Raw genomic sequence first — 72,089 nt, forward strand, 5'->3', positions numbered from 1 at the left:
CAGTGAGCTGAGATAAGGCGGAGCTTTGCCTAGCATGGCCTTGTAGATGACCTGGAGCCAGTGGGTCTGGCGACGAATATGTAGCGAGGGCCAGCCGACTAGAGCATACAAGTCGCAGTGGTGGGTAGTATAAGGTGCTTTAGTGACAAAACGGATGGCACTGTGATAAACTGCATCCAGTTTGCTGAGACGAGTGTTGGAAGCAGTTTTGTAGATGACATCGCCGAAGTCGAGGATCGGTAGGATAGTCAGTTTTACTAGGGTAAGCTTGGCAGCGTGAGTGAAGGAGGCTTTGTTGCGGAATAGAAAGCCGACTCTTGATTTGATTTTCGATTGAAGATGTTTGATATGGGTCTGGAAGGAGAGAGTGCAGTCTAGCCAGACACCTAGGTACTTATAGGTGTCCACATATTCAAGGTCGGAACCATCCAGTGTGGTGCTAGTCGGGCATGCGGGTGCAGGCAGCGATCGGTTGAAAAGCATGCATTTGGTTTTACTAGCGTTTAAGAGCAGTTGGAGGCCACGGAAGGAGTGTTGTATGGCATTGAAGCTCGATTGGAGGTTAGATAGCACAGTGTCCAATGACGGGCCGAAAGTGTATAGAATGGTGTCGTCTGCGTAGAGGTGGATCAGGGAATCACCCGCAGCAAGAGCAACATCATTGATATACACAGAGAAAAGAGTCGGCCCGAGAATTGAACCCTGTGGCACCCCCATAGAGACTGCCAGAGGACCGGACAACATGCCCTCCGATTTGACACACTGAACTATGTCTGCAAAGTAATTGGTGAACCAGGCAAGGCAGTCATCCGAAAAACCGAGGCTACTGAGTCTGCCGATAAGAGTATGGTGATTGACAGAGTCGAAGGCCTTGGCAAGGTCGATGAAGACGGCTGCACAGTACTGTCTTTTATCGATGGCGGTTATGATGTCGTTTAGTACCTTGAGTGTGGCTGAGGTGCACCCGTGACCGGCTCGGAAACCAGATTTCATAGCGGAGAAGGTACGGTGGGATTCGAGATGGTCAGTGACCTGTTTGTTGACTTGGCTTTCGAAGACCTTAGATAGGCAGGGCAGAATGGATATAGGTCTGTAACAGTTTGGGTCCAGGGTGTCTCCCCCTTTGAAGAGGGGGATGACTGCGGCAGCTTTCCAATCCTTGGGGATCTCAGACGATATGAAAGAGATGTTGACCAGGCTGGTAATAGGGATTGCGACAATGGCGGCGGATAGTTTCAGAAATAGAGGGTGCAGATTGTCAAGCCCAGCTGATTTATACGGGTCCAGGTTTTGCAGCTCTTTCAGAACATCTGCTATCTGGATTTGGGTAAAGGAGAACCTGGAGAGGCTTGGGCGAGGAGCTGCGGGGGGCCGGAGCTGTTGGCCGAGGTAGGAGTAGCCAGGCGGAAGGCATGGCCAGCCGTTGAGAAATGCTTGTTGAAGTTTTCGATAATCATGGATTTGTCGGTGGTGACCGTGTTCCCTAGCCTCAGTGCAGTGGGCAGCTGGGAGGAGGTGCTCTTGTTCTCCATGGACTTCACAGTGTCCCAGAACTTTTTGGAGTTGGAGCTACAGGATGCAAACTTCTGCCTGAAGAAGCTGGCCTTAGCTTTCCTGACTGACTGCACAAGTATACCCCTTTGACAATAGGCTAGTCTATTGCAGGGCCTTACCCCCAAGCTATCTCTTAAATGCTGAGTGCCTAGCAGAGATGCGTTGGGTCCCATTTTCAAGTCTTTGGTATGATTTGGCAGGGGATCGGACTCCAAGCCTTCCAATCTCAGGATGGTCAGTCTTACCACACATATGTTATGCATAAGGCATACAAAACCCTCAGGTGATGTAACGGATCAGTTTGTTTTCAGACCTAATTTAGAAAGTGTTTGCTCAGCACCCAGGCCCATAGCTGATCAGGGTATGACAGAGCAGCCATTTTGAATGCAGGTGCTCTCACTCATCATATCAGCTATGGGCTTGGGTGCTGAGCAAACACTTTCTAAATTGAAGCTGAGAAAAGCCCTATGGTTTTGCACATAAAAAATGCACCAGCCAGGTCAATGCCCTATATCACCCCAAATACAGCACTGTGCAGCTTCAATTTACCATTCCTACAGCGGTGATTGTTTATCAATTTATGATTTAAAGGTTTTTACACAGGAAATATATAGGTTGTATTTCTTGGAGGTTTTATGTTCCCCCTGCCGACTCCCCTATCCTATGAGTAAAATCAACCAATCAACCAAAGAGTAAAATCAATCAACCAACTTAGAGTAAACTGAATATCTTCTCATTCCTGAAATTCCCCCTTTTCATCTACTTCTACACCAAAGCCCACATATTACAACAGACACGTTTGTAAGACATCAAGACTCCAAACTGACCAATGGTTTACACATTGGGAATCGTTCAGTCGGGTAATAGTGCCTTCCGGGTGATGGGTGAACATCACAGATAGCAGGCTAATACAGGCCAAGTCATGTGGAATAATGGAGCCGTCTGTCCCTGTTTGATGTTAGTCCTCCTCAGTGGTCCTGATGGGGGACAAGGAGATGTGTTAGACATCACAACCTATCATTGGCCGCTGACCCAAAGCTCCTATTACCATTCTCTCTCAGGTTTGTCACTCTGATTCAGTGTTGCTTTGCAGATGTACAGAGTACAGATGTAGGATCTTAATTTGTTTTCTACAGCAGGAAAATAGTGAATTATTATGTGGATTATAATTTATCCAAAACAGAAACAAAATGCCGCACACTGCTGCTCAGGCTCCCAGGTGATATTTACTTACACCTGCATTGCTTGCTGTTTGGGGTTTTAGGCTGGGTTTCTGTACAGCACTTTGAGATATCAGCTGATGTACGAAGGGCTATATAAATAAATTTGATTTGATTTGATTTGGTCTTCATCAGGCATCCATATCCCAGGTGGGGGTGGAAGGTCCCATATATAGGAGCAGTTCTCAGTAACATCACTTCCTGAAACAGGAGGTAAACAAATTAAAACACAGTTTCAAAATATTAACATTCAATGTATCAAAATATATGATCATACACAGGGAACGTGATTATAATTCATAAACATTTTGTTTGTTATGTTTGGGGGTTGATACTTTTCAAGAAGAGGAAATCAAGTCTGAAATTTCTATGTGAAATGACAAACTTCAGAACCCTTTTTAAACCTCAACTACAAGTTCTACCTTTCTTGCATTGAAGAAAAGTTATTCTGCAACAGGGTGATCAAATTAAGATCCTACATGTAGGCTTTGAACTTCAGAAAGCACTGCTTGCCCTCTGAAGGGGGTATCTTGTCCCTCTAATTCAGACTCACTACTCCTTACCCTGATACTATAATTGCCAATGTGTGCTGAGTGCTCTGGTGAAAAAATGGCCCTTGTGCATCAACCAGTTTGGTGCTACAGTACATATTGCCAGTGGATCTATGTTCATCAATGTTTCTCGAACATCACATTTTGAAGTGTTTGAGGTAAAGTTTAGGCATTAACTGAGGTTTGGGATAGGCTTAAACAAAAAATCTAAAAAATAACTTTCTATCACAGGATTGAAACATGCAACATTTGGCACCAGAAGGTGATGCTTACGCCCATCCACCATCCCCGTCCACAACTCCCTAGCAAAACCGAAACCTTCTTTAAGGCAACAGCGCTCACTGTTGCCCCCTAGTGGCCGGTTTCCACGTCATCTCCCAACGTCCTCAGACATGGATGGACGTCGAGTACTGACTTGTATCACAGGTGACTTGGCAAACTGGAGATTGTATGATACTATCTAAAGTGGTTTCAGACACAGCGAACTGCGCTTCACTATGTAAATCCACATTCATGCTTATTCTTCTGCTTTCCAACATTAGGATGATCAGGAGGCCAAACTCTCTTCAATCAAAATGATATTTTTCATCCATCTTTCAGCCCAGCCACACATGATACAGTGAGTCAGAACCTTAGCCATTCTGTTCAAAGCCTTTTCAGATGTCACAATTCACATACAAGATGTCCGTCAAACTCACTAGCATTCTAGCTATTGGATTCAGGTGCTAATCCCAAGCTTATTTGACATGTCAATGCCCTCGTGATCCATGGCACTGATAGCTTTTGGCTGTTTTGAACGGGAGTTGAGATTGTTTTGTGTTGGGGAGGGAGGGAGGGCCGGTGGCCTCAGAACTCAGTGGATTTATCCCAGCCAGCTGTGTAGTATTGATTAACACAAGTAGCACAGGTCTCTTAAATCAGAGATCAGACCTCCGGGGCATACAGTCACCTCTCTCTGTTACTGATTCCACAGAGTGATTGGATCCATAGTGGATACTGATCCTTCTATATCGATGTGTCATATGGTCACTGTCATATAGAGAGGTTGGTTGCATTTGTGTTTATAGTGACTCAACTTCAGGATGATTACAGTGGTTGTCATTGTTAACTTTTTGAAAAAGCAATAGTATCATATACATCTACATTTGAATAATTTAGCAAACGTTCTTAGCCAGAGCGACTTACAGTAGTGAGTGCATCAGTGGTATTCATGGGCGCCAAGGGAAGCCAGGCTTCCCCAAAATGTATCTCACTGGAGAAAGCATCTGAGTGAGTGAAACAGCGCCTCTCTGTCTCTGTATGTGTAGCCCATCTACAGTTGAAGTCTGAAGTTTACATACACTTAGGAGAGTCATTAAATAGGTTGTAAAATTTCAGAAAATTATGTAATGACTTTAGAAGCTTCTGATAGGCTAATCGACATAATTTGACTTAATTGGAGGTGTACCTGTGGATGTATTTCAAGGCCTACCTTCAAACTCACTGACTATGTGCTTGACATCATGGAAAAATCTAAAGAAATTAGTCAAGACCTCAGGAAAAAATGTCTGATTCATGCTTGGGATAAATTTCCAAACGCCTGAAGGTACCACGTTCTTGGCCATAATGACCATCGTTATGTTTGGAGGAAAAAGGGGGAGGCTTGCAAGCCAAAGAACACCATCCCAACCGCGAAGCACGGGGGTGACAGCATCATGTTGTGGGGTGCTTTGCTTCAGGAGCGACTGGTGCACTTAGACTGGTGCACTGCAAAATAGATGGCGGCATGAGGGAGGAAAATTATGTGGATATTTGAAGCAACATCTCAAGACATCAGTCAGGAAGTTAAAGCTTGGTCGCAAATGGGTCTTCCAAATGGACAATGACCCTAAGCATACTTCCAAAGTTGTGGCAAAATGGCTAAAGCACAACAAAGTCAAGGTATTGGAGTGGCCATCACAAAGCCCTGACCTCAATCTTATTGTAACTTTGTGGGCAGAACTGTAAAAGCGTGTGCGAGAAAGGAGGCCTACAAACCTGACTCAGTTACACCAGCTCTGTCAGGAGGAATGAGTCAAATTTCACCCAACTTATTGTGGGAAGCTTGTGAAAAGCTACCTGAAATATTTGACCCAAGTTAAACCATTTCAAGGCAATGCTACCATATACTAATTGAGTGTATGTAATCTTCTGACCCACTGGGAATGTGATGAAAGAAATGAAAGCTGAAATAAATCATTCTCTCCACTATTATTCTGACATTCCACATTCTTTAAACAAAGTGATGATCCTAACTGACCTAAGACAGGGAATTTTTACTAGGAGTAAATTGCAGGCATTGTGATTTAGTTTCAATGTATTTGGCTAAGGTTTATGTAAACTTCCAACTTCACCTGTATTTGATGCTGACTGGTCAAAAAGATGATGATATTGTTGCAACCCGTAGCATTGAATGCAAGGTAAAATTATACAATAATAGCCAATCAGCGTTGAGCTAAACTGAGTGAGCGTCAGACAAACATCTGGTCTGAGGGTGCGCTGATCTCCTGCTCTTTTTCTGTGAAAAGTGGAGGCTGATATCCCATGGAGCACTCGAAAGGTGAGAGTCCCATGGCAGAACTGAGAAGGGTGTTCCAGGCATACTCCACCCAGACCAGTTGACGGCTTCAGGTAGTGGGATTGGTTGAGACCAGGCACCTTAAATTGGTCTTAAGTTTGGGGATGGAATCCGGATGACAGGCTGGTCGGACAACCCAATAAGGGTGCAGAATGCCTTCCAGAACTGAGAAGAGAACCACGATTGGAGACCATGTCTACCGAGAGTCCATGGATCCGGAAGACATGCTAAACCATAAGCTGGGCCTTCTCCTTGGCAGAAGGTAGTTTGAGCCGAGGGATGAAATGGGCGGCCTTGGAGAACCGATCGACGACCGACAGAATGACAGTGTTGCCATGAGACGGAGGGAGCCCAGTGACAAAGTACAGAGATAAATGAGACCAGGGATAACGAGGAACCGGTAGGAACTGAAGGAGGTCAGAAGGAGATTGTTGTGCTGTCTTATTCTGAGCACATACTGTGCATGAGGTGATGAAGGCAGTGACGTCAGGAACCATTGTGGGCCACCATTAATGTTGTCGGAGTAAGGCTAGTGTACAACGGGACCCTGGATGACAGGTCAGCCTGGTGGAATGAGCCCATTTCAGGACCTGGGTCTGGACCCATTCAGGTCCAGGGTGGGAGCGTTGTGCCTGGTGGACCAGGTTCTCAATACCCCAATCCACAGTGGCAGCAAGGCATCAGGTAGGGAGATTGGTTTCAGAGGTTGATGGTGTGGCAGAGGAACTGTATAGGCGGGAGAGGGCATCAGGCTTCATATTCTTTGACCCTGGGCGGTAGGAGATTGAGTTAAATCTGGCACTTGGCTGTACGGAGATATTCCAGGTTTTTATGGTTGGTCTAGACCACAATAGCTGTTCCGCTCCTTCCAGCTAGTGCCTCCACACTTCCAATGCCGTCTTCACCGCCAGGAGTTCTCGGTTGCCAACATCGTATTTCCTTTCAGCAGGATTGAGACAATGGGACAGGAAGGCACAGGGATGAAGCCTCTGGTCCTGAGCAGATTGCTGGGTCAGGATGGCCCTCACTCCAACATCCGAAGCATCCACTTCCACCACAAATTGACGCGAGGGGTCCGGATGCATGAGGATGGGTGCTGTTGTGAACCGATGCGTCAGGTCCACAAAGACTTTGTCAACAGCTGGTGACCATTTGAACATTAACATTACCTTGGGAGAGGTGAGTGCCGAGAGGGTGCCCGCCAGGCTGCTGTAGTCTCGAATGAAACCGCAGTAGAAGTTTGCAAACCCAAGAAACCGTTGCAACTGCACCTTGGACTTTGGTTGAAGCCAATCCACCAGTCTTTTCACCTTTCCAGGATCCATCTGAACATTGCCCTCAGCAATGACATATCCCAGAAAGGTGATTATAGAGCGGTGGAACTCACACTTCTCGGCTTTCACAAGCAGTTGGTTCTCCAGGAGGCGCTGAAAGACTTGTTTGACATGAAGAACATGTTCTTGTGCAGATCGGGAAAAAAACAGGACGTCGTCAAGGTACACGAACACAAACCGGTTTAGCATGTCCCGAAGCACATCATTGACCAAAGCCTGGAAAACAGCGGGGGTGTTGGTGAGTCCAAATGGCATGACCTGGTACTCATAATGTCCACTGGCTGTGTTGAAGGCTGTCTTCCACTCATCCCTCTCGTGTATCCAAACCAGGTGGTAGGCATTTTGAAGGTCCAACTTGGAAAATATGGTGCCCCCTGGAGAGGTTCAAACGCAGAGGAGAGGGTAACAATTCTTGACAGTAATGTTATTAAGTCCGCGGGTTGTCAATGCACGGATGCAGGTTCTTGTCCATCTTCTCCACAAAGAAAAACCCTGCACCAGCAGGAGATGCAGACGGACGGACGGCCCCAGTAGCCAGAGACTCCTCCATAGCTTTGGTCTCTGGTCCAGACAGAGAATACAATTGACCCCGAGGTGGTGTAGTGCCTAGGAGAAGATCAATGGCACAATCATAAGGACGGTACTGGGAAGGGAAGTAGCATGTGTCTTACTGAACACTTCCAGGAGGTCATGGTATTCTGTGGGGATAGCAGAGACGTCCACAGTCTTGCTAACATCCTGAGGAAGACAACATGAGGAAGGCAAAATGGGCTCCAACCCAGGATGGAGCTTGTGGTCTAATCAATCATCGGATTGTGTTTTTGAAGCCAGGAAAATCTCAAAACATTTGGAACATGGGGAGATGCAATGAGGAGGAACTGTATTGTCTCACTGTGGTTACCAGAAATCCGTAATTGAACAGGCAGGTACAGTACTATGGGTGACTTCCCCTGTTGAGCGGCCGTCCAGTGCCCTATCATCCATGGGCACAGAGAGAGGGTGAGTGGGAATACCAAGCTCCGAAGCTATCATGGCATCCATAAGATTTTCATCAGCCCCAGAGTCAATGAGCACTCAGAGAGACTTAGATTGGTCTCCCACAGCACAAGAGCAAAACGGGATGTGCAGGTGATGGGAATTAGGGAACTCCCAGTCTGACTCACCATAGTACTGGTACCCACTAGAGACAAAGGTTTCCTAATAGGGCAAGTAGCTATAAAATGTCCTGCCCCTCCACAGTACAGACAACAGTTATTATTCATCCTCCGTGAGCGTTCCCAACTGATAAACTAGCTCTTCCCAATTGCATAGGCTCAGGAGTATCCAACTCACCCATTGCATATTCCCGAGAGGGCTCGGGTGGCTTCGAATCGTCCCGGAAGAGCTGCCTTCGGAAACTTCCGGAGTCCCTTGGAGGTGAACGAGCCATAGCGGGTGCACGAGTGTGCCCGAGACCAGACTTCTCACTTTGCGTTCCCTTAGGAGTCCTTAAATTTCAATGGTAAGGGTGATAAGGGAGTCGAGATCCATCTGCAATTCATGAGCAGCGAGCTCATCCTTTACCCCTTCAGATAATCCATGCAAAAAAGTATTGAAAAGAGACTCCGTATTCCAGGCACTCTCGGCGGCCAACGTGCAAAAATCAACCTCGTAGTCTGCCACACTACGGGAGTTTTGAATCAAGTCAAGCAGTTTGTTGGACGCCTTTCTTCCGGAAACCGGAGACTCAAATACCTTTCTCACTTCTGCCATTCCTCCAGATGACCACAAAATGCAGATTGTTGCTCCCAAACTGCTGTATCCCAGGAGAGTGCCCTTCCTGACATTAGCATGATAATATCTGCCATCTTCGATCTGTCTGAAGGAAACAAAGATGGCTGTAGCTCAAAAGTAAGCGAGCATTGAGAAAGAAAACCCTCGCAGGTACCAGGATTCCCCGAATATCGCTCCGGAGGTGGTAAGCGGGGTTCTCAGGGAGCTGGGATAGGCTGTACAAACTCACCACAGATATGGGGAAAATGACTGGGTGATTGGGGTTTTTCAAAGGTGGCAGGCATCCTCTGAGCTAACTCCCTGATTTGCTCCATGATAGCCTTTAACCCATGGTCGTGGCGTTCCATCAAGGACCTGAGCCCTTCCAAAAGGCCCTGTACCAACTCCTCATGTCTCCTAATGGTGGCTCCCTGCAGGGAGACAGCGTGGTGGAGCTGGTCCAAGTCTGTAGTTCTGTCAAGGCCAGTTCGTACTATCAAGGCACACGGCGAGACTCAGATGCAAACACAGGAGGCAGATGGTTGGAGTCTTACAATGTTTAATAATCCAAAGTGGTAGGCAAGAGAATGGTCATGGACAGGCAAAAGGTCAAAACCAGATCAGAGTCCAAGAGGTATAGAGTTGCCGACAGGCTCGTGGTCAAGGCAGGCAGAATGGTCAGGCAGGCTGGTACAGAGTCCAGAAACAGGCAAGGTATTTATCATCATTAGTCATTTAGGTCAACATTGGATCATTCAGAGATCCTCACTGAACTTCTGGAGAGAGTTTGCTGCACTGAAAGTAAAGGGGCTGAATAATTTTGCACGCCCAATTTTTCAGTTTTTGATTTGTTACAAAAGTTTGAAATATCCAATAAATGTCGTTCCACTTCATGATTGTGTCCCACTTGTTGTTGATTCTTCACAAAAAATTACAGTTTTATATCTTTATGTTTGAAGCCCGAAATGTGGCAAAAGGTCGCAAAGTTCAAGGGGGCCGAATACTTTCGCAAGGCACTGTATCACTTCTTTCGTGAATAAGAGTTCAAAGTTCATACCAAGGTGCCATACTATAAGCTCAGGCTATATTCTGGCTGGTGTAGTCATATTCATCCTTCCAGCGTGACGATGTGGTCACCTCCACATTGAAATTCACCCTTCTTAACATATGGACACCAGTCCTCACGTCATCGAGAATACAATGCTAATTTCTTTAGGTTGTAGTCGTTCACCCATTTACAACCAGAGCTCATGCTGAGGTTGACTTAGTTTGCCATGATTTGGGTCACGGGGGCTGTTATAGAAATGTAGAAAAGGGGTGGGTTCATCATTTCCAACCAATGCCTATTCACGTGGGCGTGGCCACTGTTTGAGCATATTTTACTTATTACATTTAATATTTTCACAAATAGTTTGATATTTAAAAATTGAAATTGCACAACAATTCCATGTGAATCTGATAACTAGAAGGTGTAGACTTTCCAAGATACAGTTTATGTCGTCCTATCATCAGTAATAATGTCTCAGATGATCAGGGTGTGAACGATGCTGAATGGGTGTAGACAAAGAAGAGCTCTCTAGTAGGTTCACCAAAAATATTCAAGGGCCATTTTCTCAAACGAGGGGTTACAAGTTTATCAACTTTCAAAGCAGAATTACTTTCCCATTGTTCCTCAACTGCAGTGTATGATACACCATTTTCTAGCTCTGAGTCTCTGCTTTTATCCCATGTAAAAAAACATAATTTCAAATGTTGCTACACAAGACCGAATCGAGGCAGTCGGTCACAATTATCAAAACACGTTAGTATTAACATGGCTTTTTTCCCCCTTGTCCTTGCTTCCCCAGTGACTTTACCCACACACCACTACAGGAGTACACATGCATTATCATATACATTTGTTCCTCATTGGGTGGCAGTGTAGCCTAGTGGTTAGAGTGTTGAACTAGTAACCAGAAGGTTTCAGGTTCAAATCCCCAAGCTGACAATGTACAAATCTGTTGTTCTTCCCCTGTACAGGACCACTGTTCCTAGGCTGTCATTGAAAATAAGAATTTGTTCTTAACTGACTTGCCTAGTTAAAAAAATACTGGTCCCTCATATGAATAAAACCCACAACCCTGGCATTGCAAGAGCCAAGCTCTACCAACTGAGGTACGCAGGAGTGATTTAAAAGTTTGGTTGTTTTTGTATTTATCAAATTCAACATGATTCTTTGGGACTGTTGTTGTCATGTATTTCTTACTGTAAAATGAATATCTACAAATGTTGGCATTACAGTGTACCCCGCAAATTGTAATCGGGACCTCAAAACCAGTTCCTCTGAGTTTTTGTATTCTTCCCCTCTAATTATGCAACAGTCTGACCACATCTCCTTCTCCTTCATTGGTAAATGGTGATATCTCAGAAAATAATAAGCAAGGCCTCTGCCCCTCGTCTATGACCCTCGAGCTGAAGCCATCTATATTTTAATTTCTCTTGTCCAATAAAAATGTCAGATGCTGTAAAGTCCAGACATCTCGCCCTCCATCACCGATGACATCGTCCTTGATCTCTGACTAATCTACGGTGTCCATGGCAACCCATCGCCTGGTAACAAATCCCTGTGACATCAAGACAGCAGAGGCTCGGCTATGTGATCACTAATGTTAGCACAGGAAGATTGTATCTAAGTGGCCGGAGAGCATTACGTGCTTATGAATTCCTTTGATGCATTTCTCTCTCAGTAGATTTTTGAAACCGTTTAATTTTCATTCAATTGAACCATGCACCTTGTCTATACTGGTTGCTGAACCTCTTCTCCACAGATCAGCTACAGTTCTTAAAAATAATAATATAAAACTGTAAGTACTTGATGTCAAATGGGGACATGGTTGTGGTCAACTACTTGTTTTTATTTATTTATCTAACTCTTATTTTACCAGGTAAGTGAACTGACAACACATTGTCATTTACAGCAACGACCTGGGGAATAGTTACAGGGGAGAGTAGGGTGAATGAAGGCGCCTGTTGGAAGCTGGGGAGGATTAGGTGACTGTGATGGTATGAGGGCCAGATTGGAAATTTAGCCAGGACACCAGGGTTAACACCTCTGCTCTTACGATAAGTGCCATGGGATCTTTAGTGACCACAGAGAGACAGGACACCCGTTTAACATCCCATCTGAAAGACGACACCCTACACAGGGCAATGTCCCCAATCACTGCCCTGAGGCAATGGGATATGTTTTTAGACCAGAGGAAAAAAGAGTGCCTCCTCAAAGAGCGCCTCCTACTGGCCCTCCAACATCACCTCCAACACCACTACTTGTCATTCCAGGCCATTCACATTAATGGTAAATGATCCAGCATTTTAATATCGACTAAAGATATCAACAACTCAAATTACTAGGTCTTCACTTTGTTCTAACACAGCTAATATAACGTTCATGTTGCGATGCAGATGTCATTATTGACTGGATGTGTTACTCTTGGCAGCAAACAACCCTGCAGGCTGTATCCTACAGCTCTGCTCAGCTCCAAACACACACACACACACACACACACACACACACACACACACACACACACACACACACACACACACACACACACACACACACACACACACACACACACACACACACACACACACACACACGCACACACACACACACACACACACACACACATAAACTCCTGTCACAACCCAAAGTCTCGTTATGTCACCTGTGACATAAAGTTACTGCACTGTCAGTCTCTGTGGTGAGGAACAATAGCAGGGATCCCTGAATGGTTGTGTAGACTGCTGTGGTGTAGACTGCTGCCCAGCCTGGCCTCATGCATAGCATTTAATGTGGGAATCAGAATGTGAGTGTGTGTGTGTGTGTGTGTGTGTGTGTGTGTGTGTGTGTGTGTGTGTGTGTGTGTGTGTGTGTGTGTGTGTGTGTGTGTGTGTGTGTGTGTGTGTGTGTGTGTGTGTGTGTGTGTGTGTGCGCGTGCATGGTGCCATGCTGTGAGGCCCGTCCTCTTCACCCTGTATTAGAATGATAATCCAGAAGCACATAAAAGGGAATGCCACTGGTTCATTAGTGCACTCACCATGCACACACCTACTCATTCAAGGGTTTTTCTTTATTTTTACTGTTTTCTACATTGTAAAATAATAGTGAAGAGATCAAAACTATGAAATAAGACATGGAATCAAGTAGTAACCAAAGAAAGTGTTAAACAAATCAAATTATGTTTTATATTTAAGATTCTTCAAAGTAGCCACCCTTTGCCTTGATAACAGCTTTGCACACTCTTGGCATTCTCTCAACCAGCTTCACCTGGAATGCTTTTCCAACAGTTTTAAAGGAGTTCCCACATATGCTGAGCAGCGTTGGCTGCTTTCCCTCCACTCTGCGGTCCAAATCATCCCAAACCACCTCAATTGGGTTGAGGTCAGGTGATCGTTGAGGCAAGGCACTCCATCACTCGCATTCTTGGTCAAATAGCCCTTACGCAGCCTGAAGGTATGTTGGGTCATTGTCCTCTTGAAAAACAAATGCACACCAGATGGGATGGCGCATCGTTGCAGAATGCTGTGCTAGCCATGCTGGTTAAGTGTGCCTTGAATTCTAAACAAATAACTGACAGTGTCACCAGCAAAGCAACCCCACACCATCACACCTCCTCCTCCTTGCTTCATAGTGGGAAAAACACATGCGGAGATCATCCATTAACCTACTCTGTCTCAAAAAGACACTGCGGTTGGAACCAAAAATCGCAAATTTAGACTCATCAGACCAAAGGACAGATTTCCACCAGTCTAATGTCCATTGCTCGTGTTTCTTGTCCCAAGCAAGTCTCTTCTTGTTATTGGTGTCCTTTAGTTGTGGTTTATTTGCAGCAACTCAACCATGAAGGCCTGATTCCCGCTGTCTCTGAACAGCTAATATTGAGATGTGCCTGTTCCTTAAACTCTGTGAGGCATTTTTTTTGGCTGCAATTTCTGAGGCTGGTAACTCTAATGAACTTATCCTCTGCAGCATAGGTAACTCTTCCTTTCCTGTGGCGGTTCTCATGGGGGCCAGTTTCATCATAATATAATATAATATATATGCCATTTAGCAGACGCTTTTATCCAAAGCGACTTACAGTCATGTGTGCATACATTCTACGTATGGGTGGTCCCAGGAATCGAACCCACTACCCTGGCGTTACAAGCGCCATGCTCTACCAACTGAGCTACGGAAGGACCACAATCATAGCGCTTGATGGTTTTTGTGACTGCACTTGAAGAACCTTTCAAAGTTGTTGAAATGTTCCGTATTGACTGAACTTCAAGCCTTAAAGTAATGACGGGCTTTCGTTTCTCTTTGCTAATTTGGACTGTTCTTGCCATAATATGGCCTTTGTCTTTTACCAAATAGGGCTATCTTCTGTATACCCCCTTACCTTATCACAACACAACTGACGCATTAAGAATGAAAGAATTTCCACAAATTAACTTTTAACAAGGAACACCTGTTAATTGAAATGCGTTCCAGGTGACTGCCTCATGAAGCGGGTTGAGAGAATACCAAGAGTGTGCAAAGTCATCAAGGAGAAGGGTGGAAACTTTAAAGAATCTCAAATATAAAATATATTTTGATTTGTTTAACACTTTTTTGGTTACTACATGATTGCATATGTGTTATTTCATAGTGTTGATGTCTTCACTATTATTCTACAATGTAGGAAATAGTAAAAATAAAGAAAAACCCTGGAATGAGTAGGTGTGTCCAAACTTTTGACTGTTACTGTGAGAAAACAAGCCTTTTAAGTAATATAATTACTTTTAAGGAACCTTTTCTGACCACCGTCAGTTCAGTTTTCTTCCGTTTGGTTCCGTTTAGTGTGAACACACCCTAGGAAGTCAAACCAGGAAGTGGCAATGGGTGTGGCTAGAGAGTGACTGGGGTGGTGCCCACAGCCTATACACATCAAGGAACTATGTAACCTTGTGGATTACAAGCTTGTTAACGTCTTGCGTCGAGCCATCCCGGATCCGGGATCGTGACTACAGCCTCAAGCCCATTACCATAACTCAACGTTAACTATTCATGAAAATCGCAAATGAAATGAAATAAATATGCTAGCTCTCAAGCATAGCCTTTTGTTAACAACACTGTCGTCTCAGATTTTCAAAATATGCTTCTCAATCATAGCAAAACAAGCATTTGTGTAACAGTATTGATAGCTAGCGTAGCATTTAGCGTTAGCATTCAGCAGGCAACATTTTCACAAAAACCAGAAAAGCATTCAAATAAAATCATTTACCTTTGAAGAATTTCGGATGTTTTCAATGAGGAGACTCTCAGTTAGATAGCAAATGTTCAGTTTTTCCTGAAAGATTATTTGTTTAGGAGAAATCGCTCCGTTTGGTGCGTCACGTTTGGCTACCAAAAAAAAACGAAAATTCAATCATCAAAATGCCGAACTTTTTTCCAAATTAACTCCATAATATCGACTGAAACATGGTAAACGTTGTTTAGAATCAATCCTCAAGGTGTTTTTCACATATCTCTTCGATGATACATCGTTCGTGGAAGTTTCCTCTCTCCCCTGAATCACATGGATGAATGCGTGCAGCTTGGAGATTACGCAGCAATTTCGTCAAAGGACACCGGGCGGACACCTGGTAAATGTAGTCTCTTATGGCCAATCTTCCAATGATATGCCTACAAATACGTCACAATGCTGCATACATTCAGGGCACATTCACAGCCATATAAGGAGACAATGGAAAACAGAGCCTCAAAAATTCTGCTCATTTCCTGTTTGAAGTTTCATCTTGGTTTCGCCTGTAGCATCAGTTCTGTGGCACTCACAGATAATATCTTATCTTGTCAATTATATGCATAGTCGAGCATCTTTTTGTGACAAAATATTGCGCTTAAAACGGGCACGTTTTTTTATCCAATAATGAAATAGCGTCCCCATAGCTTCAAGAGGTTAAATTGCCCTCCAGTTGACAAAATGGGAAAAACTAAGTATTTGTACTATTACGGTTTCCTATTTAAGGTGTTCAACTTAAGAGTTGTTAATTTTCACAACATCAGTTTCTTCAGAAAGAACCACTGGAACACAGTGTATGGTATTGTTGTTATAATGCAGAGTTTCTCTTGATTAAAGACACACTATTACCATTAAGATCACAGAAACCAAGCTGAGCAGTCAGATCTCTCGCTATGTACTTGTGTTGTAATATCTAACTTAGCCCAGGAGGCATTGAAGTAGAGCAAGATACAAGACTGTTCTAAATTCATAAATTCATATTACTGTTCTAAATTCATAGTACTGACTATGACCAGTCAATACTGTATGGTCCTGTGTGGCTAGCAATGCCAAGGCTGTGGGTTTGATTCTCTATAGGGATCATATAAACATTCAGGCTGAGTGGCTCGTAGAATATATACTGTATATATACACTGAGTGTAAAAGACATTAAGACCACATGCTCTTTCCATGGCATAGACTGACCAGGTGAAAGCTATGATCCCTTATTAATGTCACTTGTTCAAGGATTTTTAAGCCTTGAGATAATTGAGACTTGTGTATGTGTGCCATTAATGGTCAAGACAAAAGATTTAAGTGCCTTTGAACGTTGTTTTAAGAACTGCAATGCTGCTGGATTTTCAAGCTCAACAGTTTCCGGTGTGTGTCAAGAATGGTCCACTACCCAAAGGACATCCAGCCAACTTGACACAACTGTGGGAAGCATTGGAGTCAAAATGGGTGTCACGTTCTGACCTTTATTTCCTGTGTTTTGTATTTAGTTAGTATGGTCAGGGCGTGAGTTGGGTGGGCAGTCTATGTTTGTTTTTCTAGGTTTTGGGAATTTCTATGTTTCGGCCTAGTATGGTTCTCAATCAGAGGCAGGTGTCATTGGTTGTCTCTGATTGAGAATCATACTTAGGTAGCCTGGGTTTCACTGTGTGTTTGGGGGTGATTGTTCCTGTCTCTGTCTTTGCACCAGATAGGACTGTTTTGAGTTTTCACATTTCTTGTTTTTTGTAGTCAGTTGTTCATGTGTACCTTAACGTATTAAAAAGAACCATGGACAATTACCACGCCGCGTATTGGTCCTCTGATCCGTTTCGCCTCTCCTCTTCGGAAGAAGAGGAGGAAATTCATTACAATGGGCCAGCATCCCCGTGGAAGTCTTTCCACACCAAGTCTATGCCCCAATGAATTGAGGCTGCAACTCAAACTCAAGGTTTTCTTAATGACTTCTACATTCAGTGTAGATATAGACAACTGCCTTGAAAATTTCTCTGGCTTACTCGTATAGCGAGCAGTGTAATCTCATACACACAAACACAGACAACGAGCAGTGTACCCAGGCACGAAAATCTTATATCAACTTTGGAGGGGACAATTACATGAAATTTTCTCAAGAGCAATTCCTGAGGGGCACACCAAAAGTAGTGTTGTAATACATAGCCTACGTTGTAATATGTTAAATGTATATTGAGGAACCATAATTACTACAACTGGATAATTGATAGCTACAGTAGTTAACTGAAGGGTTGTCCCAACTTGTTCAAATGTTTAATTCATTATAAAACTACTACTAATAATAATAGTTATAGCACTGTTCCTTATCAGTCCAGTACTAGCTAGCTTGATAGTCAATGTTTGCTTTAGTTTGTGCGCTAGCTCTGCAAATTCAGCTACTGTGTGAACCCTGCCAACATTTTTTTTAAAACATTGATATGGCGCGATTGACTGGATTAACCTCACGTCAGTTACGTGCATTGAGTGCCTTTCGGACAGTAGATACGAACCCTCTATGACCTTGCCAGCTAAATAACTGGCAGTAGGATCAAACCATTGTGAGGCAAAAAACACGCTAGAGAGAGAGAGAGAGAGAGAGAAATTGTTCAACATGGTTTTAACTTCTGGCTACTTCCCTGATGTTTGCAACCAGGGGCTCATCCCCTATCCACAAAAGTGGAGACAAATCAGACCCCAATAATTACGAATTCAAACCTTTCTTCAATAATTTTTTTAATTAAATAAATGTCAAATTGGCTTTCTCCCTAACCATCACACTACTGACCATACATACACCTCACACACACTAATTAATAAACACGTCCACCAAAAAAAAGAGGGGAAAATCTTTGCTTGCTTTATTGACTTTAAAAAACATTTTATTCTATTTGGCATGAAGGGCTATTCTACTAAATTCTCCAAAGTGGTCTTGGTGGTAAAGTTTATGACTTAATAAAATGTATGTACACAGAAAACAAGTGTGCAATAAAAATCAAAAACCAAAGAACATAATTATTTTCACAATGTCGAGGTGTGAGACAAGGCTGCAGTTTGAGTCCAAATCTTTTCAACATTTATATCAATGAATTAGCAGACCTGTTGGACCATTCTCCAGCCCCAGGACTCACACTATTTGACACAGAGGTGAAATACCTGCTATATGCTGATGACTTGGGACTTCTATCACCAACCAAAGAAGGTCTTCAACAGAAGATTGATATTCTAGAGCAATATTGCCATAATTGTGCCCTGGCAGTACATTTCCGAAAAACAAAAATCATGATTTTTCAAAAGAAAAAACAGATGTCAGAAACAGAAATATGAATTCACTATTATTATTGTTGTTTATCATTCCAAATAGTAGTGGTATGGGTGGTAATGGTAATGATGACAGTTTAGTGATAGTAGTGGTAGTGGTAGTAATGATGATGGTAGTTGTAGTACTGATAAAATGGAGAAGATGACCGTTATTTAGTTATAAGTTAGTTATAGTTCCATTTTCCATATTTAGATTTTAGATTTATTACATTTCTACTATTGACTGTTTCTCTCTGTTTGTCTTTAACAATAAAATAGTGAGAGAGAGAGAGAGTTGGCTTTTCATAGCCAATCATTCAGTGTATCTCTACCGCTCCTGCTGTCTCTAGAGAGTTGAAAACAGCAGGTCTGGGACAGGTAGCACGTCCGGTGAAGAGGTCTGGGTTCCATAGCCACAGGCAGAACAGTTGAAACTGGAGCAGCAGCACGACCAGGTGGACTGGGGACAGCAAGGAGTCATCAGGCCAGGTAGCCCTGAGGCATGGTCCTAGGGTTCAGGTCCCCCGAGAGAGAGAAAGAACAACAGAAAGAGAGAAAGACAGAAATACAGAAAGAAAGAGAGAAAAAGAGAGAGAATTAGAGAGAGCATACTTAAATTCACACAGGACACTGGATAAGACAGGAGAAGTACTCCAGATATAACAAATTGACCCTAGCCCCCCGACACATAAACTACTGCAGCATAAATACTGGAGGCTGTGACAAGAGGGGTCGGGAGACACTGTGGCCCCGTCCGACGATACCCCCGGACAGGGTCAAACAGGCAGGATATAACCCCACCCACTTTGCCAAGGCACAGCCCCCACACAGCTAGAGGGATATCTTCAACCACCAACTTACCATCCTGAGACAAGGCCGAGTATAGCCCATGAAGATCTCCCCCACGGCACAACCTAAGGGGGGGCGCCAACCCAGACAGGAAGATCACGTCATTGACTCAAACCACTCAAGTGACGCACCCCTCCTATGGACAGCATGGAAGAGCACCAGTCAGCCAGTGACTCAGCCCCTGTAATAGGGTTAGAGACAGAGAATCCCAGTGGAGAGAGGGGAACCGGCCAGGCAGAAACAGCAAGGGCGGTTTGTTGCTCCAGTGCCTTTCCGTTCACTTTCACACTCCTGGGCCAGACTACACTCAATCATAGGACCTACTGAAGAGATGAGTCTCCCAGAAAGACTTAAAGGGTGAGACCGAATCTGCGTCTTTCACATGGAAAGGCAGACCATTCCATAAAAATGGAGCTCTATAGGAAAAAGCCCTGCCTCCAGCTGTTTGCTTAGAAATTCTAGGGACAGCAAGGAGGCCTGCTTCATGTGAACGTAGCGTACTTATAGGTATGTATGGCAGGACAAAATCGTAAAGATAGGTAGGAGCAAGCCCATGTAATGCTTTGTACATTAGCACTAAAACCTTGAAATCAGACCCTGCCTTAACAGGAAGCCAGTGTAGAGAGGCTAGCACTGGAGTAATATGATCAAAATGTTTGGTTCTAATCAAGATTCTAGCAGCCGTGTTTAGCACTAACTGAAGTTTATTTAGTGCTTTATCCAGGTAGCCGGAAAGTAGAGCATTGCAGTAGTCTAACCTAAAAGGGACAAAAGCATGGATTAATTTTTCTGCATCATTTTCGGACAGAAAGTTTCTGATTTTTGCAATGTTACATAGATGGAAAAAAGCTGTCCTTGAAACAGTCTTGATATGTTCATCAAAAGAGAGATCAGGGTCCAGAGTAACGCCGAGGTCCTTCACAGATTTATTTGAGACGACTGTACAACCATTAAGATTAATTGTCAGATTCAACAGAAGATCTCTTTGTTTCTTGGGACCTAGAACAAGCATCTCTGTTTTGTCTGAGTTTAAAAGTAGAACATTTGCTGCCATCCACTTCCTTATGTCTGAAACAAAGGCTTCCAGGGAGGGCAATTTTGGGCCTTCACCATGTTCCATCGAAATATACAGCTGTGTGTCATCTGCAAAGCAGTGAAAGTTAACATTATGTTTCCGAATGACATCACCAAGAGGTAAAATATATATTGAAAACAATAATGGTCCTAAAACAGAGGAACACAGAGGAACACCGAAATTTACAGTATGTAGCAAGAAGGTTTAGAGGCCATGATTATTTTAATCAATGTGTCAAGAGATATAGTATTAAAAAACTTGAGTCCCTTGATCCTAGGTCCTGGCAGAGTTGTGCAGACTCAGGACTACTGAGCTTTGGAGGAATACGCAGATTTAAAGAGGAGTCTGTCATTTGTTTTCTAATTATCAGGATCTTTTCCTCAAAGAAGTTCATGAATTTATCACTGCTGAAGTGAAAGCCATCCTCTCTTGGGGAATGCTGCTTTTTAGTTAGCTTTGCGACAGTATAAAAAATAAATTGTTCTTATTTTCCTCAATTAAGTTGGAAAAATAGGATGATCGAGCAGCAGTGAGGGCTCTCCGATACTGCACGGTGCTGTCTTTCCAAACTAGTCAGAAGACTTTTAGTTTGGTGTAGATCCATTTCCGCTCTAATTTTCTGGAAGCTTGCTTCAGAGCTTGGGGATTTTCTCTATACCAGGGAGCTAGTTTCTTATGACAAATGTTTTTTGTTGATAGGGGTGCAACTGCATCTAGGGTATTGTGCAAGGTTAAACTGAGTTCCTCATTTAGGTGGTTACCTGATTTTTATACTCTGACATCCTTGGGTAGGTGGGAAGAACCTGGAAGGGCATTTAGGAATGTTTGGGTTGTCCTAGAATTTATAGCATGACTTTTGATGATCCTTGGTTGGGCTTCTGAGCAGATTATTTGTTGCGATAGCAAATGTAATAAACAGGTGGTCCGATAGTTCAGGATTATGAGGAAAAATATTAAAATCCACAACATTTATTCCATGGGACAAAACTAGGTCCAGAGTATGACTGTGGCAGTGAGTAGGTCCGGAGACATGTTGGACAAAACTCACTGAGTCGATGATGGCTCCGAAAGTCTTTTGGAGTGGGTCTGTGGACTTTTCCATGTGAATATTAAAATCACAAAAAAATAGAATATTATCTGCCATGTCTACAAGGTCCGATAGGAATTCAGGGAACTCAGTGAGGAATGCTGTATATAGCTCAGGAGGCCTGTAAACAGTTCCCATAAAAAAAAGTGATTGAGTTGGCTGAATAGATTTCATGACGGAAAGCTCAAAAGACGAACATGTCGGGGGGTTTGTAAATTGAAATTTGCTATCGTAAATGTTAACAACACCTCCGCCTTTGCAGGATGCCCGGGGGATATGGTCACTAGTGTAACCAGTAGGGGAGGCCTCAATTAACACAGTAAATTCATCAGGCATAAACCATGTTTCAGTCAGGCCAATCACATCAAGATTATGATCAGTGATTAGTTAATTGACTATAACTGCCTTGGAAGTGAAGGATCTAACATTAAGTAGCCCTATTATTTCAATAATGGCAGGAATGGAGGAGGTCTAAATTCCAGTGAGATTGCTAAGGCGAACACCGCCATGTTTAGTTTTGCTCAACTGAGCTGACTACACTGACTGTGCAAGTGGCAGACTCCACTAAGCTGGCAGGCTGGCTAACAGCCTGCTGCCTGGCCTGCACCCTATCTAATTGTGGAGCTAGGGGAGTTAGAGCCCTTTCTATGTTCGTAGATAAGACGAGAGCACCCCTCCAGCTAGGATGGAGTCCGTCACTCCTCAACAGGCCAGGCTTGGTCCTGTTTGTGGGTGAGTCCCAAAAAGAGGGCCAATTATCTACAAATTCTATCTTTTGAGAGGGGCAGAAAACAGTTTTCAACGAGCGATTGAGTTGTGAGACTCTGCTGTAGAGCTCATCACTACCCCTAACTGGGAGGGGGCCAGAGACAATTACTCGATGCCGACATCTTTCTAGCTGATTTACACACTGAAGCTATGTTGCGCTTGGTGACCTCTGACTGTTTCATCCTAACACCGTTGGTGCCGACGTGGATAACAATATCCCTATACTCTCTACACTTGCCAGTTTTAACTTTAGCCAGCACCATCTTCAGATTAGCCTTAACGTCAGTAGCCCTGCCCCCTGGTAAACAGTGTATGATCGCTGGATGACACAGCCCTGTAGTACTCCATGAGAAAATAAGTCATTTGGGCTTGCGAGTGGGGAACTTGTTTGATTCCATCCAAGATGTCTTGTAAAATCGATCAATACTAATTAGGACGCATTTAACATTTCTAGCGCAGGGGTTCCTCTAGCGCAGGGGTGTCAAAGTCAAATGGACGGAGGGCCAAATAAAAAATTTAGCTACAAGCCGAGGGCCGGACTGTTCGAATGTTCATTGAAAAAATTTTAAATGACGCATATAGTCTAGTGAACCTAATTGAACCTACTGAAAACCTAACAAATATATTCCAATATGATCAGATAAATAAAGCAATATTTTCTTATGGCTCTGTCAGTAATCTTTAATTTTCAACAGACACAAAAGACAAATTTCCTTTATATAAAAATCCCCATAACATGAACATTAAATGAAAGAAACCGGTATTCAAGGCACCATCAGTAGCCTATATTTTCTATTTTAGCAAAAGTGGGCTAAATTTACTTCAAAGAAAAAAACAATAATAGCAATTTTCTATCATCCACTCAACTGAAATATTTTAAAATATAATTGGATTGAAATACAATAAAATAAAGTGCAAAAATCTATTAATCAAAAACAACACTTTGTTTAAGGAGAAGTAACATGCAGTGAAAACAAATATTAAACTTTAACTTTTAAACTTGAACTGAGTAAAAACTCTAAATATGTGATTGCACAGTAATGTTCACTTGTTTGAGGTTGAGGGTGATACTTGGTGGTGTCCCATCTTTTCCACAAGTTCATCAATGTTCGGGGTAAGGCTCTGAGCTGAGGAAATCCTCAGAATTGAGTGGAGGTGTTCAGCAGTAAGTCGACTTCTGTGTGATGTTTTGTTCAAGTTCATCAAAGAAAACAGTTGTTCACACAGGTATGTGCTGCCAAACATAGACAACGTTTGAGCAGCCTGGATGCGCAGCTGGGGCATTGTGTCGGGGAGGAAACGGGCGAACTCCGCAGCACCCACTGCCGCATATTTTGCCCTCAGTGCATCATTGCATTGGAGGTCAATCAACTCCATTTGGAGGTTTGGTGGTGAGCTTTCCACGTCAACAGCAAATGGGTTACCGAGCAGTTCCAACCTGCTTTTTGTGCTTCAAAGTCAGCAAATCGGCGTCGAAAGTCAGCGGCAAGCATACCTATTTTATCAGCCAACTGTGCGCTCGGGAACGCACTGGTAGAGAGCTTCTCTTTCATGGTCTGGCAGCTGGGAAAGTGGCTCAAATTTTCTTTCCGCATCTGCGTCTCCCACAGAGTCAGTTTGGTTTTAAATGCCTTCACTGTACTGTACATATCAGAGATGACACGATCCCGACCCTGCAGCTGCAAGTTCATTGCATTCAGATGACTCGTAATGTCACACAGAAAAGCCATTTCACACAGAAACATTTCGTCTCGGAGTTGTGTTGTGTCTTTCCCTTTGCTGTCCAAGAACAGACAAATCTCCTCACGAAGCTCGAAACATCTTTGAAGCACCTTTCCCTGGCTTAGCCATCGCACCTCTGTGTGATAAGGCAAATCACCATGCTCCGTTTCTAACTCCGTCAGAAATGCCTTGAACTGGCGGTGATTCAAACCTTTGGCTCTGATAAAGTTAACTGTGCGCGTGATGATGCTCATTACATGCTCCATTTTCAAGGCTTTACCGCACAACGCTTCCTGGTGTATGATACAATGATAAGCTGTCAGCTCACCTGTCGCGTTTTCCTCTTGCATCTTTTCCCGTATCTTCGCCACCAGTCCGCTCCTGTGTCCACACATCGCAGGTGCTCCGTCGGTTGTCAAACCCACGAGTTTTTCCCAAGGCAGCTCCATCTCATTTACACATCTTGACACCTCTTCATACAAATCATGCCCCGTAGTTGTGCCATGCATAGGACGTAAAGCCAAAAACTCCTCTGTCACGCTTAGGCTGGAGTCCACTCCGCGGATGAAAATTGACAACTGGGCAATGTCAGAAATGTCGGTGCTCTCATCCACAGCCAAGGAATATGCAATGAAATCTTTTCCCTTTTTCACAAGCTGCTCTTTTAGATTGATGGACAACTGGTCTACTCTCTCGGCAATGGTGTTTCTGCTCAGACTCACATTTAAAAAGAGTTGCCTTTTTTCTGGGCAAACTTCGTCACAAACTTTAATCATGCAGTTTTTGATGAAATCCCCCTCCGTAAATGGCCGGGCTGATTTAGCGATCTCTTCTGCCAAAATAAAACTGGCCTTGACAGCAGCCTGGCCTTGTGATTTGGCTTTTTGAACAGAGCCTGTCGAGATTTGAGGCCTCGTTTTAATTCCTCTGCCTTTTGTAGCCTTTGTTCCATGTCCATATTCTTGTTTTTGTCCGCGTGTTTCGTTTCATAATGTCGTCTCAGATTATACTCTTTCAGTACCGCCACACTTTCTCCACACAGAAGACACACAGGTTTTCCAGCTACCTCCGTGAACAAATACTCCGACTCCCACCTTGTTTGAAACCCCGGTTCTCAGTGTCCACCTTCCGTTTTGCCATTTTTGATGGGTATCTGAAAGTTAATTTTACTGTGATGCTGACAACTGCTGTGCCAATAAATATTGAAATGAAGCAGCCTACTGCTCGGTGCGTCACCGTTGCATTGTGGGAAATGTAGTATTGGTGCGTGTAAAAGATCTGCGGGCTGCCGGCTTGCTGCGGTCTGCGGGCCGGTTCTAATAATAAATCAAGATCATCCCAGGGGCCGTAAAAAACCTTCTCGCGGGCCGGATGTGGCCCGCGGGCCTTGACTCTGACATATGTGCTCTAGCGGAACACCTCGACAACATTCCGCTGAAAAGGCATCAGGCGAAATTCAAAAATATTTTTCCGAAATATGTCACTTTCACACATTAACAAGTCCAATACAGCAAATGAAAGATACACATCTTGTTAATCTACCAATCGTGTCCGATTCCGATCTAAAGCACAACATATGTTGGATCAACGCCAAGTTGAAAAAACACAGCCATTTTTCCAGCTAAAGATAGGAGTCACAAAAGCAGAAATATAGATCAAATGAATCACTAACATTTTATGATCTTCATCAGATGACACTCATAGGACATCATGTTACACAATACATGTATATTTTGTTCAATAATGTGCATATTTATATTCAAAAATCTCAGTTTACATTGGCGCCTTACGTGCAGTGATGTTTTGATTCCAAAACATCTGGTGATTTTGCAGAAATACTAATAATAAACATTGATAAAAGATACTAATGTTATTCATAGAATTAAAGATAGAGAGAATTCCTTTGTCTTCAGAAAAAGCACTGGAATGCAAGGTGACTGTCGGGAGCTTGCGTCATGAGACCGAGGCACTATGCCAGACCACTGACTCAAACAGGTCTCATGAGCCCCTCCTTTATAGTAGAATCCTCATTCAAGTTTCAAAAGACGGTTGACATCTAGTGGAAGCCCTAGGAAGTGCAACCTCATCCATATCTCAATGTGTACTCGGTAGGCCAAGCTTTGAAAAACTACAAACCTCAGATGTCCCACTTCCTGGTTGGATTTTTCTCAGGTTTTTTCGCCAGCCATATGAGTTCTGTTATACTCACATACATCATTCAAACAGTTTTAGAAACTTCAGAGTGGTTTCTATCCAATACTAATAATAATATGCATATATTAGCATCTGAGACAGAGTAGGAGGCAGTTCACTCTGGGCACGCTATTCATCCAAAAGTGAAAATGCTGCCACCTATCCCAAAAAGGTTAATGGTCTCTGAAGGAACTCTTCCTCTTCCTCTCGTTCAAGACAAAGTCCAGTTGATCCAAACAACACAGACCAAATTTTGCTCAATAAATTGTTTGTAGCACAGCTCCGACATCCCAACCAAACCAAATCATGATTCCCAGCAACAGCAATTATCTTCTATTTGACAGATGAACAAACCCCTTCCCCCCAAACAGAGTAGGGAAGAGACCTATTCCAAAATCTAACAAGAACTAAAATGATGGTCTCCGTTGATTTCCCAGGCATATGCGTGGGTCACAGGGAAACAGAGTGAGAAGGTGAGTCCTGTTCAGACATAACACGGAGACACGGACTTCCTAATGGAGCGAAGCTACAATTAACCTGCCCTGCATCTGCTCCTGTGATCTCTGGAGGGCTTCCGTTGTCTGCTGTCTGGTCATGTCCTGCTCCCACCACACACCTGCTACCAGCTAGCAGCTACAGTGCCTGCAAGCCCAGTCAAAAGCACTCCACTTTGGGCCACCACTTTTCCCCACTCGCACCTGCAATCTGCTGTGTGCTCGTACCCACATTATCTCGTACCCACATTATCTCATACCCACATGATCTCATACTCACATTATCTCGTACCCCTGCACATGGACTCGGTACTGGTACCTCTTGCATATAGCAAAGTTATCATTCCTCATTATGTATTTATTATTACTTGTTTTATTTTTCGATTATTTCTCTATTTTCTTTCTCTCTGCATTGTTGGGAAGTGCCCGTAAGTAAGCATTTCACTGTTAGTCCTCAATTGTTGTTTATGAAGCATGTGACAAGTACAAATGTACTGTATTTGAATTGATGCTATACAGTATGCTACCTGCAAGCCCAGCATAGAGATGTGCTAGAGAGCTCATCTCCTGTCTTTGCAATTGCCGCTTCTGTGACAGAAAGGGAATCCTCTATCCAACTCTATGAAGCCTGGTCAATAACTCATCAATACGAGCCAGCACATCTTCTACCTGCTACTGACTACAGTATCTGGGATGCCAATCGATACCTCTCCTGTGGATCTTTCAGTGGACGAATAGGTTACAAAAGGCACTGGTGATTTGTTGGCAATGTACATAGCAACAAGCACCACTTAATACAGGCAACATTGCTTCTTCCAATTGATGTCAACATTTAACCTCGGAGCAACGTTGACATCAAGACATAAGCAGCATCCTAGTGAATAATTGCTTTTTAGAATAATTTGACATGGTCATCTACTTTCAATTTTCTATTGAAAGACGGATGGGGAAATCTCTCATTTCTCAATAGGCTATCTATGAGAGAAATAAAATGGGTCATGTTGTTTCAGATGAAGCTGAGACGTATTGTAATTTGCACCCATGCCTACACACACACACACACACACACACACACACACACACACACACACACACACACACACACACACACACACACACACACACACACACACACACACACACACACACACACACACACACACACACACACACACACACACACACACACACACACACACACACACACACACAGACACACACACAGACACACACACCAGTATGGGTGGAATAACAATGGCGATTCAGCCAGAGAAGCTCAGTGTAATCTCCCGCTGGCTGTAGGAGTCAATGTTCCGGCTCACTCCGTCACTGACACTGTCCAAACAATCAGTCACCCTGTCCAAACATGCTAATCCACAGACTTCATCCTTATTCCCACACAAATTGACCCTGCCTCTCTGCCAGTTAATGTTTCTGTCTCTCCCACTCTCTCTCTTCGTCTCCCGCAGGGATAGCTAAACTTTACTTCCACCTCTCTCACACACACACACACACACACACACACACACACACACACACATATATATATATATATATATATATATATATATATATATATATATATATATATATATATGCCCACACACACAGACATAGAAATCCCCAGAGCCCAAGGCCAATAGGGCCTAGCCCTGTGGCTGCATGTGTTATCTAACACAGCTACATCACTCTAGATCAGTGGGAACCAGCCCATTACACGTTTAAGACCTGTGGAATTCACATCAATGGCAGCTGGAGAGAATACGTCAAGGTGAACATACACTATGTATACAAAAGTATGTGGACACCCCTTCAAGTTAGTTGATTTGTCCATTTTAGCCACACCCATTGCTGACAGGTGTACAAAATCGAGCTCACCGCCATGCTCTCCATAGACAAACATTGGCAGTAGAATGTCCTCGGTTGCAACACTCACTACCGAGTTCCAAACTGCCTCTGAAAGCAATGTAAGCACAAGAACTGTTCGTCAGAAGCTTCATGAAATGGGTTTCCATGGCCGATCAGCCACACACAAACCTAAGATCACCATAACAATTTGAACTTCTACTTTTAAAAATCCACCTCTCTAAAAACAAGTCTCTCACCGTTGCCGCCTGCTATAGACCACCCTCTGCCCCCAGCTGTGCTCTGGACACCATATGTGAACTGATTGCCCCCCATCTATCTTCAGAGCTCGTGCTGCTAGGCGACCTAAACTGGAACATGCTTAACACCCCAGCCATCCTACAATCTAAACTTGATGCCCTCAATGTCACACAAATGATCAATGAACCTACCAGGTACCTCCCCAAAGCCTTAAACATGGGCACCTTCATAGATATCATCCAAACCAACTTCCCCTCTAAATACACCTCTGCTGTCTTCAACCAAGATCTCAGCGATCACTGCCTCATTGCCTGCATCCGTAATGGGTCAGCGGTCAAACGACCTCCACTCATCACTGTAAAACGCTCCCTGAAACACTTCAGCGAGCAGGCCTTTCTAATCGACCTGGCCGGGGTATCCTGGAAGGATATTGATCTCATCCCGTCAGTAGAGGATGCCTGGATATTTTTTTAAATGCCTTCCTAACCATCTTAAATAAACATGCCCCATTCAAGAAATTTAGAACCAGGAACAGATATAGCCCTTGGTTCTCCCCAGACCTGACTGCCCTTAACCAACACAAAAACATCCTATGGCGTTCTGCATTAGCATCGAACAGCTCCGGTGATATGCAGCTGTTCAGGGAAGCTAGAAACCATTATACACAGGCAGTTAGAAAAGCCAAGGCTAGCTTTTTCAAGCAGAAATTTGCTTCCTGCAACACTAACTCAAAAAAGTTCTGGGACACTTTAAAGTCCATGGAGAATAAGAACACCTCCTCCCAGCTGCCCACTGCACTGAAGATAGGAAACACTGTCACCACTGATAAATCCACCATAATTGAGAATTTCAATAAGCATTTTTCTACGGCTGGCCATGCTTTCCACCTGGCTACTCCTACCCCGGTCAACAGCACTGCACCCCCAACAGCAACTCGCCCAAGCCTTCCCTATTTCTCCTTCTCCCAAATCCGTTCAGCTGATGTTCTGAAAGAGCTGCAAAATCTGGACCCCTACAAATCAGCCGGGCTAGACAATCTGGACCCTTTCTTTCTAAAATTATCTGCCGAAATTGTTGCCACCCCTATTACTAGCCTGTTCAACCTCTCTTTCGTGTCATCTGAGATTCCCAAAGATTGGAAAGCAGCTGCGGTCATCCCCTCTTCAAAGGGGGGGGACACTCTTGACCCAAACTGCTACAGACCTATATCTATCCTACCATGCCTTTCTAAGGTCTTCGAAAGCCAAGTCAACAAACAGATTACCGACCATTTCGAATCTCACCATACCTTCTCTGCTATGCAATCTGGTTTCAGAGCTGGTCATGGGTGCACCTCAGCCACGCTCAAGGTCCTAAACGATATCTTAACCGCCATCGATAAGAAACATTACTGTGCAGCCGTATTCATTGATCTGGCCAAGGCTTTCGACTCTGTCAATCACCACATCCTCATCGGCAGACTCGACAGCCTTGGTTTCTCAAATGATTGCCTCGCCCGGTTCACCAACTACTTCTCTGATAGAGTTCAGTGTGTCAAATCGGAGGGTCTGCTGTCCGGACCTCTGGCAGTCTCTATGGGGGTGCCACAGGGTTCAATTCTCTGATCCACCTCTATGCAGACGACACCATTCTGTCTACTTCCGGCCCTTCTTTGGACACTGTGTTAACAACCCTCCAGGCAAGCTTCAATGCCATACAACTCTCCTTCCGTGGCCTCCAATTGCTCTTAAATACAAGTAAAACTAAATGCATGCTCTTCAACCGATCGCTACCTGCACCTACCCGCCTGTCCAACATCACTACTCTGGACGGCTCTGACTTAGAATACGTGGACAACTACAAATACTTAGGTGTCTGGTTAGACTGTAAACTCTCCTTCCAGACCCATATCAAACATCTCCAATCCAAAGTTAAATCTAGAATTGGCTTCCTATTTCGCAACAAAGCATCCTTCACTCATGCTGCCAAACATACCCTTGTAAAACTGACCATCCTACCAATCCTCGACTTTGGCAATGTCATTTACAAAATAGCCTCCAATACCCTACTCAACAAATTGGATGCAGTCTATCACAGTGCAATCCGTTTTGTCACCAAAGCCCCATATACTACCCACCATTGCGACCTGTACGCTCTTGTTGGCTGGCCCTTGCTTCATACTCGTCGCCAAACCCACTGGCTCCATGTCATCTACAAGACCCTGCTAGGTAAAGTCCCCCCTTATCTCAGCTCGCTGGTCACCATAGCATCTCCCACCTGTAACACACGCTCCAGCAGTTATATCTCTCTAGTCACCCCCAAAACCAATTCTTTCTTTGGCCGCCTCTCCTTCCAGTTCTCTGCTGCCAATGACTGGAACGAACTACAAAAATCGCTGAAACTGGAAACACTTATCTCCCTCACTAGCTTTAAAGCACCAACTGTCAGAGCAGCTCACATATTTCTGCACCTGTACATAGCCCACCTAAAATTTAGCCCAAACAATTACCTATTTCCCAACTGTATTTAATTTATTTATTTATTTTGCTCCTTTGCACCCCATTATTTTTATTTCTACTTTGCACATTCTTCCATTGCAAAACTACCATTTCAGTGTTTTACTTGCTATATTGTATTTACTTTGCCACCATGGCCTTTTTTGCCTTTACCTCCCTTCTCACCTCATTTGCTCACATTGTATATAGACTTGTTTATACTGTATTATTGACTGTATGTTTGTTTTACTCCATGTGTAACTCTGTGTCGTTGTATCTGTCGAACTGCTTTGCTTTATCTTGGCCAGGTCGCAATTGTAAATGAGAACTTGTTCTCAACTTGCCTACCTGGTTAAATAAAGGTGAAATAAATAAATAAATAAAAATGTGCAGTGCAAAGCATCGGCTGGAGTGGTGTTAAGCTCATTGGAATATGGAGCAGTGGAAATGGAGTGATGAATCACGCTTCACCAGTTTGGTGGAGGATGAATAATGGTCTGGGGCTGTTTTCATGGTTTGGGCTAGGCCTCTTAGATCCAGTGAAAGGAAATCTTAATGATACAGCATACAATGACATTCTAGACAACTCTGTGCTTCCACTTTGTGGCAACAGTTTGGAAGGCCCTTTCCAGTTTCAGCATGACAATGCCCTCGTGCACAAAGCGAGGTCGGTGTGGAAGAACTTGACTGGCCTGCACAGGGCCCTGACCTCAACTCCATCAAACAACTTTGGGATGAATTGGAATACTGACTGCGAGTCAGGCCAAATCGCTCAACATCACTGCTCAAACTCATTAATGCTCTTGTTGCTGAATGAAAGCATGTCCCCACAGCAATGTTCCAACATCTAGTGGAAAGCCTTCCCAGAAGAGTGGAAGCTGTTATATCAGCAACGGTTGGACCAAAGGATTCACCATATTAATTCCCATGATTTTCGAATGAGTTATTCGACATGTACTTTTGGTCATGTAGTGTATCTTCAATTTATCAGTAAACTAGGTAAGAAAGAACCTGGGGTTGGAGGCAGTTCAGGGAAGAGAACCAAAAACTGGAAAATAACAACATTTTACAAGGAACAGAAACAGAACCGGGAACGAAAGTCATCCATACTGTTCTGGAACAGAATTGTTATTGTAAGCTAGGGGGCACTATTTTTATGTTTGGAAAAATAGCTAGAATATGCATATAATTGACATATTAGGATAGAAAACACTCTAACGTTACCAAAACTGTCAAAATATTGTCTGTGAGTATAACAGAACTAATATTGCAGGCGAAACCCTGAGAAAAATCAAACCAGGAAGTGGCTTCTATTTTGAAAACTCCATGTTCCATAGCCTCCCATTGCTCCATTTAAAGGGATATCAACCAGATTCATTTTCCTATCGCTTCCTCAAGGTGTCAACAGTCTTCAGACATAGTTTCATACTTTTATTTAGAAAAATGAGCCAGAACGATAACATCGCGTCAAGTGGTCACATGAGTTTTGCTCGCGCAACAGAGTTTGGATAGGTATTGCTTTTCCCTCTCCTACTGTGAAAGACATTTGTGGTTGATATATTATCGCTTATATATTTTAAAAACAACTTGAGGATTGATTATAAAAAACATTTGACATGTTTCTGTGGACATTACGGATATTATTTGGAATTTGTCTGCGTTGTCGTGACCGCTCTTTCCTGTGGATTTCTGAACATAATGCGCCAAACAAACGGAGGTATTTTAGATATTAAAATAATCTTTATGGAACAAAAGGAACATTTGTTGTGTAACTGTAACATCCAAAGATCATCAAAGGTAAGCGATTCATTTGATTGCTTTTCTGATTTTCGTGACCAAGCGACCTGATGATAAGTGTACTTAATGTTTTGTCATGCGATCGATAAACTTACACAAACGCTTGGATTGCTTTTGCTGTAAAGCATAATTTCAAAATCTGAGATGACAGGTGGATTAACAAAAGGCTAAGCTGTGTTTTGCAATATTGCACTTGTGATTTCATGAATATTAATATTTTTAGTAATATTATTTGACTGAGGCGCTATGCTATTCAGCCGTTGCTGATGACAATTATCCCGCTTAAGGGATGGGTAGCGTCAAGAAGTTAAAAGCATGTCAACCAGTTAATAATGTTATTTTACGTTCCAGGCATTTTTGCTAGTCCCACAAAAAATGGAACAAAGTGCCTATGCAAAGTCACTCACTCTGCCACTCAGAAAGGTATTCCAGTGTCTTCCTGCAAGCTGAAAATCTTTGCCAGTGAGTGTGCATGTCTAGGCTACTTGCCCCTCCCCCCTCAGAAGCATAGGCTACTGTACTGACGTTACAAGCCAGAAGAGGAGAGGGAGAGACAACTTTTACTCCCTCAATTAGCTAGAAAAGAATGGATTCACTTGTTCAAAGCTAGTTAACGACACTATAGGGCTAGTTATCATGTTTCACATTGGAATTATTAAGTACAAAAAGGTAAGATGTGTTTTTAATTCTGGTGCTGGTCTGCACACACAAGCTTGTTAGCTAGCTTGCTCAAACAACATTCAAAGTTCCTCCATAGAAGCAGCTCCTCCTAGGTGTAATTCTGTGGACGTAATTCAGATCATTCATATCATAAGAACATGCCCTGCGCTTCAGGCCTCCTTTTCAACCCTCTTTGGCTCTCTCCCCACATGCAAAATTTCAGTCGCATCTTGCGGCATAGACTACACTTGTCTGTCGATCACGCGTGTAAACAACTAGCTTGCCTGCTCTATCCTCACTGATTGGTGAAGTCATTGGATGAGCTAAATGTAACAACAGCTGTTTACACAGGTTTAAAAAGGAACAGAGTGGAATGATATAAAACTCTGTTTTCTTTTTTGAACTGGTTCCGAACTTTATTTTGCTGGACGGTGGAACGAAACAAAAAAATAGTGGTTCAGTTCAGAACAAAACGATTTGAAAATAAGACTATATCAAATTTACACGTTTAGTGGTATGATGTATTTACAAAAGTTTAGTAATGTTCTAGTTAGTCTTTTCATATACATAAATGTTTGAATAATCTTTCATTATAATGTGAGCACTGTGACATCAGTCGAACTGTAGCATCTGTGGTTTCTTCAACACTCTCTTCAATTTGTTCAGTGTCGTTTGACTCTCACAACAACTCTCACAACAGCAACAGCCTCTGTCCCTACAGTCTGTTCATGAAGTGGCACCGGGCTGACAAGTCTTTGTTTCACGTCCCTTTGTTTTAACAACACAATGTGGCAGAAGTTCCTCTATGTTTCAGGAGGTTTTGTTTGTCTTTTCCATGAAAGGGACAGCCAGAGAGGCTTTTCGAACTAGGATGTGTGTGCATATACTGGCTTAAATCTCCAGTACAAATTTACTGACACTGTTGTATGGTTAGAGTATGGACAAAGAGAATGTGTGTGATGACGTTTAGACTTTAGCATCTAGTTGAGAGCAGAGTGAAGCTGTGGAGAAGAGTGGAGAAGGGTGGAGAAGAGTGGAGAAGGGTGGAGAAGGGTGGAGAAGGGTGGAGAAGAGTGGAAGGGTGGAGAAGAGTGGAGAAGGGTGGAGAAGAGTGGAGAAGGTTGGAGAAGAGTGGAGAAGGTTGGAGAAGAGTGGAGAAGGGTGGAGAAGGGTGGAGAAGGGTGGAGAAGAGTGGAGAAGGGTGGAGAAGGGTGGAGAAGGTTGGAGAAGGTTGGAGAAGGGTGGAGAAGGGTGGAGAAGAGTGGAGAAGGGTGGAGAAGAGTGGAGAAGAGTGGAGAAGGGTGGAGAAGGGTGGGGTAGATTCGGGGAATCATGCACCTATATTATTAGGGATTTTCAATTTCAAAGTCTTTGAATTTGTTCTTTATAAAGGCAACAACTTCCTGTGCTTTTATCAGCCTACAAATTTATGAAATGAATAAAGAAGACTTTGAAATTGAAAATCCCTAAATAATATAGGTGCATGATTCCCCCGACTCTACCCTACCCTTCTCCACTCTTCTCCACCCTTCACTACTATTCTCCTCTCTTCTCCACATCTTCACTCCGATCTCAACTAGATACCTCTTAAAGTGACATAAGACTATTTTTAGCTATCGTTAGCTAGCAACTTTATGTAGATTGACACTCACAGGAAGTCAAATCAATACAGGGGTTTTTGTATTTCTGTGGCTGGCTGTGATAACAGTAGTTCAGTGGTGGGCGATGCTTTGACTTTGCCGTTGACTTCCAATTCCTGTGTGGGAGGAGGGAGATGAAATGATACAGAGAGTGGGGATAATAAGAGAGAGTGAGAGTGAGAGAGGGAGAGAGAGAAAGAGAGAGAGAGAGTAGAATGAGAGAGAGAGAGAGAGAGAGAGAGAGAGAGAGAGAGAGAGAGAGAGAGAGAGAGAGAGAGAGAGACAAGCAAGCAAAAGAAAGACAGCTGCTCGATTCACTTCCACACAATGTTGTATCTGCGTGGGCCTTGCTTGTTTGTCTCTGTTCCGACAGGGAGAAGGTGCCTGGGGAGAAGACGCCTGTGGTCAGATGTCACCTGCCCCCTCAACACCTTTGATGCATGGCCTTTATACCCACTGAGTCTGAAAGAGGAAAGAGGGAAACAAGGGAGGAGAGGAGGGGGATGTTGAAGATTTGTCAATAAAGAAAAAGTGAGAGAGGCGCTTGCGTGACTGTGACCTTGCAGAGGAAGAGGAAACTAATTTCACTCCAGTTTGGATCTAGCAGGAGAACAAGCACCTGCCACCTAAATAAATCATTAAGGAAACTTCATTCTCAGGAGGCTTGGAGAGCTCTAGTCTTATTGATATTTAAAAGGAAGGGAGTCTTATCATAGGTAGGCTAGCCCCGTGCCACTCCTCTTGAGCGCTATTAAAATATCTCATTTGGAGGGATGTGTGGATGGCATTGCCCTGCATGACGACTGCCAAATCTATAAAAAGAAAATTATGAGGCCTTTAAAAAACTTACGCTGCACCTTAATTAACCATCAGTCTTAGGTAGTATAAGGAAAGCGATGGAGGGTGAGTGGGAGGGAGGGAGAGAGAGGAGAAGTACAAAGAAGCTGAAGCAGCCTAATCAAACATTTACCTAATCTGGTCATAGTAAAGAGGGGAGCAGGAGCAGTATTCTTGATTTACCATCAGTGGTGTTCTGAGATCTGCACAAAGAGGAATTCTTTTCATTTGTAAAGCGGTCAAAGAGAGAAGACGAAAGTGATGATCTTTCACATCGGGTTGAACTGAGGCATCAAAGCCGAGTTTGATACCAGGAGAACTGTCTCACTCTCTATGTTTGTTGACACCAGGAGAACTGTCTCTCTCTCTATGTTTGTTGACACCAGGAGAACTGTCTCTCTCTCTATGTTTGTTGACACCAGGAGAACTGTCTCACTCTCTATGTTTGTTGACACCAGGAGAACTGTCTCTCTCTCTATGTTTGTTGATACCAGGAGAACTGTCTCACTCTCTATGTTTGTTGACACCAGGAGAACTGTCTCACTCTCTATGTTTGTTGATACCAGGAGGACTGTCTCTCTCTCTATGTTTGTTGACACCAGGAGAACTGTCTCACTCTCTATGTTTGTTGATACCAGGAGAACTGTCTCACTCTCTATGTTTGTTGACACCAGGAGAACTGTCTCTCTCTCTATGTTTGTTGACACCAGGAGAACTGTCTCACTCTCTATGTTTGTTGATACCAGGAGAACTGTCTCACTCTCTATGTTTGTTGACACCAGGAGAACTGTCTCACTCTCTATGTTTGTTGATACCAGGAGAACTGTCTCACTCTCTATGTTTGTTGATACCAGGAGAACTGTCTCACTCTCTATGTTTGTTGATACCAGGAGAACTGTCTCACTCTCTATGTTTGTTGACACCAGGAGAACTGTCTCACTCTCTATGTTTGTTGATACCAGGAGAACTGTCTCACTCTCTATGTTTGTTGACACCAGGAGAACTGTCTCACTCTCTATGTTTGTTGATACCAGGAGAACTGTCTCACTCTCTATGTTTGTTGACACCAGGAGAACTGTCTCACTCTCTATGTTTGTTGATACCAGGAGAACTGTCTCACTCTCTATGTTTGTTGACACCAGGAGAACTGTCTCTCTCTCTATGTTTGTTGATACCAGGAGAACTGTCTCACTCTCTATGTTTGTTGACACCAGGAGAACTGTCTCTCTCTCTATGTTTGTTGACACCAGGAGAACTGTCTCACTCTCTATGTTTGTTGATACCAGGAGAACTGTCTCACTCTCTATGTTTGTTGACACCAGGAGAACTGTCTCACTCTCTATGTTTGTTGACACCAGGAGAACTGTCTCTCTCTCTATGTTTGTTGATACCAGGAGAACTGTCTCTCTCTCTATGTTTGTTGACACCAGGAGAACTGTCTCTCTCTCTATGTTTGTTGACACCAGGAGAACTGTCTCACTCTCTATGTTTGTTGATACCAGGAGAACTGTCTCACTCTCTATGTTTGTTGACACCAGGAGAACTGTCTCACTCTCTATGTTTGTTGATACCAGGAGGACTGTCTCTCTCTCTATGTTTGTTGACACCAGGAGAACTGTCTCTCTCTCTATGTTTGTTGATTCCAGGAGGACTGTCTCTCTCTCTATGTTTGTTGATACCAGGAGGACTGTCTCTTTCTCTGTGTTTGTTGATACCAGGAGAACTGTCTCACTCTCTATGTTTGTTGATACCAGGAGGACTGTCTCTCTCTCAATGTTTGTTGACACCAGGAGAACTGTCTCTCTCTCTATGTTTGTTGATACCAGGAGGACTGTCTCTCTCTCTATGTTTGTTGACACCAGGAGAACTGTCTCTCTCTCTATGTTTGTTGACACCAGGAGAACTGTCTCTCTCTCTATGTTTGTTGATTCCAGGAGGACTGTCTCTTTCTCTGTGTTTGTTGATACCAGGAGGACTGTCTCTTTCTCTGTGTTTGTTGATACCAGGAGGACTGTCTCTCTGACTCTTTGTGTTCGTTGATACCAGGAGGACTGTCTCTTTCTCTGTGTTTGTTGACACCAGGAGAACTGTCTCTCTCTCTATGTTTGTTGATTCCAGGAGGACTGTCTCTCTCTCTATGTTTGTTGATACCAGGAGGACTGTCTCACTCTATGTTTGTTGATACCAGGAGGACTGTCTCTCTGACTCTTTGTGTTCGTTGATACCAGGAGGACTGTCTCTTTCTCTGTGTTTGTTGACACCAGGAGAACTGTCTCTCTCTCTATGTTTGTTGATTCCAGGAGGACTGTCTCTCTCTCTATGTTTGTTGATACCAGGAGGACTGTCTCACTCTCTATGTTTGTTGATACCAGGAGGACTGTCTCTCTCTCAATGTTTGTTGACACCAGGAGAACTGTCTCTCTCTCTATGTTTGTTGACACCAGGAGAACTGTCTCTCTCTCTATGTTTGTTGATTCCAGGAGGACTGTCTCTTTCTCTGTGTTTGTTGATACCAGGAGGACTGTCTCTTTCTCTGTGTTTGTTGATACCAGGAGGACTGTCTCTCTGACTCTTTGTGTTCGTTGATACCAGGAGGACTGTCTCTTTCTCTGTGTTTGTTGACACCAGGAGAACTGTCTCTCTCTCTATGTTTGTTGATTCCAGGAGGACTGTCTCTCTCTCTATGTTTGTTGATACCAGGAGGACTGTCTCACTCTCTATGTTTGTTGACACCAGGAGAACTGTCTCTCTCTCTATGTTTGTTGATTCCAGGAGGACTGTCTCTCTCTCTATGTTTGTTGATACCAGGAGGACTGTCTCACTCTCTATGTTTGTTGACACCAGGAGAACTGTCTCTCTCTCTATGTTTGTTGATTCCAGGAGGACTGTCTCTTTCTCTGTGTTTGTTGATACCAGGAGGACTGTCTCTATCTCTGTGTTTGTTGATACCAGGAGGACTGTCTCTTTCTCTGTGTTTGTTGATTCCAGGAGGACTCTCTCTTTCTCTGTGTTTGTTGATACCAGGAGGACTGTCTCTTTCTCTGTGTTTGTTGATACCAGGAGGACTGTCTCTTTCTCTGTGTTTGTTGATACCAGGAGGACTGTCTCACTCTCTATGTTTGTTGACACCAGGAGAACTGTCTCTCTCTCTATGTTTGTTGATTCCAGGAGGACTGTCTCTTTCTCTGTGTTTGTTGATACCAGGAGGACTGTCTCTTTCTCTGTGTTTGTTGATACCAGGAGGACTGTCTCTTTCTCTGTGTTTGTTGATACCAGGAGGACTGTCTCTCTGACTCTTTGTGTTCGTTGATACCAGGAGGACTGTCTCTTTCTCTGTGTTTGTTGATACCCGGACGACTGTCTCTCTGTGTGTTTGTTGATACCAGGACGACTGTCTCTCTCTGTGTGTTAGTTGATACCAGTTGTACTGTCTCTCACTCTCTGTGTGTTTGTTGATACCAGGACGACTGTCTCTTTCTCTGTATTTTTTGATACCAGGAGGACTGTCGCTTTCTCTGTGTTTGTTGATACTAGGAGGACTGTCTCTCTCTCTCTCTCTGTGTTTGTTGATAGCAGGAGGACTGTCTCTTTCTCTGTGTTTGTTGATACTAGGAGGAATGTCTCACTCTCTATGCTTGTTGATACCGGGAGGACTGTCTCACTCTGTGAGTTTGTTGATACCAGGAGGACTGTCTCTTTCTCTGTGTTTGTTGATACCAGACGGACTGTCTCTATCTCTGTGTGTTTGTTGATATCAGGAGGAATCTCTCTCTCTCTCTGTGTTTGTTGATACCGGGAAGACTGTCTCTCTCTCTCTGTGTGTTTGCTGATACCAGGAGGACTGTCTCTTTCTCTGTGTTTGTTGATACCAGACGGACTGTCTCTATCTCTGGGTGTTTGTTTATACTAGGAGGACTGTTTGTCTCTCTGTGTGTTTGTTGATACCAGTTGTACTGTCTCTCACTCTCTGTGTGTTTGTTGATACCAGGACGACTGTCTCTTTCTCTGTATTTGTTGATACCAGGAGGACTGTCTCTTTCTCTGTGTTTGTTGATAGCAGGAGGACTGTCTCACTCTGTGAGTTTGTTGATACCAGGAGGACTGTCTCTTTCTCTGTGTTTGTTGATACCAGATGGACTGTCTCTATCTCTGTGTGTTTGTTGATATCAGGAGGAATCTCTCTCTCTCTGTGTTTGTTGATACCGGGAGGACTGTCTCTCTCACTCTCTATGTTTGTTGATACCGGGAGGAATGTCTCTCTCTTTCTCTGTGTTTGTTGATAGCAGGAGGACTGTCTCTCTCTCTGTGTTTGTTGATACCGGGAGGACTGTCTCTCTCTCTCTCTGTGTTTGTTGATAGCGGGAGGACTGTCTCTCTCTCTCTCTGTGTTTGTTGATACCAGGAGGACTGTCTCTTTCTCTGTGTTTGTTGATAGCAGGAGGACTGTCTCACTCTGTGAGTTTGTTGATACCAGGAGGACTGTCTCTTTCTCTGTGTTTGTTGATACCAGACGGACTGTCTCTATCTCTGTGTGTTTGATGATATCAGGAGGAATCTCTCTCTCTCTGTGTTTGTTGATACCGGGAGGACTGTCTCTCTCTCTCTGTGTGTTTGCTGATACCAGGAGGACTGTCTCTTTCTCTGTGTTTGTTGATACCAGACGGACTGTCTCTATCTCTAGGTGTTTGTTTATACTAGGAGGACTGTTTCTCTCTCTGTGTTTGTTTGCTGATACCAGGAGGACTGTCTCTTTCTCTGTGTTTGTTGATACCAGACGGACTGTCTCTATCTCTGGGTGTTTGTTTATACTAGGAGGACTGTTTCTCACTCTGTGAGTTTGTTGATACCAGGAGGACTGTCTCTTTCTCTGTGTTTGTTGATAGCAGACGGACTGTCTCTATCTCTGTGTGTTTGATGATATCAGGAGGAATCTCTCTCTCTCTGTGTTTGTTGATACCGGGAGGACTGTCTCTCTCTCTCTGTGTGTTTGCTGATACCAGGAGGACTGTCTCTTTCTCTGTGTTTGTTGATACCAGACGGACTGTCTCTATCTCTGGGTGTTTGTTTATACTAGGAGGACTGTTTCTCTCTCTGTGTGTTTGTTGATACCAGTTGTACTGTCTCTCACTCTCTGTGTGTTTGTTGATACCAGGACGACTGTCTCTTTCTCTGTGTTTGTTGATACCAGACGGACTGTCTCTATCTCTGGGTGTTTGTTTATACTAGGAGGACTGTTTCTCTCTCTGTGTGTGTGTTGATACCAGTTGTACTGTCTCTCACTCTCTGTGTGTTTGTTGATACCAGGACGACTGTCTCTTTCTCTGTATTTGTTGATACCAGGAGGACTGTCATTTTCTCTGTGTTTGTTGATACTAGGAGGACTGTCTCTCTCTCTCTGTGTGTTTGTTGATAGCAGGAGGACTGTCTCTTTCTCTGTGTTTGTTGATACTAGGAGGAATGTCTCGCTCTCTATGTTTGTTGATACCGGGAGGACTGTCTCTCTCTTTCTCTGTGTTTGTTGATAGCAGGAGGACTGTCTCTCTCTCTGTGTTTGTTGATACCGGGAGGACTGTCTCTCTCTCTCTCTGTGTTTGTTGATACCGGGAGGACTGTCTCTCTCCCTCTCTGTGTTTGTTGATAGCAGGAGGACTGTCTCTCTCTCTGTGTTTGTTGATACCAGGAGGACTGTCTCTTTCTCTGTGTTCGTTGATAGCAGGAGGACTGTCTCACTCTGTGAGTTTGTTGATACTAGGAGGACTGTCTCTTTGTCTGTGTTTGTTGATACCAGACAGACTGTCTCTATCTCTGTGTGTTTGTTGATATCAGGAGGAATCTCTCTCTCTCTGTGTTTGTTGATACCGGGAGGACTGTCTCTCTCTCTCTCTCTCTGTGTTTGTTGATACCGGGAGGACTGTCTCTTTCTCTCTGTTTGTTGATAGCAGGAGGACTGTCTCACTCTGTGTGTTTGTTGATATCAGGAGGAATCTCTCTCTCTCTCTGTGTGTTTGTTGATACCGGGAGGACTGTCTCTTTCTCTGTGTTTGTTGATACCAGGAGGACTGTCTCTCTCTCTCTATGTTTGTTGATACAAGGAGAACTGTCTCTCTGTGTGTTTGTTGATACCAGGAGGACTGTTTCTCTCTCTGTGTTTGTTGATACCAGGAGGGCTGTCGCTTTCTCTGTGTTTGTTGATACCAGGAGGACTGTCTCTTTCTCTGTGTTTGTTGATACCAGGAGGACTGTCTCTCTGACTCTTTGTGTTCGTTGATACCAGGAGGACTGTCTCTTTCTCAGTATTTGTTGATACCAGGACGACTGTCTCTCTGTGTGTTTGTTGATACCAGGATGACTGTCTATTTCTCTGTGTTTGTTGATACCAGGAGGACTGTCTCTTTCTCTGTGTTTGTTGATACCAGGAGGACTGTCTCTTTCTCTGTGTTTGTTGATACCAGGAGGACTGTCTCACTCTGTGTGTTTGTTGATATCAGGAGGAATCTCTCTCTCTCTGTGTTTGTTGATACCGGGAGGACTGTCTCTCTCTCTGTGTTTGTTGATACCAGGAGGACTGTCTCTTTCTCTGTGTTTGTTGATAGCAGGAGGACTGTCTCACTCTGTGTGTTTGTTGATACCAGGAGGACTGTCTCTTTCTCTGTGTTTGTTGATACCAGACGGACTGTCTCTATTTCTGTGTGTTTGTTTATACTAGGAGGACTGTTTCTCTCTCTGTGTTTGTTGATACCAGGAGGACTGTCTCTCTCTCTCTGTGTGTTTGCTGATACCAGGAGGACTGTCTCTTTCTCTGTGTTTGTTGATACCAGACGGACTGTCTCTATCTCTGTGTGTTTGTTTATACTAGGAGGACTGTTTCTCTCTCTGTGTTTGTTGATACCCGGAGGACTGTCTCTCTCTCTCTGTGTGTTTGCTGATACCAGGAGGACTGTCTCTTTCTCTGTGTTTGTTGATACCAGATGGACTGTCTCTATCTCTGTGTGTTTGTTTATACTAGGAGGACTGTTTCTCTCTCTGTGTTTGTTGATACCAGGAGGACTGTCTCCTTCTCTGCGTTTGTTGATACAAGGAGAACTGTCTCTCTGTGTGTTTGTTGATACCAGGAGGACTATCTCTCTGTGTGTTTGTTGATACCAGGACGACTGTTTCTCTCTCTCTGTGTGTTTGTTGATACAAGGAGAACTGTCTCTCTGTGTGTTTGTTGATACCAGGAGGGCTTTCGCTTTCTCTGTGTTTGTTGATACCAGGAGGACTGTCTCTTTCTCTGTGTTTGTTGATACCAGGAGGACTATCTCTCTGTGTGTTTGTTGATACCAGGACGACTGTTTCTCTCTCTCTGTGTGTTTGTTGATACAAGGAGAACTGTCTCTCTGTGTGTTTGTTGATACCAGGAGGGCTTTCGCTTTCACTTTGTTTGTTGATACCAGGAGGACTGTCTCTTTCTCTGTGTTTGTTGATACCAGGACGACTGTCTCTCTGTGTGTTTGTTGATACCAGGACGACTGTCTCTCTTGCTGTGTTTGTTGATACCAGTTGGACTGTCTCTCTCTCTCTCTGTGTTTGTTGATACCAGGACGACTGTCTCTTTCTCTGTGTTTGTTGATACCAGGAGGACTGTCTCTTTCTCTGTGTTTGTTGATAGCAGGAGGACTGTCTCTTTCTCTGTGTTTGTTGATAGCAGGAGGACTGTCTCACTCTGTGTGTTTGTTGATACCAGGAGGACTGTCTCTTTCTCTGTGTTTGTTGATAGCAGGAGGACTGTCTCACTCTGTGTTTGTTGATACCAGGAGAACTGTCTCTTTCTCTGTGTTTGTTGATACCAGGAGGACTGTCTCTCTCTCTGTGTTTGTTGATACCAAAAGGACTGTCTCCTTCTCTGTGTTTGTTGATACCAGGACAACTGTCTCTCTCTCTGTGTGTGTTTGTTGATACAAGGAGAACTGTCTCTCTTTGTGTTTGTTGATACCAGGATGACTGTCTCTCTGTGTGTTTGTTGATACCAGGACGACTGTCTCTCGCTGTGTTTGTTGATACCAGTTGGACTGTCTCTCTCTCTCTGTGTGTTTGTTGATACCAGGACGACTGTCTCTTTCTCTGTATTTGTTGATACTAGGAGGACTGTCTCTTTCTCTGTATTTGTTGATACCAGGAGGACTGTCTCTCTCTCTGTATTTGTTGATACCAGGAGGACTGTCTCTCTCTCTCTGTATGTGTTGATACCAGGAGGACTGTCTGTCTCGCTGTGTTTGTTGATACCAGGAGGAATGTCTCTCTTTCTCTGTTTGTCAATACCAGGACGACTGTCTCTCTCTGTGTGTGTTTGTTGATACCAGTAGGACTTTCTCTCTCTGTGTGTTTGCAGTCTGTCAGGGTGTATTGTGTTCCTGCTGTTGCTCCAAATGAAAGCGGAAGAGCTGCAGATGGAACATACACTACATGACCAAAAGTATGTGGACACCTGCTCGTCGAACATCTCATTCCAAAATCATGGGAATTAATATGGAGTTGGTCCCCCCTTTTCAGCTCCACTCTTCTGGGAAGGCTTTCCACTAGATGTTGGAACATTGCAGCTGGGACTTGCTTCCATTCAGCCATAAGAACAACAGTGAGTTTCGGGCACTGATGTTGGGCAATTAGACCTGGCTCGCAGTTGGTGTTCCAATTCATCCCAAAGGTTTTTGATGGGGTTGAGGACAGGGCTCGGTGCAAGCCAGTCAAGTTCTTCCACACCGATCTCGACAAACCATTTCTGTATGGACCTTGCTTTGTGCACGAGGGAATTATCATGCTGAAACAGGAAAGGACCTTCACCAAACTGTACCACCAAGTTGGAAGCATAGAATCGTCTAGAATGTCCTTGTCTGTTGTATTGTTAAGATTTCTCTTCACTGGAACTAAAGAGGCCTAGCCCGAACAATGAAAAACAGGCCCATACCATTATTCTTCCTCCACCAAACTTTACAGTTGACATTATGCATTGGGGCAGGTAGCTTTCTCCTGACATCCGCCAAACCTAGATTCGTCTGTCGAACTGCCAGATGGTGAAGTGTGATTCATCATTCCAGGAAAAAGCATTTCCACTGCTCCAGAGTCCAATAGCGGTGAGCTTCACACCACTTCACCCGACGCTTGGTATGGTGCATGGTGATCTTAGGCTTTTGTACGGAAGTCCCCGACGAACAGTTTTTGTGCTGACGTTGCTTCCAGAGGCAATTTGGAACTCGGGAGTACCTCCAGGCTCTGATCAGGCCCTACACCCAAACAAGGGCACTGCGTTCATCCACCTCTGGCCTGCTCGCCTCCCTACCACTGAGGAAGTACAGTTCCCGCTCAGCCCAGTCAAAACTGTTCGCTGCTCTGGCCCCCCAATGGTGGAACAAACTCCCTCACGACGCCAGGACAGCGGAGTCAATCACCACCTTCCGGAGACACCTGAAACCCCACCTCTTTAAGGAATACCTAGGATAGGATAAGTAATCCTTCTCACCCCCCTTTTAAGATTTAGATGCACTATTGTAAAGTGACTGTTCCACTGGATGTCATAAGGTGAATGCACCAATTTGTAAGTCGCTCTGGATAAGAGCGTCTGCTAAATGACTTAAATGTAAATGTTAAATGGGAGTGAGTGTTGCAACCACGCTTCAGCCCTTGGCGGTCACATTCTGTGAGCTTCTGTGGCCTACCACTTCATGACTGAGCCGTTGTTGCTCCTAGACGTTTCCACAATAACAGCACTTACAGTTGACTGGGGCAGCTCTAGCTGGGCAAAAATTTGATGAACTGACTTGTTGACAAGGTGGCGTCCTATGATGGTGCCACATTGAAAGTCACTGAGCTCTTCAGTAAGACCATTCTACTGCCAATGTTTGTCTATGTAGATTGCATGGTTGTGTGCTCGATTTTATACACCTGTCAGCAACGGTTATGGCTGAAATAGCCAAATCCACTAATTTGAAGGGGTGTCCACATACTTTTGTATATATAGTGTACATGATGCTGTTGGACAAATATGAAGGTCAGCATTCAGTCTGATAAGGATAGTGAAGATATAGCTGGTTTCCTGGACACAGATTAAGCCTAATGTGGGACTGACATGTGTTCTCAATACAGATTCTCCATTGAAAGCACTTTTGAATCCATGACTAGGCTGAAACTGGCCCATAGAGTTTTGGTATTGAAGCAGTGGTCTGACAAAGCATCTACATTCCCATTCTCCAGCCAATACAACCCAAACTTGCCATCTTGCCATTCCTACAACAGGACCCTCCCCCGACCTTGACCTACTCACTGATTCTTCTCCATCCAATCCAATGATATTTATTTGACTTCCCAATGGAACCATCTCTTACCGCTTTGCTCCTCACACACACAACACACCATACAGACTGTCTCTGGGAGTGACTCTTCCGTTCAAGCCAGACAACCGCAATAAAGAGAACCACCTGACACCATCAAAGAAACCAGACGCTTAGATACACACACACACACACACACACATGCACACACATGCATGTCAGATCCCCCCCAGACAGAGAATCAGACAGACAGACAGAGAATCAGACAGGGAGGGAGGTAGGGAGGTAGCGAGGGAGGGAGGGAGGATAAAAGACAAATGAAGAATTGAATTGAGCTGTAGCTTCAGGCCAAAGGGATTAGTATGGCAAACCTCTGAGGGGGATCTCTCTCTCTGCGGCCTCGCCTCTATACCCCAGCCTGCTCTCTCTGTCCATTAATAACACTGCATATGAAGGGGAAAACATATTAAAGACATCAATAAATGTCATTAGAATCCAAGAGGATGCAAGTGACCTCATTTGAAATGGTAACTCAGAGTCGCAGTGGTGCACCATGGGAATATGCGTGTTCCTCCAGTACTAATATGGAACTTAGAATTATTATTTCATTCTGTCTTCACGACACCCAGGTCCAAATGATGTCATCCTCGTTCAGAGGGCAGTCAGGGAAAGTTACAATCCCCGGCATATGAGGATGCAGCAAAATGGAAAATATGCCATAATGGATTTCTAAATACTGTGCCAGTATGGTTCTGTGTTTTTATAATTAGCTACATATTACATTTCCCCCTCATTTCATCAACTCTCAAAACAATGTGACATCAATTTGGCAATTGATTAAAAAAGTTCTGGTTGAATCCTCAAGGTATTTCCATCCATGCAAAACTGATGTGGTTATTCATTCAAACCAAACTTCAGGTTGTGTAGGTCTACATAGCTCATAGACTACATCAAATCCAAACAGAGAAATAAAACCATTACAAGACATTATCATTCAGCATTTCCAGGCTGCTTAGTGCAGCCAGAGGACCTTTAGCTAGCCAGCAATGACCTCAGGATTGATGCCCCGTTCGTACCCCCACCTCTCTCTCCCCCCTCTCTGTCTGCCAGGAATGAGTAGGTGTGTGTGTGTGTGTGTGTGTGTGTGTGTGTGTGTGTGTGTGTGTGTGTGTGTGTGTGTGTGTGTGTGTGTGTGTGTGTGTGTGTGTGTGTGTGTGTGTGTGTGTGTGTGTGCATGTGAGAACACAACATCACAACACAGATGTGGCTAACCTAGCATCGGACCTGGGTTGAACAAGCATGCTTTCTTTCAAATACTTTATGGGCTTGATTTAAGTGTTAGCACTTTTGGAACTATTCTTTTGCCTCACAGTACTGAACTATGAAAAGTTCAATGAAATATATTATTTGTTCAATTCAACATCTGGCATGAGGGGACACAGAGCAATACATCACATGAAGAATTGGGACTTTTTGTCTTTTGACAGGGTTATTTATCGTGTGGGTTTTAATAAGACTGTTATTTAGCAGCTAAGACTGTTGTTTAGCAACTAAATCCAGGCTGAAAAAAATCCAGGTTGAATGAATCCAGGTTGAATAAATCCAGGTTGAATCAATAAATCCACGTTGAATAAATCCAGGCTGAATAAATCCATGTTGAATAAATCCATGCTGAATAAATCCATGCTGAATAAATCCATGCTGAATAAATCCATGTTGAATAAATCCATGTTGAATAAATCCATGTTGAATGAATAAATCCATGCTGAATAAATCCATGCTGAATAAATCCATGTTGAATAAATCCATGTTGAATAAATCCAGGTTGAATGAATAAATCCGAGCTGAATAAATCCATGTTGAATAAATCCATGTTGAATAAATCCATGTTGAATAAATCCATGTTGAATAAATCCACGTTGAATAAATCCATGTTGAATAAATCCATGCTGAATAAATCCATGTTGAATAAATCCAGGTTGAATGAATCCATGTTGAATGAATAAATCCATGTTGAATAAATCCATGTTGAATAAATCCATGTTGAATAAATCCATGCTGAATAAATCCATGATGAATAAATCCATGTTGAATAAATCCATGTTGAATGAATAAATCCATGTTGAATAAATCCATGTTGAATAAATCCATGTTGAATGAATAAATCCATGCTGAATAAATCCATGTTGAATAAATCCATGTTGAATAAATCCATGTTGAATAAATCCAGGTTGAATGAATAAATCCATGCTGAATAAATCCATGTTGAATAAATCCATGTTGAATAAATCCATGCTGAATAAATCCATGTTGAATAAATCCAGGTTGAATGAATAAATCCATGCTGAATAAATCCATGTTGAATAAATCCATGTTGAATAAATCCAGGTTGAATGAATAAATCCACGTTGAATAAATCCATGTTGAATAAATCCATGCTGAATAAATCCATGTTGAATAAATCCATGCTGAATAAATCCATGTTGAATAAATCCATGTTGAATAAATCCAGGCTGAATAAATCCATGCTGAATAAATCCATGCTGAATAAATCCATGCTGAATAAATCCATGTTGAATAAATCCATGCTGAATAAATCCATGTTGAATAAATCCATGTTGAATAAATCCATGCTGAATAAATCCATGCTGAATAAATCCAGGTTGAATGAATCAATGTTGAATGAATCCATTTTGAATAAATCCAGGTTGAATAAATCCATGTTGAATAAATCCATGTTGAATAAATCCATGTTGAATAAATCCATGTTGAATAAATCCATGCTGAATAAATCCATGTTGAATAAATCCATGTTGAATAAATCCATGTTGAATAAATCCAGGTTGAATGAATCAATGTTGAATGAATCCATTTTGAATAAATCCAGGTTGAATAAATCCATGTTGAATAAATCCATGTTGAATAAATCCATGTTGAATAAAATCCATGCTGAATAAATCCAGATTGAATAAATCAAGGCTGAATCAAATCAATGTTGAATTAGATCAGTGCTGAATTAAATCAAAGCTGAATAAAATTCCATGTTGAATAAATCCAGGTTGAATAAATCCAGGTTGAATAAATCAATGCTGAATAAATCAATGCTGAATAAATCCATGTTGAATAAATCCAGGTTGAATAAATCAATGCTGAATAAAATCCAGGTTGGAAAGTTCTAAAACAAGTGGCTGTTCCACTGGATGTCATAAGGTGAATGCACCAATTTGTAAGTCGCTCTGGATAAGAGCGTCTGCTAAATGACTTAAATGTAAATGTAAAAAGAGGGTACCATTTAATATTAGATCCGGTAAAGGAAGTCCATTCTTAATGTCACAAATAGTGTCCTCTTAATGATTCTACATCCTTTGGCAAGATCCCTGGAGCTAGATCAATGTGGAAGTCTTGAAGAAAAGTAACATCTCTAAATGTAATCACTGGCTTCATCGCAGTTAATAGACACAAAAAGTCTACCTGTGTTACTTCTCTCACCTGTAATCACAACTATTTCACTAGCTCACAAAGCATTATGTTTTCAATAACTTGGGGGTTTAAAAACCTCTAGTGACTCCCCATCCCGCATGAGGGAGCGTAATCATCACCTGACACTAATTAGCATAACGCAACGGGCATAAATATTCCTAGAAAATATTCATATTCATGAAAATCACAAATTAAATATATTGAGACACAGCTTAGCCTTTTGTTAATCACCCTGTCATCTCAGATTTTCAAAATATTCTTTACAGCCAAAGCTAGACAAGCATTTGTGTACGTTTATCGATAGCCTAGCATAGCATTTTGTCCAGCTAGCAGCAGGTAACTTGGTTACGGAAATCAGAAAAGCAATCAAATTAAATAGTTTACCTATGATGAGCTTCGGATGTTTTCACTCACGAGACTCCCAGTTAAATAGCAAATGTTCCTTTTCTCCAAAAATATTATTTTTGTAGGCGAAATAGCTCTGTTTGTTCTTCACGTTTGGCTGAGAAATCGCCGGGAAATTGCAGTCACGAAAACGGCAAAAAATATTCCAAATTAGCTCCATAATATCGACAGAAACATGGCAAACGATGTTTATAATCAATCCTCAAGGTGTTTTTCAAATATCTATTCGATAATATATCCATCGGGACAATTCGTTTTCAGTAGGACCGATTGGAGTAATGGCTACCTCTGCATTTTACACGAGAATCTCTCTGGGAGCATCAGGTGACCACTTGCGCAATGTAGCCGCTTACGGGTACTCCTTAACATAAATGCGTAAAACTACGTCACAATGCTGTAGACACCTTCGGGAATACGGAGAAAGAGTAATCTGGTTGATAACCCATTCACTGCTCAATAGGGACTCATTGGAACGCAGCGCTTTCAAAACAGGAGGCACTTCCGGATTGGATTTTTCTTAGGCTTTCACCTGCAACATCAGTTCTGTTATACTCACAGACAATATTTTTACAGTTTTGGAAATTTTAGTGTTTTCTATCCTAAGCTGTCCATTATATGCATATTCTAGCATCTTGTCGTGACAAAATATCCCGTTTACCCGTTTTTCTTTTTAAAAATGAAAATACTGCCCCCTAGTCACAACAGGTTTTAACTCACAATGTCACAATGCCCATTTTTTTCTTCTAAAAAAGCAAAGGAGTCACCAAGAATGAGAATGATCATTTCACAATGAAAGCCTGTTTTTTTGCTAACAACACAGCGCTGTGAGAAATATAATAAAAGTTATGGATTATCCAGCGAGACAAGCACACTGCACTTTGCTGATGAAGACACTAAGGAATCTGCAGAGATGAGGAGGTGAGCAAGTTTTGCCATCAGTACTGAGAGGTGTGGGAGAAGGGACAGTGACACAGAGGACCAGACGACAGCACCACATAACTATATTCTCTCTAATGTCTTCTCCCCAGGTCTGACTCCGTCTGGCTGATTGTGGCTGATCGGAGTTGGAGTTGAAAGCTCCCTCTGCATCTCTCAGCATCCAGACAACATCTTTATGGAGAGAGAGAGAGAGAGAGAGAGAGAGAGAGAGAGAGAGAGAGAGAGAGAGAGAGAGAGAGAGAGAGAGAGAGAGAGAGAGAGAGAGAGAGAGAGAGAGAGAGAAAGATTTACACTGATTGAACTCAGTAGACACTGTCTGTAAAATTGGATCCATTCCTCTAGGCAATTCGACGTAATAATTTATCTCAGAAAGGCTAGGGTACAACTACACAAATTACAGTATAACAACCCAACCATGTTAAAATATTAGACTGTTTTACCCCAGCTATTTTGGAGCTGGGGAAATTATCTCCCATTTGGTCTTTTCTGTGTTTTATTACTCAAATAAGTAATGTTGCAAAACAGCAGCAACCGACAGCGAACGCTGTTATCCTAAACTATTCTGACAGCATCAAGCATGCAACATGAACAGTTTATGAAGGCAATAAAACATGCATTTATGGTTCGCTGCAATTACGGCAAATGATTCCCCCATGCAATCCCTAAACTCAATCTCTCATAATTACAACGATGTCGACCAATTTGTGCTTTATGATGGATGAACTTAGAATGATTATCATGGGCTGTGTTTGTATTGGGTTTTTAAACGTTGCCGAGTTTTATGGCAAGATATGGGATGGGATGAGGAGAGGATTGGAACGGGAATGGTAGACAAAGTAGTAGTGTGGGCATTGAGGTCGTGGCGTGTAGTAAGAGCCCTTGTCCCACAGCTGTAGAGACCGACACACAGAGGACAGATTTGGGAAGCATCACTCCGTTACACAGGCACACCATGGATGACTGGGATGGAAGGAGGCATAAAAAGTGGAGAGTCCCTTCAAATATGCAGTGGGGGAGGACTATTCCATTTGAAAGCAAAAACTGCAGAGGGTGAGAAACAAAAGCTCCTCAAAGCTATTCCAGAATTAAGTTGTTGTCTTTGAAGTCTACAACAAAACAAACAAAAAATAAGGACTTTGTTCTTTCTCAAAAACATGATTATAAGACCTAAGGAGATATTTGTGTTTTTCAAATGACTTAATCCCTTTTCTGTACTAAGACCATTTCAGTGGCAAGTGTGAGAACAGATTATATTTACCTACTAAACGGATGTGTTAAGGGTTTAATGACATTGTTATGCAGAATGTTAAGCACAAAAGATGTGCCCTAATAAGTTGAAGTGAAATAAAAAAAATGTAAGAGGCCTGATTGTGACACTGAATTAAGGTCATTAGCTACAGTCCTTGAAAGTCCCAGCAGAGCACTAGATGATAGTAGGTAATACTAGTAACAGCCACTTCACATTCTTGACCACACGGGGGTTCAGGAACAAGGTTTACATACTGTAGGTGCGGTAAAGAAGTCAATGGAACGCGAACTGTGGGGGATATTAGAAGGACGCCAGATTGATACAACACATCTGCTCTAACAGAGTGGATATTCATCAAATCCATCCTTATTTATGTATTGTAACAGGCCCACAATGTGGTTAGTAAAGTCAGGTTTTTGCTGCACAACATAACAAGTTGTCACTGTTCAGGTTTAGAAGAAATTACAGCTAAATGCTATGTCCTGTTCGTATAAACTGGTAGCATAGCTAGCATACAGAAATCAGTGGTGGTAGTCAAAGTTGTTTTTTAACTGTAATGCAGTTGATTGGTGATGCTGACATGAACATGTATTGGGGGTTGACATCCAAACAAGAATTACAGTTGTACAATATAAATTTGAGATCAAATTAAGATCCTTCATCTGTATTCCCCTGATTTTTATCTCAACATAGTGTGAAATACACATATAACCAATAGCCTAAATGTAGGATACTTTTACTGGGGGGCAATGAGGAGATTCGGGATTTTCCCATGCAATTACTGCATGTATTTTATAGTTTGTGTCTGAACTTGGCAATATCTATTTATTTCGATAGGAGTAGAAGTAGGCTACAGAAGGAATTGATTTCCTGTCAAAAGAAGAGCTCCTTATTATGGGAAAGCCTTGTGGGTATAAGAGTTCTCTCTCCTACATGTTAACAAGTCCAATGGCCCCTAAAACTACCACTGCAGAACAGAACAGGCTTATTTAATTCACTGTTGGTGAAATTACTATAAAGGCTATGAGAGCACGTTTTCTCATCTAAAATACTAAAAGACACTTATGCCTACTTACTCCTGCAATAATGCATAACAGGGTTTTCTTGTAATACTCTTTTCATTCTCAAACCATTGATGTAATCAGAAACAGCTTTGCTCTTCTCTGATTTGTTCCCTTGATGCTAGCGAGGGAATCATGATTATCTTGGGTGGGCGATGTGATGCAAGGCATAGTAAACCAGAGGAAATTGCAACATCGCGTAGGAGAGACACAAACTAATCCAGCACTACAAACCCGAATTAAGTTTGGAGAGGCAGGCATCTGAAGTTCAGATCCCTCAATCCCAGGCCTTGGCGCTCGCTCATGTTCAAACTTGGTGTTGGGGTTCAGGCTGACCAGAGGCAGAGTTTTAAGGACCTGCAGCAGAAGATCAATGATTCAGTTCAGGTGAGCACTAAGCAACCAAGCAGAGACACAAACAAAACATGAATCAGAAAGAGAAGAAGCCTTTCCCTCCTCCCTCTCTAGAACACATTGTTGTATGTGATGCAATGACATTGATGCCACTTCACCTCTCTCACACGCACACGACACGACACACGCACACACGCACGCACGCACACACGACACGACACGACACGCACGCACGCATGCACACACGACACGGCACACACGCACGCACACGACACGACACGAGACGACACGCACGCACGCACACACGACACGACACGACACACACACGACACGCACGACACGACACACACGCATGCACGCACGCACGCACGCACACGACACACACGCACGCACGCACGCACGCACACACGCACGCACGCACGCACGCACGCACGCACACACGACACGACACACACGCACGCACACATGCACACACGACACACACGCACGCACGCACACGACACGACACGACACGCACACACGACACGCACGCACGCATGCACACGACGACACGACACACACGCACGCACACGCACACGACACGACACGACACGACGCACGCACGCACGCACGCACACACGCACGCACGCACACACGACACGACACGACACACATGTACGCACGCACACGACACGACACGACACGACACGACACACACGACACACGCACGCACGCACGCACGCACGCACACACGACACGACACGCACGCACGCACGCACGACACGACACGACACGACACGCACGCACGCACGCACGCACGCACGCACGCACACACACACACACACACACACACACACACACACACACACACACACACACACACACACACACACACACACACACACACACACACAGAGACAGGAGGAGGAGGATTATGTTCTGGTGGTACAGCTCATTGCTTTCTAATAACACCCTCTAATCTCTCGCCAGTTCCCCGAGCGGGAGACTGTCCACTTTGAAAACATCGCAACATTTCACCTCAAATAAAACACCCTCCGCTGAACCCTGCCTTAGCTAAAGTACATCGCTGCCTCGCCTGGCCTCGACAGAAAAGAGGGTGCACACTCCGCTCCGCTCTCCTCCACTGCTCTCCTCCATCAAAGAGATTGGACGGAGAGAGTTGGCCCAGTGTGGGCAGGTGAAGAGAAGCCCATTTTAAATCTGGACCTGTCAGGTTGAATTAACTGTGCGGCCTAAATCGCTCAGTGGAGCCTCCGCTGTGCTGTTACCTGGACTGACGGGGTCACTGAGGCTTTCTATTTCCCCCACGGCCTTTTCTTCTACTCTTACTCTATTGTATTATTCTCTCCTCAAAAAAAAAAAAAAAAAAAAAAAAACAGAACAGCCTTTGAATGTGGGTGTTGATAGAATGCTGAAATGTGCTGTATGACTCACTGTCTGTATTTGTTGGCAGTCGTGGGATCCATCTGTGATCCGGCCGTGCTGACCTTTCATCATTTACCTCACGTAAATTCTTAATTTCAAAAGAACCCTTTTTTCCTGTACGAGCCTACACAATAGCTCATGTGCTTTTGGCCTCAGAGTCATGCTTAAGTTTTCTCTCTGCTATACTACAAGACGCTGGAAGATTCTACACAATACCTCATGTACTCAATGTCTCAGGTGTACCACTCTCTGCAAGAGGATTCTTCACAATAGCTCATGTGCTTTAGGTCTGAGCTTTACTCAGGAGTTTTTCTCTCCAAATAGGAGAACTAATTTCTCAGGCATTAATCTGAGCCGAACCGTATGGCCTCCTCCCCACCTTTAATTTAATGCTCTGTGCGATGGCAGGGAGTGGCATGCAGCTGTGGTGTGGTGGAGTGTCCCCATAGCCTCCATGTGTTCACCTCCTGATTGCTCTCACTCCCCTGGATCTGTGCTCGTTTGTGGAGCCTGATATGAAAGAAACCCACTCTGGTCCCCAAAAGGAGTGTCTGAGGGAATTTCACACGCAGCACAGATACATTAAGGATGACATAGCGGTGCAGGGATGGGTGGGAGGGAGGGATGGAAGGGGGATTTACGTACTAGTCTGTTATGAGAATTGAACGTTTAAAACAGAGTGTAAAGTTGGCTGCATGGATCTGGGTTCAAATACTATTTGAAATCTTTCAAAGACTATAAGTGTTTGCTTTAGCCTGCCCAGAGTGTCAGATGGGCGGGGTTGGCACTTCTGCAACTACTCTTTTGTTTCCATGGCGACAGGCAGGCTCAATCAAGCCCAGCTAAAGTATTTAAAATAATTTTCAACACTATTTAAAGCCAAGTGTGATGGATTCCATGACACAGAACCAGCTAACCTCAACCCACTCCATCCTGATCGCTAAAATTCCACTTTGATTACTGATGATTGAAAGGCCCTGATATATGCGACACGACACGCACGTATCCTCAACAAAATAAACAAAACAAAAACACATCCATCCATAATACGGTGACTTTCCAAGGGAAATAGGACCTGATCCAGTCTCCACACACACTCCTCCCAGGGGCTGACCAGTGCAAAGAGAGCATGATGGGCTCTGCAGCATTCAATCATCTTCTCAACCCACTGCTCCAGATGATCCAATGTCACTGTTTTGGGGGTTAAAGTATTAGGGTTAAAGTATTAGGGACCTTTTAAACCCTCAAATACAATTAAAGCACAACGGACAAACTAAGTTGATTTACTTTACCTCTGGTATCTGATAGGTTTGGGTGGGAAAAAATGCAAAATAATTGAAAGAAGGAGTAAAAAATATTGCGGGTGTAATTGTTAGTTGTCTTGGGGGATCAGTGAGGGTTTTTGACTGAATCAACAATTGTAGGATAATGGTGAGTAGGTCTAGTCCTCTCCAGTCCTTTGTGTTCAAATAAATCTCACAGTGCCATGGTAAAGGGTGTCAATTGATCTCAAACACTGAGTGGAAGCATTCATATGTAAAATATCCCCATAGTCTAGTAAAGGCATAAATGTAGCTGATATACTAGCCTCCTTCTGGCTTCAAAAGAAAAACAGGCCTTATTCCTAAAATAAAATCCCAATTTCAGCTTCAATTTTTTTGTAAGTTGTTGAATATGCATTTAAAAGAGAGGCCGTCATCGATTAAAATTCCAAGATATTTACATTAGGTTCCAACCTCATAATTCCAACATTATAATTTGCATTTGGAAAGCTTTTGCCCCCACCGAGTTTAATTTTGGTATCTTTTTCTCTAAGACCGTAGAACTATATAGACCGTAGAACTATATAGACTATATAGACCGTAGAACTATATAGACCAAAGCCGTGACTGTTGTTTACTTGTTAACGGTACAGGTTCCCCAATGGGTACCCCCCCCCGCTCAACTGAAACAGTAGTGCACAGAATGCAAAAATATTCTTAGAAATATTTAACCTCCACACATTAACAAGTCCAATAGCTCAAATGAAAGATAAACACCTTGTTCATCTACCCAGCGAGTCAGATTTCTAAAATGTTTTACGGCGAAAACATAGCACATATTTATGTCAAACCACCACCAAAGACACAGCTAATATATAGCCATTTTGTCGAACAAAAGATGCAATCACAAACGCAGGATTAAAAGAAAAATAATTCACTAACCTTTTGAAAATCTTCATCAGATGACAGTAATAGGACATGTTACACAGTACATCTATGTTTTTTTTCCCATAATATGCCATTTATATCCAGAAATCTCTGTTTACATTGACGCCATGTTCAAAAAATGCTACAAAAATGTCCGGAGAAATTATGATAACTCCGCCAGATAACGCCAGATAACAGCAATACACATCATAAACTTTGACTAAATATACATGTTCTACATATAGTTAGAAAGATACACTGCTTCTTAATGCAATCGCTTTGTCACATTTCTTTTTAACGTTACAGAAATTGTTCATTTTTCAATCATCTGAGACGGCGCTCAGACATAGGCAATATTTCTCCGCTATGTTGGAGTCAACAGAAACACAAAATTACAACATAAATATTCCCTTACCTTTGATGGTCTTCGATCAGAAGAGGTGGAAGAAGTCATACTTACCCAAAACATTGTTTGGTTTCGATTCGTGTGTCTTTGTGTTAGCAAACGAGACAAATTCCGGCTGAAATGCAGCCAAAATTCGAGGGGTTGCGCATCAAAACTTCAAAATTACATATTATATGTCGACTACACTGGTCAAACTAAGTGCAGAATCAAGCTTTAGGATGTTCTAAACGTGCAAAACAATTCTCAACTCGAACAGACAAACTGACATCATGTCGTGATTCCTGGAACAAAGGGCACTCCAGGCGCAACGCGCGTTGGAGAGTGCATGTATTTTCTCGTGACACCAAGGTTTTTGCCCGCCAAAGGGTGAAATATCGCGGAATTTTCACAATGAAACGCCCTATTGAAAGAAGACATCTCGCCGAAGACATAGAAACTGATCCCAGATCCATAGCTGGTTGGGTAGGGTGGGGGCGTCAAAGTTGGCCCAACTTTCCTGATGAGAGAAATCGTTTGGGAGAATGGCTGCCCTGTGAGTTCTGCTATACTTACAGACATATTTCAAACGGTTTTAGAAGCTTTAGAGTGTTTTCTATCCAATAATAATTATTATATGCATATATTAGCAATTTTGGACAGATTGTTTTTCAGTTTACTATGGGCACGCACTTCCTCCAAAGGGGGCAGTATTCTTCCTATCCCTAACAGGTTTTAAACTGCAAACCCTTACGCACCACTGCACTTTGTATACCAGGGTTGGCTGGCCTTCTCTAGTCACTCGTAGGCTCAGGCACTGGTATACTTTTATTTACAAAGCCATTTTGGGTTTACTACCTTTTTATTCGGGCATTTTTATTGTTCAGAAATGTGGTGGGTACTCTCTTCGTTCGCTGGACTTTATCCTGCTAACTGTTCCAAATGTCCCAACTGAATTTGGTAAAAGGGCTTTTATGTACTCTGCGCCATCGTCTTGGAACACCTTACAACATACTTTTAAACTGGAAAGACTTGTCCCGATTAGTATCTTTAAATCACTGATGAATGATCTTGAGACTGATAACCTGACCTGTCAATGTTTTTAATTTGCTCTTTTTGATTTTGTTATACTGAATTTTATATTTTTTTACTAGATTACTTGTAGTTTTTCATGTTGTTCGTCTGTAATTTTTGTAATGACTTGGTGCTGCCTACCTTGGCCAGGACGCTCTTGAAAAAGAGATTTTAAATCTCAATGAGCCCTTCCTGGTTAAATAACAGTTAAAATAAATAATATATAATAATAATAATATAATAATATTTTATTCTTATTATTATTATATTATATTAAAATAAATACAATTAAAATAACACACCACATCAACCCAATACCCCTTATACCAGAACCATGGTCCTCCAATATCTGATTAGACAGAGGACCACAGGTCAGAAATATATTATCTATCATTCGTGTCTTTATAGAACAAATACCAAATGCTGGGACATAGCGATAGCTCTGAAGGATCCGCTCCTTTTTTTCAATTTTCGCCTAAAATGACAAACCCAAATCTAACTGCCTGTAGCTCAGGACCTGAAGGAAGGATATGCATATTCTTGATACCATTTGAAAGGAAACACTGTGTGGAAATGTGAAATGAATGTAGGAGAATATAAAACATTAGATCTGGTAAAAGATGATTATAAGTGTTATAAATGTACTTACAATGCATTATGGAGAGAGAATTTAAAGTGAGTGCTAACCATATTTTATATGGAAGCTTTCACTAATGTTCTAGCCCGACCATTTTGTAGCAGTCAGTTGCAGCGTGTGCAACCTTGGCTGTCATGCTAGCACACCTGAGAGATCTGCCAGACTGGTTGATGTGCTGCTACCTATTCCTTGTATGCATGAGCCACTTAAATATTTCCTGCTCAGGTCAATCACACCAAAAGGCTGACTGATCATTTGTGACATACAGTTTCCCACACAAGGCCGTGCGATGCTGAAAAAACATTATACCTCTGTTACTGCTGCCTCCCTCATCACAACGAGCCTGTAAAGGTTCTCTGTTACTGCTGCCTCCCTCATCACAACGAGCCTGTAAAGGTTCTCTGTTACTGCTGCCTCCCTCATCACAACGAGCCTGTAAAGGTTCTCTGTTACTGCTGCCTCCTCATCACAACGAGCCTGTAAAGGTTCTCTGTTACTGCTGCCTCCTCATCACAACGAGCCTGTAAAGGTTCTCTGTTACTGCTGCCTCCTCATCACAATGAGCCTGTAAAGGTTCTCTGTTACTGCTGCCTCCCTCATCACAACGAGCCTGTAAAGGTTCTCTGTTACTGCTGCCTCCCTCATCACAACGAGCCTGTAAAGGTTCTCTGTTACTGCTGCCTCCCTCATCACAACGAGCCTGTAAAGGTTCTCTGTTACTGCTGCCTCCCTCATCACAACGAGCCTGTAAAGGTTCTCTGTTACTGCTGCCTCCCTCATCACAACGAGGAAGGTTCTCTGTTTCTGTATGCGTGTGTATATCTCCACTAGCTGTAGCATCAAAGAGATCTACATGTAGATTAAAGTGGAGGCATAAGCTACTGAGTTGAAAAGATTTTCTAAAATATTTGAAAACTTTTTAGCCAGGAGTTCTGAAAGTAGCACTCAAGAGCCAAAACGGGTACCCGAAAAGTGTCGTAGTACGTCATATATGTACAGATATGTCCACTGCGTCATTGCTCTCTCTCTCTCTCTCTCTCTCTCTCTGACGTAACAATGTACATATTACCAAAGCTTATTTTGGATATTTACAATATAAAAAATAAATCAAAATTAGAATCAAAATTGTCAACGGGACAACAGTAAGAACAATAACCAAGGGTCAAAATGACCATACGTTGAACAATAACAATAAGCATACAGTAGAGGACATGTGTAGGTTGATTGGTCTGTCAGACACTGTCCCTCAACTTATGGCAGGCAGCAATGTAGTGCGCTGCCAACCCACAGCTCTCTGTGTCCTCCCCCAACAGGACGGGTAGCCGATCCTCATCAGAGAGGTCTTCAATGTAGTGCGCTGCCAACCCACAGCTCTCTGCGTCCTCCCCCAACAGGACGGGTAGCCGATCCTCATCAGAGAGGTCTTCAATGTAGTGCGCTGCCAACCCACAGCTCTCTGTGTCCTCCCCAACAGGACGGGTAGCCTATCCTCATCAGAGAGGTCTTCAATGTAGTGCGCTGGCAACCCACAGCTCTCTGTGTCCTCCCCCAACAGGACAGCCTATCCTCATCAGAGAGTTCTTCAATGTAGTGCGCTGCCAACCCACAGCTCTCTGCGTCCTCCCCAACAGGACGGGTAGCCTATCCTCATCAGAGAGGTCTTCAATGTAGTGCGCTGCCAACCCACAGCTCTCTGCGTCCTCCCCCAACAGGACGGGTAGCCGATCCTCATCAGAGAGGTCTTCAATGTAGTGCGCTGCCAACCCACAGCTCTCTGCGTCCTCCCCCAACAGGACGGGTAGCCGATCCTCATCAGAGAGGTCTTCAATGTAGTGCGCTGCCAACCCACAGCTCTCTGCGTCCTCCCCCAACAGGACGGGTAGCCGATCCTCATCAGAGAGGTCTTCAATGTAGTGCGCTGCCAACCCACAGCTCTCTGCGTCCTCCCCCAACAGGACGGGTAGCCGATCCTCATCAGAGAGGTCTTCAATGTAGTGCGCTGCCAACCCACAGCTCTCTGCGTCCTCCCCCAACAGGACGGGTAGCCGATCCTCATCAGAGAGGTCTTCAATGTAGTGCGCTGCCAACCCACAGCTCTCTGCGTCCTCCCCCAACAGGACGGGTAGCCAATCCTCATCAGAGAGGTCTTTGATGTAGTGGTCTGCCAACCCACAGCTCTCTGCGTCCTCCCCCAACAGGACGGGTAACCGATCCTCATCAGAGAGGTCTTTGATGTAGTGGTCTGCCAACCCACAGCTCTCTGCGTCCTCCCCCAACCCGATCCTCATCAGGAGGTCTTTGATGTAGTGGTCTGCCAACCCACAGCTTTCTGTGTCCTCCCCCAACAGGACGGGTATCCTCATCAGAGAGGTCTTTGATGTAGTGGTCTGCCAACCCACAGCTCTCTGCGTCCTCCCCAACAGGACGGGTAGCCAATCCTCATCAGAGAGGTCTTTGATGTAGTGGTCTTCCAACCCACAGCTCTCTGTGTCCTCCCCCAACAGGACAGGTAGCCTTCCCTCATCAGAGAGGTCTTTGATGTAGTGGTCTGCCAACCCACAGCTCTCTCCGTCCTCCCCAACAGGACGGGTAGCCGATCCTCATCAGAGAGGTCTTTGATGTAGTGGTTGCCAACCCACAGCTCTCTGTGTCCTCCCCCAACAGGATGGGTAGCTGATCCTCATCAGAGAGGTCTTTGATGTAGTGGTCTGCCAACCCACAGCTCTCTGTGTCCTCCCCAACAGGACAGGTAGCAGATCCTCATCAGAGAGGTCTTTGATGTAGTGGTCTGCCAACCCACAGCTCTCTGTGTCCTCCCCCAACAGGACGGGTAGCCGATCCTCATCAGAGAGGTCTTTGATTTAGTGGTCTGCCAACCCACAGCTCTCTGTGTCCTCCCCAACAGGACGGGTAGCCGATCCTCATCAGAGAGGTCTTTGATGTAGTGGTCTGCCAACCCACAGCTCTCTGTGTCCTCCCCCAACAGGACGGGTAGCCGATCCTCATCAGAGAGGTCTTTGATGTAGTGGTCTGCCAACCCACAGCTCTCTGTGTCCTCCCCCAACAGGACGGGTAGCCGATCCTCATCAGAGAGGTCTTTGATGTAGTGGTCTGCCAACCCACAGCTTTCTGTGTCCTCCCCCAACAGGACGGGTAGCCTTCCCTCATCAGAGAGGTCTTTGATGTAGTGGTCTGCCAACCCACAGCTCTCTCCGTCCTCCCCCAACAGGACGGGTAGCCGATCCTCATCAGAGACGTCTTTGAGACCTTGACTAAGGGTTTCAAATTTGGGGAAATGACACTCTCTTTTTGTTTTATATTTTTGACATTTTGTCAGGGATCCAGGTTTTCCTGTGTCTACCCTTCTCAATGGCAAGGCTGTGCTCACTGAGCCTGTACTTTGTCAAGGTTTTTCTAAGGTTTTGATCAGTAACCATGGTCCATTATTTAGCCACGGTGTACTGTCGATTTAGGGCCAGATAGCACTGCATTTTGCTTTGTGCTTGTGCTTGTGTTTGTGTTTCCCAATAAGCAATATAGTTTTGTTTTGACTGTGTTGAAATTTGGTTTATCCTGATTGATTGGATGTTGTGGTCCAGAGGCTTCAGTGCGTTAGTAGAACAGGTTTGTGAACTCAGCCCCAGGACCAGCTGGATTAGGGGACTATTTTCTTTGCTCAGCTCTTGGCATTGCAGGGCTTGGTAATGATATGAGAAGGGGTCACTGTATTTTAGATGTTTCTAAAACTTAATTGCTCTTTTTTTTCGTTTTTATTGTTCGTGGATATTGGCCTAATTCTGCCATGCATGCATTGATTGTAGTTTTCCTCTGGACATGTAGGAGAATCTTACAGAACTCTGCATGCAAGGTTTCAATGTGGTGTTTGTCCCATTTGATGAAATCTTGTTTCCACACCTCGCTGCTATAAAGTGCAATTGGTTCAATGACATATTCAATTAGTTTTAGCCAAATTATAATAGGTATTTCAACTTGAATTAGCTTTTTAATGGTGTAGAATGCCCTGCGTGCTTTCTCTCTCAGCTCATTCACTGCCTCATTAAGGTGTCCAGTTGAGCTTATTTTTAAACCTAAGTAATTTTAGTGTGTACAGTACTCTATATATTTTGTACCAATTGAGAACTTTGGTCTAATTCCCTGAGATCTGGATCTTCTCTGGAAAATCATTATTTTGGTATTTTTGGGATTTACTGCCAGGGCCCAGGTCTGGCAGTACTGCTCTAGCAGGTCCAGGCTCTGCTGTAGGCCATGTGCTGTGGGTGACAGCAGGCATAGGTCATCTGCGAAGAGTAGGCATTTAACTTCTGAATTGTGGAGACCAACACCAGGGGCAGAGGATTTTTCTAGAATAGTGGCCAATTCGTTAATGTAAATATTGAAAAGTGCAGGGCTCAGATTGGAACCCTGGCGAAGGCCCCGGCCCTGGTTAAAGAATTCTGTTATTTTCTTACCAATTTTAACGCTGCACGTATTGCCAGTATACATTGATTTAATTATGTCATGTTTTACCCCCTACACCACTTTCAATAACTTTGTAGAAGAGTCCTGTATGCCACATGGAATCAAATGCTTTTTGGAAGTCGATAAAGCAAGCGTATATTTTGGTGTTATTTTGGTGGACATGTTAATCTATATTTACATTTTTGCAAATGTATAAAAAATTTAAATATCAAATTTACATAAGTATTCAGACCCATTCCTCAGTACTTTATTGAAGCACCTTTGGAAGCGATTACAGCCTTGAGTCTTCTTGGGTATGACGCTACAAGCTTGTATTTGGAGAAGTTATCCCATTATTGTCTGAAGATCCTCTCAAGTTCTGTCAGGTTGGATGGGGAATCCAAATCATGTCCAATCAGCATTCCACCAATCAGGCCTTTATGGTAGAGTGGCCAGATGGATGCCACTCCTCAGTAAAAGGCACATGACAGCCCACTTGGAGTTTGCCAAAAGGCACCTAAAGACACTCAGACCATGATAATGAATATTCTGTTCTGATATAACTATTTGGCCTAAGGGGTCTGAGTGCTTTCCGAAAGGCACTGTACTGGATCGGTGTCCCGCTAGCAGGACAACTTCCGGTGAAACTGGAGGCCGCGCAATTCAAATAAATAATCATAAATATTATGGATTTTAAACATTTATGTACATATAAGTGTCTTATATCAGATGAAAGCTTAAATTATTGTTAATCTAACTGAACTGTCTGATTTACAGTAGCTGTTACAGCAAAAACATGCCATGCAATTGTTGGAGGACAGCGCCCCACATCAAAATATTTTTCCACCGGCAAAGGTTTCATACATTCACATATAACAATTAAATATTCACTTACTTTTTGAAAATCTTCCTCTGATTTGTCATCCAAAGGGTCCCAGCTATAACATATCGTGTCATTTGGTAGATGAAATCTTTATATCCCAAAAGGTCTGTTTAGTTGGCGCCATCAATTTGAGTAATCCACTCGTTCAATTCGCAGAGAAAGGAATACGAAAATCTACCCCTAAACTTTGTTTCTACAAGTCAAAATATGTTTCTATTTACTCCTCAGATACCGTAAAATGTAATCAAACTATAATACTTACTATGTTCAATAGGAAACCGATTTTAGCAGGTGCGTAATGTCTTCATGGCGCTCGCAAACACGAATTTCCAAGACCGTGTCCTTCTACTAAAACCTATATTTATTTGAAGTTACAAGCGTGAAACCTTGAACATAGACTGCTGACAGCTCGTGGAAGCCATAGGAATTATATTCAGGGAGCTCATTTTTAATATGACCTTTCTCTTGCAATTTTAAGAGGATGGTCTCTCAAAATAAAACAAATCTGGTTGTTTTTTCTTTGGATTTTCTCCTACCATTTCTATTGTGTTATAGTCTCCTACATTATTTTAACATTTCTACAAACTTCAACGTGTTTTCTTTCCAATGGTACCAATTATATCTATATCCTGGCTTCAGGGCCTGAGTAACAGGCAGTTTACTTTGGGCATGTCATTCAGACAGGGAGTGGAGAAAAAAAAGGGGCCGAGCCCTAAGAAGATTTATATACATACTCCTAGCAAGCTCATTAATGCAGCAGCAAAAAATCGGAAACAGTAATTCTCTATAGATGCCCCTTCGTGCGATCGAAAACCTATTGCCTGGAACTCGAATTGCAAGGTGCCTGGCCCACATGGGCCAAGTGTGCAGTTCTCAAAATGGTGCCACAAAGCATCCAGAAAACAGTCTCTTCAAACTAGGAATTTCATGTGTAATTGAGGAAAAACTGTGATTTTGCTCATAGACTATGCATGCATTAACTATACATTGACACATCCTGCCCAAAGCGGGAGGTTTAAAAAATACTTACATAGTTCTCAAAGTTCCAGAACGTCTTATTAACTTTCACAACCAGGACTGAAATCACACTGGCAAGTTTAAAGAAACCAGGGAAGGGGTCGATGCTTTGTGTTGCGTTCTGATGGCTGTCTCTCTTCCATTATGCGGAAGAAGGCATTTTGTTGACTTGTTTTTCTAGTAGCGTGCAGAAAGCTGGTAGACAATCATAAAGAGCCCACCTGCTCTGCCACTGTGTGTGTCAGAGGAGGTTGGTGGGAGGAGCAATAGAAGGACGGGCTCATTGTAATGGATTGAAACAACATGTTAGACTCTGTTCCATTGATTCCATTCCAGCCATTACAATGAGCCCATCCTTCTATAGATCCTCCCACCAGCCTCTTTTGGTGTGTGTGTGTGTGTGTGTGTGTGTGTGTGTGTGTGTGTGTGTGTGTGTGTGTGTGTGTGTGTGTGTGTGTGTGTGTGTGTGTGTGTGTGTGTGTGTGTGTGTGTGTGTGTGTGTGTGTGTGTGTGTGTGTGTGTGTGTGTTCCACCTGCCTCTAGCAGCACCAGAAAGAAACAGCTCTAATCTGCACATCGTTGAGCACCACACCATCAGACACATGCCGGAGGTCAAGGCGGAGATGCAGCGGCATATGGTGCTGAAGTGACTCCAAAGAACGTGCTGCGGAAGCGCTACGATCCGTGGCATCAGGCAGCGTGCTGTTCTTTCCCAGCCTGCTGTAGCATCTAATGACTTTTCATGGTCCCCGCTTTTTCAAGTCATAATGACAAATCAATAAAGCAGCTGTATAATGTCATTGAATTGTTAATAAAGTGTTGGGAAATGTTCTCCCACTTTCCATTCAGATAAACAATGAAACTCTGCAAATACAGCATCTCCGTTGTTCATTATATACAGTGTCCATATTAGGATATCCCCAACTCCTGCAGAGACTGAGGATGTCCTAATATGGACAACGTACATACTATCATCAAGATGGATAATAGATGAATGAGGATTCATGGGTAGGCTATTTGCACAAAACACTCAACGTAGACTACAGATGCACAACAGTTGAATGGATCCGACAAAGGCATTGCTCCTGCCTAAATGTTGCGCCACTGTTGTGTTGGGATTGCTATCCAAGTTGTGGTTCTATTATGATTGGTACGGAGCAAAAACAATGCTGAGCTCCCAAATGCATGGTATTCTGGGTAAAACACTTGTACTCATGAGGTTCAATGATGCTATTTTTTTAATGATGATCAGTCCAGTGTCTTTTTTCTTCACAGAGCGATCAATATTCCTCGTAATCCAACACGGCAGTGACTATCTGCGAACCACTTTATCGCATTAATTGTGAAAATGTTTGAAAGATATGACATTTATGTACACATGTCCATATTCACACCTGAGTTCACAGGTCTATCCACTGAGCTCTTTATGGAGATGCCAATGCTACCTGGGTTTTTCTGCTGTTCATTTCTGGTTGTCTGCTGTGTGAAGGAAAGGAAAGAGGAGAGAGGGATTCATGTACTTCAAGTCAACAAACTACAGGAACACAAACTGAACACATCATTTTCTACAAATTGATACCAACCTAATCAAAGGACAAACTCACAGCCTGACTTGAATATTCAACCCAATCAAAGGACAAATGCACAGCCTGACTTGAATATTCAACCTACTCAAAGGACAAACTCACAGCCTGACTTGAATATTCAAGTGTGATCAAGAGGCAGCTTCCAATTACTCTGCTGTGAACTACAGAGCAGTTTATCACCTGTTTTCTCATCATATTCACCTACCTCTCCCTGCCAGCCCTCCTGAGCCATGTGCTCTCCGTCAATCCCCCTCAGGCTCGGCCTCATCCTCCACCCTCACACCTCTCTCCCTGTCAGTCTCCCTTAGCCTCAGCCTCCACCCTCACTTCACACCTCTCCCTGTCAGCCCCCCTTAGCCCACTCTCAACCTCTGCCTCAGCCTCCACCCTCACTGTCAGCCCCCCTCAGCCTCAGTCTCCACCTTCACACTTCTCTTCTTGTCAGCCCCCTCAGCCTCGGCCTTAGCTTCCACCCTCATTCCTTTCCCTGTCAACCCCCCTCAGCCTCAACCTCAGCCTCACACCTCTCTCCTCCTGTCATCCCCCCTCAGGCTCAGCCTTCAGCCTCAAACCTCTGGACATGCATCGTCACAGATGACCGAGCCTCCAGCCTCACACCTCTGGCCGTGCAGCTGACCCAGCCACTATCTGATCTGCTGGGTTTGATGGAGCCTGGTGAGGCATCGCAGCACATCTCACCCCACCACTCTGACTGCAGAGAGGAGAGGAGGAGAGAAGGAGGAGAGGGGGAGAGGTGAGAAGGAAATGAGAAGCGGAGAGGAGGAGAGGAGATGGGGAAAGGGGGAAAGGAAAGGAGAGGGGGAGAGAAGAGGAGAAGGGGAAGGGGAGAGAGGAGAGGAGAGGAGAGGAGAGGAGAGGAGAGGAGAGGGAGGGGAGGGGAGGGAGGAGAGGAGAGGAGAGGAGAGGAGAGGAGAGGAGAGGAGAGGAGAGGAGAGGAGAGGAGAGGAGAGGAGAGGAGAGGAGAGGAGAGGAGAAGTGAGAGGAGGAGCAGAGTGAATTGTGCAGATGGTTGATTAGAAAACTCGTATGCCATTCTAAATCCCTGAGCAGTCCTTAGGGAGGAAGAGGTCTTATCTGTGATCAAGTTTCTCTTCTTCCTCATCTCCCCCATCCTCTGTCCTTCTTGAACTACATGGAAGATGTTCAAAGATATTTCAATCACTTGTTTCTTTTCTGTTTTTAAAGGGCTGTTCAAGGATAGGATGAGTAATTAAATCCTTTTTTCTGCATACAGATCCATAGCAATACCCATCTTAATTATTTAACAACTCCTTTCGACAGCTACTTTGCTGGGTGTTGCTTTTTGAATGTCAATAAAGAGACTTGATATGGTACCTTCATTAATAAAGGTGTCTAAAGTTAATTTGGTTATGTTTGAAATGTCTCTCAAGATTCAAGAACTGTGGGTTTTACATATGAAAAATATAGTAACAAGTCAAAATCATTGTATTATAATCTTTCACCGAAAATAAAGGTTTTGGTTTAGCTTTCATACTGTATTATGGTGTTCATATTAGGACAGTCCTTTAGTGGACACCTAGTTATATTCAGATTCTCATGGGAACTTCATTTGATCAGATAAAGTATTTCTCATTGCTGCCATGACTGAAGCTTGGTTTGTGCTTCTCAGTGGGTTTGGTAGCCTTTCTCTAGCTGCAGAATCCCAATCATAAAGGGTATTAGGAACATTGACTGTAACTTGCCATTGGTATTAGTGCTACAATGTGTAAAAGTTTCAGTTTGACAAACTTCTGTCTTAATACTCTCTGGTAGCCTCAGAGTTACTGGAGGTAATAAGCAACTCCAGTGTCATTTACATAACTCCCATTACTGTCGTGACAATTAAGTGTCATTCAAGTGACTTACACATAGGGGCGATTTCCGGAACACAGATTAAGCCTAGTCCTGGACAAAATAGCACTTTAAATGGAGAATCTGTATTGAGTTTGCTTTTTAGTCTATAACTATGCTTTTTAGTCTCAGAAACCGGCCCATAGAGTGCATATTTTGGTCTTTTGTAAAGGTTAATGTGACAGAAGCTGTGACAATGTTTCAGAAATGAGCTGTAACTGATTAGGATTAGTAACAATGTCAAAGAGAGGGTATAATGACAAAACATTTAGAAACATGACAGATACACTGCATTAGAAAAGTATTCAGACCCCTTGACTTTTTCAACATTTTCTTTTCTTATATCTTATATAATATTTCATACATTTTAGTATAAGGCTGTAACGTAACAAAATGGAATCTAATGGACTAAATTAATCCTGATAAAAGTGTCCTCCATTCCTTGAGTTTGAGTTCTCACTTATGACACCAATGCAACAGGATAACTTTCATATAATGCATTTCAGGGTTGGGTAGGTTATTTCCTGAATGTAATTTGATAAAGTTACTATTTACCTGTCCAAAATTGTAATCAGTAACATAACTTTTGGATTACCCAAACTCAGTAACGTAATCCCGTTACATTTAGATTACTTTCCCCTTAAGAGGCGTTAGAAGAAGACATGTTAGAAAATGTATGTTACCAATTGAACGACATATATTGCAGGATAAATCAATGTTAAAGTTTACATAGCTGGCCATATATGGATGTTACATTTTACTTTATGATTTTCTTCTAACCCATCGCTTTCTACTGCATATAATAATATGATTAAATTATATTTTTACATTAAAAACCAAAGTCTATCAGAATTCCAGTCATTCCGATAAATGTTATGCCCCTTGATCTTCAATAATAGGACTTGTGTAACGGATTTCCTCCTCTTTGTCTGAGGAGGAGTAAGGATCGGACCAAAGCTCATGATGATCATGATGATTTTTAATTCAAACTCAGAACACTCAACAGAAAATAACAACGTGAATTTACAAAACCGAAACAGTACCGTGTGGCCAAAACACTCACACGGAAACAAACACCCACAATCCAGAAGTGAAACCCAGGCTACCTAAGTATGATTCTCAATCAGGGACAACAATTGACAGCTGCCTCTGATTGAGAACCATACTAGGCCGAACTCAAAAACCAACATAGAGAAAAACAAACATAGTCTGCCCACCCCAACTCACAACCTGTACATACTGAAAAACAAAGCCAAAAACAAAGGAACTAAGGTCAGAACGTGACAGTACCCCCCAAAGGTGCGGACCCTGCCCGCAAAACCTGAACCTATAGGGGAGGGTCTGGGTGGGCGTCTGTCCACGGTGGCGGCTCTGGCGCGGGACGTGGACCCCACTTCACCATAGTTTTTGTCCGCCTCTTAGCCTGCCTCCATGGCCTCTTTACTCCGCACCGGAGTGAAGGGCGATTCTGGCATCGCCTGGCTGACTGACGGCTCGGCGGCTCCTTTTTATTTTTTTATTTTTTATTTCACCTATATTTAACCAGGTAGGCCAGTTGAGAACAAGTTCTCATTTGCAACTGCGACCTGGCCAAGATAAAGCATAGCAGTGTGAACAGACAACACAGAGTTGTCTCTGTGGCTGACTGACGGCTCTGGCGGCTCCTAGCTGACTGATGGCTCTGGCGGCTCCTGGCTGGCTGGCAGCTCTGCCATGGCGGTTCCTGGCTGACTGGCGGCTCAGGACAGACGGGAGACTCTGGCGGCTCAGGACAGACGGGAGACTCTGGCGGCTCAGGACAAACGGGAGACTCTGGCGGCTCAGGACAGACTGGCGGCTCTGGCAGCTCAGGACAGATGGGAGACTCTTGCGGTTCAGGACAGAGGAGCTGGAATGTACCGTACCGGGCTATGCACACGCACCGGGGACACCGTGCGCTCCACCGCATAACACAGTGCCTGCCCGGTCCCTCTCGCTCTCCGGTCAGCACGGGAAGTTGGCGCAGGTCTCCTACCTGACTTCGCCACACTCCTCGTGTGCCACCCCCCAATACATTTTTGGGGATTTCTCTCGGGCTCCCTTGCCTGCCGTGTTCCCTCGAAGGGCTGGCTCCCATTACCTGCTGCCTCCGCTCTCCTGGCTGCCTCCACCTGTTCCCATGGGAGGCGATCCCTTCCAGCCAGGATCTCCTCCCATGTGTAGCAACCCTTGCCGTCCAAAATATCCTCCTATGTCCAGGAGTCCTGAGATTGCTGCTGCCCGTTACCATGTTGCTTGGTCCTTTTGTGGTGGGTGTTTCTGTAACGGATGTCGCCTGGAGATAGAGAGGAGGACCAAACACTCACACGGAAAACAAACACTCACAATCAAGTGAAACCCAGGCTACCTAAGTATGATTCTCAGTCAGGGACAACAATTGACAGCTGCCTCTGATTGAGAACCATACTAGGCCAAACTCAAAAACCAACATAGAAAAACAAACAT

This window comes from Oncorhynchus keta, chromosome 8 (assembly GCF_023373465.1).
Source record: "Oncorhynchus keta strain PuntledgeMale-10-30-2019 chromosome 8, Oket_V2, whole genome shotgun sequence".
NCBI classification, from domain to species: Eukaryota; Metazoa; Chordata; class Actinopteri; order Salmoniformes; family Salmonidae; genus Oncorhynchus; species Oncorhynchus keta.